The sequence below is a fragment of the Miscanthus floridulus genome, chromosome 8 (assembly GCF_019320115.1).
Source record: "Miscanthus floridulus cultivar M001 chromosome 8, ASM1932011v1, whole genome shotgun sequence".
Lineage (NCBI taxonomy): Eukaryota > Viridiplantae > Streptophyta > Magnoliopsida > Poales > Poaceae > Miscanthus > Miscanthus floridulus.
This window is the reverse complement of record NC_089587.1, coordinates 49117928-49190016: the sequence shown is the minus strand read 5'-3', so window position 1 is coordinate 49190016 and position 72089 is coordinate 49117928. Positions and strand designations below refer to the sequence as shown.

The 72089-nt window shown below is 43.4% G+C and overlaps 2 protein-coding genes and 1 non-coding gene across 3 annotated transcripts; 2 read left to right on the top strand and 1 right to left on the bottom strand.

Moving 5' to 3' along the window:
- Positions 1-50555: 50555 nt before the first annotated feature.
- Positions 50556-50661, top strand: LOC136478862 (small nucleolar RNA Z194). Its single transcript, XR_010764531.1, has one exon. It is a non-coding gene; the product is annotated as a small nucleolar RNA Z194 (small nucleolar RNA).
- Positions 50662-52446: 1785 nt separating this feature from the next.
- LOC136471931 (aconitate hydratase, cytoplasmic-like) lies at positions 52447-53992 on the top strand. Its single transcript, XM_066469671.1, has 3 exons — positions 52447-52903; positions 52991-53192; positions 53807-53992. The coding sequence occupies exons 1-3, from the start codon at positions 52853-52855 to the stop codon at positions 53935-53937; spliced, it is 384 nt and encodes a 127-aa protein (XP_066325768.1). The 5' UTR covers positions 52447-52852; the 3' UTR covers positions 53938-53992.
- A 1319-nt stretch (positions 53993-55311) lies between these two features.
- LOC136471930 (paired amphipathic helix protein Sin3-like 6) lies at positions 55312-59655 on the bottom strand. Its single transcript, XM_066469670.1, has 3 exons — positions 59579-59655; positions 59215-59337; positions 55312-55465 (listed from the first exon to the last, which is right to left on the bottom strand). The coding sequence occupies exons 1-3, from the start codon at positions 59653-59655 to the stop codon at positions 55330-55332; spliced, it is 336 nt and encodes a 111-aa protein (XP_066325767.1). The 3' UTR covers positions 55312-55329.
- Between the last annotated feature and the right edge of the window lie 12434 nt (positions 59656-72089).

Here is a 72089-nt window from a genome sequence, read left to right as displayed (position 1 = left end):
ACAAGGATGATCCCATGCTATACTTGCCTTGAGCAAAGTACTCCTGCTGGTCCTACTCATCAAAGTTGTACCCTTGATCTCCCATGAATTGCTCACCGTCTATACTCGATAACACAACAACATACAAGCATCCAGGAGCAATCATGCAAAGCAAACAAAGCTATAGATTAGAACAGTACATCAACAGCATAAAATCAAGATGAAAAGTTTGGAAAATGAATCTATGTCTCGCTACAAACACACAGACGCGAAGATCACAAAAACAGAGCTAAAACAAAGAAGTTATGAATTAAACAAGATTTCCTATAGTAAAATAATAGATTAAATCTAACCTTAAATTTTGAAAGTTTAAAACCTACTTAATAGTAGTATAAACATATAGATTCCTTAATTATGAACCTAACGCAACTTGAACGGATCAAATCAGGGTTAAAACGGAGATTTTATGGCTAAAACAAGTTGAGTGGCAAAACTATAAATACTGAAAACATATTTTCAATCTAACCGAACCAAAGTACGCTTTCAGAAAAAGAAAATGGAATCTAGAAACACGGTTTGGACTGTAGGTTAAGACTAAAGTAATTGTAAGGGTGTTTTTGAAAAACTGACGATGAAGGGGTATCTTGGATTTGGGACCGTCGGATTAGAACTGGATGGCCAAGATTGGATCTGGTGGTGGGAAAAAATGTTGCCGAAATAGGGCCGGCGATGGGTTAACGGTGGTGGCGCCATGGATGGCTCATTGGAGCTTTCGGTTAGGGTCCTACAGTGCTCGGTTCGACGAAAGAGAAGCACTAGGAGAGAGAGGAGGGGATGGAGAACTCACCGGACCCAAGAGTAATGAATGGGAAGCAATAGAGGTGGCGCTGCGTTCGACAGACGGTGGCTCTCGCGGCGGCGCTGCATTCGACAGATGGTGGCTCTCGCGGCGGCGCTAGGGCGAGGCATGGCTATGGGCTTGCATGGGCAAAAAGCTTGTGGCAAAGAGGGACAAGGAGGGCGGAACAGGCACAAGTGATATTTATGGGGCAGGGATTACTTGCGAGGCACGGCGCGGAGCGTAGTAGAGCCAGACACGGTGGCGTCGGCACGGCAGAGGAATCTGGCCTGGGTACAACATAGGGAAGAAGAACGCACTGACATGTGGGCTAGCGCTGTCAGCGGTCGGAGGAAAGGCACGCGGCACGACGTGCAGCGCGACTTGGGCCAGCGCTCGGCTGTGCTGCTGCGTTGCGGCGCGGGAGAGAAGCCGAGCTGGGCCACTACGGGAAGGAAGCGAAGCAGGCTGGTGTAGAGCTGAAAGAAGAGTAGGCCCTGCAGGAAAAGAAAGGTAGGCCGACTGGGCTGAAAGGAAGGGAGGATGGAAAATTTGGTTTTTCCTTTTCTAATTTTTCCAAAGCAAATTCAAAATGCAAATTCAAATCAATTTAGAATCCGACTTCAAACCAGGCATTACAAAATTTTATGCAACAGAATGAATGCACACTCATGTATGTTAACCTATATTTGATTTTAATTTAATAAAATTATTATTTTCCTAAATTCAATTGCCCACAAAAATGCTTAACAAATCAATTTCCTCTATTTTGAAAATATGCAAATTTTAGGGGGTTACAATTCTACCCCCTTTAAAATGAATCTCGTCCCTGAGATTTAGACGATGTTTACTCAAATAACTATGGGTATGTTTTCATTAGATCCTCTTCTTTTTCCCAAGTAGCCTCATCTTTTGTATACCGATTCCACTAGACCTTACACATCTTTATAACTTGGCTCCTTGTAACTCTTTCTGCTGTCTCCAAAATCCTTACCGGAAACTCCTCATATATGAGATCTTCCTTCACTGTAAGCTCTTCTAACGGTATTTGCTCCTCATGTACACGCAAACACTTCTTTAGTTGAGACACATGGAACACATCGTGCACCCCTGACAAACTCTCAGGCAATTCCAACTGATAATATACTTCACCACGTCTCTCTAAAATCTTGAAAGGACCAATATACCTTGGTGCTAACTTTTCTTTCATGTTAAACCTTCTCACACTTCTCATAGGTGACACTTTCAAGTAAACATAATCACCTACTTTGAAAAACAATTCCCTTCTCCTAGTGTCGGCATAACTCTTCTATCGAGACTGAGCCACTCTCAAGTTATCTCTGATCATCCTTACTTGCACTTCTGCATCTCTCAGAACATCTGGCCTGAACACTTGAGTTTCTCCCATTTGATTCCAAAACAACGGGGTTCTATAGTTTTGTCCATACAAAGCTTCGAAAGGTGCCATATTGAGATTTTTCTGATAACTGTTGTTATATGAGAACTCTGCATAAGGCAAACTCTTGTCCCAACTTGTACCATACTGCAATGCACAAGCTCTCAACATATCCTCTAATATCTAATTAATCCTCTCAGTTTGCCCATCTATCTGAGCATGGTATGCTGTACTAAAATTTAGCTTTGTTCCCAACAAACTATGTACTTGCTACCAAAAATGAGATGTAAATTGAATACCTCGACCAGACACAATTTTCTTGGGAACTCCATGTAGACACACTATTCTTTCCATATATAATTGGGCTAACCTTGGTCCATTATAAGTAGTCTTGACCGGTATAAAGTGAGAAACTTTAGTTAACCGATCCAGTATTACCTAGATTGAATCATAACCTCTCTAAGTGCGTGGTAACCCAACTATAAAATCCATACCAACTTCTTCCCACTTCCACTTAGGTATCTTCATTGGTTGTAGCAATTCTATAGGTCTTTGATGCTTAGCTTTGACTCTCTGACATGTATCACATAAAGCAATATATTCAACATCTCTCTTCAGTCTGTACCACCAATATTTCTCTTTCAGATCTAAATACATCTTAGTACTCCCAGGATGAATAGAGTAAGCAGACTCATGTGCCTCACGAAGAATTGCCTCTCGTATAGCCTTATCCTCAGGCAGACATAGTGTTGGTGCAGAAAGTGACCAACTAGTGAATATTTATAGTTTTGTTGTACGTTGTGATCGGAGGTGGCCTAGCACTCAATGACACAGGATTTATACTGGTTCGGGCAACATGCCCTATGTCCAGTCGGGGTTGGTCAGTGACTTTATTCCTGAGCCTAGGTGCTCAAAGTTTGTAGTGGGGTTACAAACGAGAGGGAGAAAGATGGGGTGTACAAGAGGTCTGATCGGCTCCGACTGGAAGGGCCGAGAGTGATAGGAACTTCGCTATGAGCTAAGTGTTCAAGCGGGTGCTTGAGGTTCGAACCTAGTGGTTCTGTGGTTGTGAGCTATCGATCTATGGAACTCTGGCCTACTAGAATCGGTCTCCTTTTGTTGGAGGAAGCGCACCCCCTTTTATAGATGAAGGGGACGGCTTTACAAGTGAGAGGGAAAGGGTGTGTATGCTACCGAGCCTTGTTGTCCATGCTTACCAAGCCTTGTTGCCCACACCGGCGGGTACCAAATAATGGTGGGCACCTACAACACTATTGATGTCACTATAGAATGTCAGATGCGCACGGGAGGTCGTGCTGCCTTTTTAGGGATGGTGGACGTCGGTACCTGTAAATACTGTTTGATGCCTAGAGGCATGTGAGGAGTCTCGCTATGGTCACTCGGTACGGTAAATCCTGGTGCCCATACCGCTATCGATGTCCAGAGACACGCGGGGGTCTTACCGTATGGGAGTTTTAGCGGCCCCTACAATACTATAGAGAGAGATGTCGATGCCTACAATACTATTTATGTTAGGGTGGCTATAGAGTACTGTTCCATGCAGGGTATGGTCCCTGGTATAGTGGTTTTGACTTGTGAGCCTTGCTTTGCCTTTCTCCGCATGCCTTCTGGTTCCTACCGAACGGGCATCCTCGGTCGGATGGCTCTAGTCAGCTCTGAGTGCACCGGTCGGAGAAGAGCGATGACCAAGGTTCTTACGAGCCCCGATCGGAGGGACACAGGGTTGGAGTTGGAAGTAGGGCTTGAGGCAGGCCTTTCGATCGGAGAGGCCATCCGGCGACGGCTAGAGTCTGAATCGAGCGCTCCGGTCGGATAGGTGGGCCGAATTAGCTGATGAGCAGGCGTTGCTCTTCTTGGGCCTGGCCTTCTGGTCAGTTGCTAGACCGCCCCTTTGCCCTATTGTTTTTATACTCTTGGGCCAAGCCTAGGCACAGAAGCCGGTCCCTGAGGGATCCTAGGTTTATGAACCCGACAGGAGCCCCCGAGCCCCCATGCGATTCGGGTAGAATCATCTAGGGGATTTTTGTCTTGCCGACGAGTGCATGCGAGCGCACTCGTGGGTGTAGCCCCCGAGCCCCCGGGCAGTTTAGGTAGAACCATCTAGGGGGTGTTGTTTTAGCGGGCACACGAGCGCACCTGCGGGTGTAGCCCCTGAGCCCCCGGGCGGTCAGGCAGAACCGTCTGGGGGGTGTTGTTTTAGCGGGCGTGTGTGCGTGTTTTTAGTTTGAGATGGATTTTGTCAAACAAGGCGTCATTGTGTAGCTGAGGCATTTTTCAACTTAATGATCCTGGCATCGAAGCGCACCATGGATTGGGCAAGGAAGTTAGTCCAAGCATGAGAGAGCTCACTAATCCTGGCGTCGATGCACGCCGTGGGATTGGGTGAGGGAGTTAGTTCGGTCGTGAGAGAGCTCACTGATCCTAGCGTTGGTGTGCGCTATGGTTTTGAAATGGTTAGTATAGGGGTTAGACGTGACCGAGACCGTGGGTCCTAGCATCAGCGCAGCCTGGGCAGCCGAGGTAGTTAGTTTAGTTAATTTTTCACGCGAGTTCGGAGTCACGGTCTCAAGCCATAGCCAGATGTCATAGATCCTATCGACATGAGTTTGGGGTCATGGTACCTTGATTTTTTGGAGTGCAGACGAAGCGTAGTTGGTTAGTTAGTTAAAGATCAGATGAGGCGGTGCTCATGGATCCTGGCGTTGGTGCATGTCGTGGGACCGGGCGAGTCGTAGTCATGGATCTAGCAAGTTCAAGGTCGCTTCCTTGTCATTTGTCTTGAGCCCCCGAGCCCTGTCGAGCCTTCATGGGGGTTGATGTGAGTTGTGTGCATTACCCCATCCGGTTCCTCACAAATCGGAGGGGCTGAGTTTCGTCGCTTGTCCCGATCGCTCAGGCTCGAAGACTAGCTCGGTGAGTTCACTAACGGGTGTGATCAAGCAGAATCCAGGTCCGTCGTTCATGATAGGGTTGGCATAGCCCTCTTGTGACATTCCACTACTCCTTTACCTACAATCCGACAGATGCCAAGGTCATTCCGGAGACCAACCTGGGTGGCCTAATGGCCTCCCCTCGATGGAGATTCTGTGGCCCTGGCGAGAGGTTTAGGATCAAACAAGAAGGTTGAGAGGACCTGGTCTGTCGAACCAGGCTAGGGCCGCACGGTGCTCATCTATGGTTTTCTCCCCTGGCTCTGTTGTTTGCTCATGTCGAATGAGGCAACTATCACTTCGTGACGCAACATGGAGCGTTCTGGTGCATTTCGCTGCACGTGCGATGCTTAGTTCCTGAGCCCCCGGGCGGTTCGGGGCCCGAATCGTCCGGGAGGCATGGGCGTATGGAATGAGATGCGTGCATGGATGTGTGAAATGATTTATAAGGAAATAGAGGGGTTTGGTACTACTCACCTTGATGGCTAAAGTGATGGGGTTTAGAGAGCTTCAGTCAGAAATGTCCGACCAGGACCTGTGCTTGTCAATCGCGGGTGAGTCCTTGTGTGAACATTTTTTGTATTAATGAACACATGCTCACCTTGATGGCCTGAGTGATGGGTTTTGGAAAGCTTCGGTCAAAAATGTTTGACCGAAACCTTGACGACCTAAGTGACGCGGTTCAGAGAGCTTCAGTCGGAAGTGTCCGACTAGGACCCATGCTTGTCGTTCGTGATGGAGTCGGCATGGCCTACATGGGGTGCCCCTTCGCTTCTTTACCTATCATTTGGTGTCTATCCTTACCTGTCATTTGGGTTCTTCTAGGTCTGGCCTAGGGAAGCGGGGAGCCACCCGCGTGCGGTGGCGCTTTGGTTCCTATGCCTGTCATGTGGTAGTGGTTGATCATGCGGTAGTGGTGGGCCATGGCCAGGCTATGTCCATTCTGATTAGGAGCCATTCCATCGGGCAGAGCATGTCTCATTGGTCAGGGCATGTCTTATCTACATTAAATGGAAAAGAGAGATTCTCACTCCATTGTTCCGGCTTCCCCGATCGGCGCATCCTTCCCTAACCACTGTTCCCTTTTCCTTAAGTTGGAGAGGGGAGATTGTTTTCATTCCATTCTTTTGCCTGTTCTTCATCTGCCGCCGCCTTCTCTCTTCCTTTTTACCATGAGCGTTCTAGAGAGCCGTGGAGGTTTCTAGGGAAGGAAGGGGAGAGAGTGAGGGAGAAGAGACGAACTCACCGAAATGTCGGACTAGAGGTCATCCACCATGAGGGTGTTGGTGCTGGAGGATTTTGTCACAAAGGGGTTTCTGCCACCACAGAAGGTGGCACACTAGAGGGTCCCTAGGAGGGAGGAGTTCTCGCAACCTTGTCCCAACGAGGTGGTTTCTTTCCTTACCTTTCATGAGCGCGGATTAGGATACCCCATGCACTGGTTCCTACGTGGGCTCCTCAATGAGTGGGGTCTGGAGCTACAGCACCTTAATCCAATGGGGGTGCTGCATATTGCTGACTTTGTCACCGTCTACAAGGCTTTCCTCGGGATGGAGCCGCACGTGGATTTCTTTCGACGGCTGTTCTCCGGGAGGACCCTAACGGCAGGGAGTTTGGCTGAGACCACGCCGGTGGGAGGTTTCGCCCTACATAGGAAGCCGAGTGTGGGAGATTCGTATCCTACATACACCCCATGTGACTCCAACCGGGGATGGCATTTGGAGTGGTTTTACATCTGGAATCCAACGGAGGTGCTGAAAGCTCTAGTTTGGTTTTGGTGAATTGATGAACCCTAAGTGCTAACCTAGTTTATCAAGTGATCATGAGATAGGTAGCACATTCCAAGTGGTGAAGCAAATGAAGATCATAAGATGATGATGATACCATGATGATGATCAAGTGCTTGGACATGGAAAGAAGAAAGAGAAAAACAAAAAGCTCAAGGCAAAGGTATAAACCATAGGAGCTATTTTGTTTTGGTGATCAAGACACTTAGAGAGTGTGATCACATTTAGGTTTGATAGCCATACTATTAAGAGGGGTGAAACTCGTATTAGAATGCGGTTATCAAAGTGCCACTAGATGCTCTAACTCATTGCATATGCATTTAGGATCTAGTGGAGTGCTAACACCCTTAAAAATGATTGTGAAAATATGCTAACACATGTGCACAAGGTGATACTCTTGGTGGTTGGCACATTTGAGCAAGGGTGAAGAAGATAGAGTCGAAGAGGAGTTAGTCATGCTGGTTACAGAGTGACCGAACACGTCTGGTATTTTGGCGACAAACTCAGCGACCGGACGTGTCCGGTCGCCACACCGGACGCGTCCGGTGTGAATCAGAAAAGTCATTATACGACAGAGCAGCCGATCGGACACTGGTAGCATCCGGTCTGGTATCACCGGACACGTCTGGTCGGGCAAGGATGCTTACTGTACTCCACCGGACGCTGAGGCTCAGCGTCCGATCATTCGTAGTTCTACGTCCGGTGTGAGCATCCGGTCGCATGAAAGAAAGGGTAGCAACGGCTCTATTATTTTGAACTGGACATGTGGCAGTCTAGGAGCTATCGAACATGTCCGGTATGACGACCAGACATGTCTGGTATTCGTGTCCGGTGCGTCCGGTGCTGCGTCTGGTCAGTTGGACTCAGCGTCCGGTCAGCCCGCATTATGCCCAGTGAAGGGGTATAACGACTCTATTTCATGGGGGCTTCTATTTAAGCCCCATGGTCGACTATAGCTCAGAACTTTTGGCCATTTTCATTGACATAGCAACCTTGTGAGCTTAGCCAAAGCCCTCCCACTCATCTCCGTCATTGATTCATCATCTTTGTGAGATTGGGAGAGAATCCAAGTGCATTGCTTGAGTGTTTGCATCTAGAGGCACTTGGTGTTCGTGTTTCGCTGTGGATTTCATTTGTTACTCTTGGTGGTTGCCGCCACCTAGACGGCTTGGAGCAGCGAGGATCATTGAGCGGAGGTTGGTGATTGTCTCTGGCTCTGATCGTGGTGATTGTGTGGGGTTCTTGACCTTTCCCCGGTGGAGCGCCAAAAGGTACTCTAGTGGAGTGCTCGTGGCTTGTGTGATCCTCATCTTATGTTGGTTGTGCAGCACTCTATTGAGGGTTTGGCGTGTGAAGCCAATTAGCGCGTGAACCTCCAAGTGAGTGAATCGCCACAACGAGGACTAGCTTGTCGGCAAGCAAGTGAACCTCGGTAAAAAAATCATTGTGTTCATCATTGATTCTAAGGTGATTGGTCTTCATTGTTATTCATCCTTGTGATTGATTGGTTTCTTCATCTACACGATGGTATAACCTTCTTGATCACTCTCTTTACATTACCGCAAACTAGTTGTCAAGCTCTTTAGTGTAGCTACTTGTGAGAGCTTGCATGCTTGGTTAGTGTGGCTCTTTAGTTAGTCTTTGAGAGAACACTAACATAGAGTAGTGTCATAGCTATTGTGTGAATAGACACTATCTAAACTAGAATTGTGATAGGTGGCTTGCCTTTTGAGTAGGCTAGCGCAACACTTGCTTCGCCTCATAATTGTCTAACCATTTTGTTAAGTGTTGTTGTAGAAATTTTTATTAGGCTATTCACCCCCCCCTCTAGCCATTAGGACCTTTCAAGTGGTATTAGAGCCGAGGTCACCATTATTTGAGGCTTAACAACCTTCGGTGTTAAAATGGCTCAAATCAACAACACCAAGAGGTCACCCCAATTTGATGGCTCCAACTATCCCTATTGGAAGGCCAAGATGACAACTTACATCAAGTCAATCAATAGGATGGTTTGGAAGGTGGTAGAAACAAAAATTGAGATTGAAGATCCAGAGAATCCCACTGCAGCCAAAAGAAGTACTTCTCTAAAACAATGACATTACTCTAAGTGCTATTCATGATGCAATTGATGAAAGAACATTTGAGCAAGTCAAAAATATTGAGATGGCTCTTGAGGCATGGAAGAAGTTGGAAGAATCATTTGAGGGCACTCAAGCCATGAAGGGTGCAAAGGCTTACATTCTCAAAGAAAAGTTTGTAAGCTTCAAGATGAAGGAGGATGAGAGTGTGCCAGAGATGTTTCATAGGCTTCAAGTGCTTGTCAATGATCTCAAAGCACTTGGAGAAGAGGTGAAGGACAAGGACTTCTCCCATAAGTTCTTGAGATGCTTACCTTCAAGATTTGGTACATTGGTCACTATTCTAGTGAGGAGTGGTTTGGACACTATGACACCAAACCAAGTGTTGGGAGATATAATGACCGATGATACATATAGAGATGATGATGAGAAGGAAGAAAAGAAGGAGAAGAAAGATGAGAAGAAGGATGAGCAGAAGAAGAGTGTGGCATTCAAAGCCATATCATCCAAGGGCAAAGCAAAGCAAGAAACATCAAGTGAAGAAGATGAATCATGGGATGATGATGATGATGAGAAGATGGCTCTATTTGTCAAGAGATTTGGCAAGTTCATGGTGAAGAAGGGCTACCGTGCTAGAAGGAAGAAGTCTTCACCCAAGAACAAAGAAGAGTCAAGAAGGTGCTTCAAGTGTGGAAGCAAAGATCATTTTGTTGCTCAATGCCCATACAATAGTGACAATGATGATGACAACAAGAAGAACAAGAAGAAGGACAAGAAGGAAAAGAAAGAGAAGAAGGACAAGATGGCCTTCAAGAATAAGAAGGGTGGTTCATATGTAGTCACTTGGGATAGTGATGCTTCCTCAAGTGATGATGATGATGATAGTGATGATCACAAGACCACCAAGAAGAAGGTTCTTGCAAGCATTGCCATCAATGAGAAGCCTTCTCTCTTCAAATCTTCATCATGCTTCATGGCTAAGGCCACTAAGGTACAATCTTGTGATAATGAAAGTGATGAAGAACATGTTGATGATAATGAACATGAAAATGAAAATGATAGTGATAGTGATGATGATGAACCTACTAAGGACGAATTATTTGACATGCTAGAAGATGCTAAAGAACACTTTGACATTAAGAGAAGGGAATGCAAGAGCTTGAATAAGGAGGTAAAAGCCCTTAAGCAAGCCCTTGATGAGCTCAAAGCAACTCATGAGAAGCTAGAGGAAGCCCATGCTAAGCTTGGCAAAGCTCACAAAAAGCTTGAAAAAGCTCATTCTTCTTTGCTTAATGAACACGATAAAAAGAAGCATGTTGAAACTTGTGATGTAGGTGTAACTTGTGATTTAATTGATACATCACTATCTATGCCTATCATTGTTGCTACTACTAACCCTTCTTGTAGCACTTCCACTTCTACCTCATCTAGTAGTGATGGTCTCACTTGTGATGTCTCACTAGTGGTTGAGAATGAGAACCTCAAGAAGGAGGTCACTAAGCTCACTCACACCTTAGCTAAGGCTTATGGTGGTGAGGACCGCTTGCTTATGTGCTTGGGTAGCCAAAGAGCTTCTCTCTATAAAGAGGGATTGGGCTATACCCCCAAGAAAGGCAAAGCGGCCTTTGCTCCTCACAAGACTAGTTTTGTGAAGAACAATGGTTGGTTTTGCACTAGTTGCAAGCAAGTGGGTCACAAAGAGCAAGAATGCAAAAACAAGAGCAAAAATGCTAATGTATCCTCCATTAAGCTTGATTCATGCTATATGCTTACTAAGGGTATAAATGGTGTGAAGGCTAAATTCATTGGTAAACCATGGATGGGCTCAAAGAAGAAAGCCATTTGGGTACCAAAGAGCTTAGTGACTAACCTTCAAGGACCCAAGCAAGTTTGGGTACCTAAAAAGAATTGATCTTCTTTTGTAGGTTAATTACAAAGCCAGAGGAAGGCATTGGGTTCTTGATAGTGGGTGCACTCAACACATGACCGGTGATGCAAGAATGTTCAACTCAATCAACACCAATGGCAATGATGTTTATAATAGTATCACATTTGGTGACAATGGCAATGGCAAGGTAAAAGGGCTTGGTAAGATTGCAATATCCAATGACATGAGCATATCCAATGTGTTGCTAGTAGAGAGCTTGAACTTCAATTTGCTATCCGTGGCACAATTGTGTGATCTTGGATTCAAATGCATATTTGGGATAGATGATGTAGAGATCATAAGTGTAGATGGCTCTAACTTGATCTTCAAAGACTTTAGATATGAGAATCTATACTTGGTTGATTTCAATGCTAGTGAAGCTAGATTATCTACATGCTTGTTCACTAAGTCTAGCATGGGTTGGTTATGGCATAGAAGGCTTGGTCATGTTGGAATGAAACAATTGAATAGATTGGTTAAGCATGACTTGGTTAGAGGCTTGAAAGATGTTGTGTTTGAAAAGGATAAGCTTTGTAGCTCTTGTCAAGCCGGCAAACAAGTTGGAAACACCCATCCTAAGAAAAGCATGATGAGCACTAGTAAAGCATTTGAGTTATTGCACATGGATTTGTTTGGGCCAACACAATACACTAGTATTGGTGGAAACAAATATGGTTTGTAATAGTGGATGACTACACTAGATACACATGGGTATTCTTTCTAGTGGACAAAAATAATGTATTTGCAATATTCAAATCATTTATCAAGGGCATTCACAATGAGTTTGAAACAACCATTAAGAGAGTTAGAAGTGACAATGGTAGTGAGTTCAAGAATACTAGAACTAATGAGTTGTGTGATGAATTTGGAATTAGACATCAATTCTCGGCCAAGTACACTCCTCAATCAAATGGCCTTGTTGAGAGGAAGAATAGAACACTCATTGATATGGCAAGGTCTATGCTTAGTGAGTACAATGTGAGTCAATCTTTTTGGGCTGAAGCTATCAACACGGCTTGCTATTATAGCAACCGCCTCTATTGTCACCGATTGAAAGAAAAGACACCATATGAGCTCTTGAATGGTAGAAAGCCCAACATTGCATATTTTCGGGTCTTTGGTTGCAAATGCTATATCTTGAAGAAAGGCACTAGATTGGGCAAGTTTGACAAGAAATGTGATGAAGGATTCCTACTTGGTTACTCCACTACAAGCAAAGCATATAGAGTTTGGAATTTGGATAGTGGTACTCTTGAAGAAGTTCATGATGTTGAATTTGATGAAACCAAGGGTTTACAAGTAGAGAATGAGAACTTGGAAGATGTTAAAGGCATTCAACTTTCAAATGCCATGAAGAACATGGATATTGGTGAATTGAGGCCTAGGCAAGTGAATGATGATGAAGATGATCAAGTGCAAGTGCTCTCTAACTCAAATGTGCAAGATGATACGAATCAAGTTAGTGCAAGTGGCTCTCATGATAATGAACAAGATCAAGTGGCTAGTACATCATCTCAGCCAAATGATCAAGCAAGTGCAAGCAATCAAGTTCCAATCCTCCAACCAACCAATGTTGCAAGAGATCATCCTTTGGACACTATCATTGGTGATATTTCAAGAGGTGTACAAACAAGATTAAGATTGGCATCATTTTGTGAACACTTCTCATTTGTGTCATCCATTGAACCAAAGAAGATATATGAAGTATTGAAGGATGTTGATTGGGTGAATGCTATGCATGAAGAATTGAATAACTTCACAAGAAATCAAGTATGGAAATTAGTAGAGAGACCAAAGGGACACAATGTGATTGGAACCAAATGGGTCTTTAGAAACAAGCAAGATCAAGATGGGATAGTAGTAAGGAACAAATCAACATTAGTAGCACAAGGATATACACAAGTTGAAGGTCTTGACTTTGGAGAAACATATGCCCCGGTTGCTAGATTGGAAGCAATTAGAATCTTGCTAGCCTATGCTTGTGCCCACAACATCAAGCTCTATCAAATGGATGTTAAGAGTGCATTTCTCAATGGCTACATCAATGGGGAAGTATATGTTGAGCAACCTCCTAGTTTTGAAGATGACAAGAAGCCCAACCATGTGTACAAGTTGAAGAAGGCATTGTATGGCTTGAAGCAAGCACCTAGAGCATGGTATGAGAGATTGAGGGATTTCCTACTCTCTAAAGGGTTCACCATGGGCAAGGTTGACACCACTCTTTTCATCAAGAAGATTGGAAAAGATCTATTTGTGTTGCAAATATATATTGATGATATCATATTTGGATCAACCAATCAAGAATTTTGTGATGAGTTTGGAAAGATGATGGCTAATGAGTTTGAAATGTCCATGATTGGAGAGTTAAGCTACTTCCTTGGTCTTCAAATCAAGCAATTAAAGAATGGTACATTTGTGAGTCAAGGCAAGTACATCAAGGACATGATCAAGAAGTTTGGCATGAGTGATAGCAAAGTCATTAGCACACCAATAGGAACCAATGGCAACTTGGATAGTGATGCAAGTGGAAATATGGTGGATCAAAAATTGTATCGGTCTATGATTGGAAGCCTACTCTATGTGATCGCATCAAGGCCGGATGTCATGTTTAGTGTATGCATGTGTGCAAGATTTCAAGCCTCACTAATAGAAAGTCATTTGAAGGCTACAAAGAGGATATTGAGGTACTTGAAGCATACACCAAATGTTGGTTTGTGGTATCCCAAAGGAGCAAAGTTTGAGCTAGTTGGTTACTCCAACTCGGATTATGCGGGATGCAAGTTTGAAAGGAAGAGCACCTCGGGCACATGTCAATTGTTGGGAAGATCACTTGTTTCATGGTCATCAAAGAAGCAAAATAGTGTTACATTATCAACCGCCGAAGCCGAATACATATCCATCGGTAGTTGTTGTGCACAAATACTTTGGATGAAGGCCACTTTGAGTGACTTTGGAATCAAGTTCAAGAAAGTGCCATTGCTATGTGAAAATGAGAGTGCAATCAAGTTGACCAACAATCTGGTTCAACATGCAAGAACAAAGCACATTGATGTCCGCCACCATTTCATAAGAGATCACCAACAAAAAGGGGACATTTGCATTGAGAGTGTAGGCACTGAAGATCAACTTGCCGATATATTCACCAAGCCATTGGATGAGAAAAGGTTTTGTAAGCTAAGGAATGAGTTGAACATATTGGATTTCTCAAATATGTGTTGATGCACCCCCACTCATATGACATGGCTCTCCTTCGAGCAATCCAAGATAAAAGTTGATTGGCATGACATACATCTTTGCTAAGGACATGATTAGTGCATCTAGTCACATTTTCAATTTTATTAGGACCTTTCAAGTGGTTCTATTTTATTAGGCTCATTCATGAAAATCAAATGATTTTGATGTCTATATGGTATCACTATTGTTTCTATGCTTGACTTGATCTAGTGATGGCATATGACATGTTTATGGGCTTGTAAACCTAGTGTTTAATCTAGAAAATGAACTCTAAGTATTTAACTCAATATGGTACAAGATAACCCTTATTTGGAGGTGTGAAGAAGCTTGTCCTTGGATTGAACCGAGTTAAATATCTTTGATAAATGATCTAGACTAGACCAAATTTGGGAAAATGATCCTCACCCCATTGATCGACATTGATAATCTCGACCCTACAAGTAATACTATCTATATTTAGAACCTTTGTGGTCATTGATGACAAAGGGGGAGAGAAACAAAGATAGTAGTAAAGATAGTGAAAAAGGGGGAGAAATATCATAAAGGGAGATATCTTGATATATGATATAGGGGGAGAGATATGACAAAGGAAAGGGATCAACTAAAATTTTGAGCACACAAGTAGGGGGAGCAAGCTCATGAACTTGTATGGTGCATTTGAATGTGCATTTCATATGTTTGCTTGCATGGCACAAGTTTTAAATTTAAACATCCATGCTTGTGTGATGTATGTTAGTTGTAAGATTGAATGATGAAATGAAATCACTAGATAACTTTCTTTTCCAAGTATTGTTTCCAAGTGGTATTGAGCTAACCATGGTGCTAAGGATGATATATTGGTGCACTCCGATTGGTATCACGCTTCAAAGGTCCATCTTTTATATCTTAGCATCATTTGGTAGACATTGACTCCTATATTTCCTATCTAAGCATATGTGCAAGCTACAATCCAAACTCTTAGCACATATGTAGGGGGAGCAATTGCTACCATTTGGGGTTCATGAAACTTGTCCATATCCTTTTACACATGGTAAATATGCTTGGGCAAGCAACATGGATTCAATTGAATTTTAATTCATATCTTTGTATAAGGGTTGTCATCAATTACCAAAAAGGGGGAGATTGAAAGCTCTAGTTTGGTTTTGGTGAATTGATGAAACCCTAAGTGCTAACCTAGTTTATCAAGTGATCATGAGATAGGAAGCACATTCCAAGTGGTGAAGCAAATGAAGATCATAACATGATGATGATACCATGATGATGATCAAGTGCTTGGACTTGGAAAGAAGAAAGAGAAAAACAAAAAGCTCAAGGCAAAGGTATAAACCATAGGAGCTATTTTGTTTTGGTGATCAAGACACTTAGAGAGTGTGATCACATTTAGGTTTGATAGCCATAATATTAAGAGGGGTGAAACTCGTATCAGAATGCGGTTATCAAAGTGCCACTAGATGCTCTAACTCATTGCATATGCATTAAGGATCTAGTGGAGTGCTAACACCCTTGAAAATGATTGTGAAAATGTGCTAACACATGTGCACAAGGTGATACTCTTGGTGGTTGGCACATTTGAGCAAGGGTGAAGAAGATAGAGCCGAAGAGGACTTAGTCGCGCTGGTTACAGAGTGACCGGACACGTCCAGTATTTTGGCGACAGATTCAGCGACCAGATGAATCAGAAAAGTCAGTATACGGCAGAGCAGCCGATCGGATGCTGGCAGTGTCTAGTCTAGTATCACTAGACGCGTCCAATCGGGCAAGGATGCTTACTGTACTCCACCGGACGCTGAGGCTCAGCGTCCAGTCATTCTTAGTTCTGCGTCCGGTGTGAGCGTCTGGTCGCATGAAAGAAAGGGTAGAAACGGCTCTATTGTTTTGAACTGGACACGTGGTAGTCTAGGAGCTACCAGACACGTCTGGTATGATGACCGGACGTGTCCGGTATTCGCATCCGGTGCGTCTGGTGCTGCGTCCGGTTAGTTGGACTGTAGCATCCGGTCAGCCCTTGTTATGCCCAGTGAAGGGGTATAACAGCTCTATTTCATGGGGGCTTCTATTTAAGCCCCATGGCCGGCTATAGCTCAGAACTTTTGGCCATTTTCATTGACATAGCAACCTTGTGAGCTTAGCCAAAGCCCTCCCACTCATCTCCATCATTGATTCACCATCTTTGTGAGATTGGGAGAGAATCCAAGTGCATTGCTTGAGTATTTGCATCTAGAGGCACTTGGTGTTCATGTTTCACTATGGATTTCGCTTGTTACTCTTTGTGGTTGCCGCCACCTAGATGGCTTGGAGCAGCGAGGATCATTGAGTGGAGATTGGTGATTGTCTTCGACTCCGATCGTGGTGATTGTGAGGGGTTCTTGACCTTTCCCCGGTGGAGCGCCAAAAGGTACTCTAGTGGAGTGCTCATGGCTTGTGTGATCCTCATCTTGTGTTGGTTGTGTGGCACCCTATTAAGGGTTTGGCATGTGAAGCCAATTAGCGCGTGAACCTCCAAGTGAGTGAATCACCACAACGAGGACTAGCTTGCCGGCAAGCAAGTGAACCTCGGTAAAAAAATCATTGTGTTCATCATTGATTCCAAGGTGATTGGTCTTCATTGTTATTCATCCTTGTGATTGATTGGTTTCTTCATCTACACAGCGGTATAACCTTCTTGATCACTCTCTTTACATCACCGCAAACTAGTTGTCAAGCTCTTTAGTGTAGCTAGTTGTGAGAGCTTGCATGCTTGGTTGGTGTGGCTCTTTAGTTAGTATTTGAGAGCACACTAACATAGAGTAGTGTCATAGCTATTGTGTGAATAGACACTATCTAAACTAGAATTGTGATAGGTGGCTTGCCTTTTGTGTAGGCTAGCACAACACTTGCTTCGCCTCATAATTGTCTAACTGTTTTGTTAAGTGTTGTTGTAGAAATTTTTATTAGGCTATTCACCCCCCTCTAGCCATTAGGACCTTTCAGGCACCATTTCTGGCGTTCACCGGTGGGATGCCGGTGAAGTAGAAAAGTTGGTCGTGGGGTTGTGCCCGCACGGAGAGGCACAAGGTGGAGGTCATCGAGGAGGAGCTACGGAAGCTCATAAGGCTCGGCCTTGATGGGGTGCGGGTGTTCCACACCCTCTTCCACCACCAGGTTGCGCCGTTGGCAGAGAGGATGCAGTCGATGTGGATGTACGGTGGCCGGTCAGACCTAGACCGTGCATCATCGAAGGACCTGCTAGACGATGAGGTCTAGAGTCACCTTGGCCGGGTGCTACAGTTGAGGTCCAAGGATACGGTTGTGGGGAGACCCATGCCGTTCAATGCCTCGGTCGTGTCCAACCTGGTATGATCCCTTATTTTGTTTGTGTTTCTTCCTCTACTTTTGTTGTTTCTTGATCCCAAGCCATCCGTTCCGTAGGGGCTTGAAAGGTACAAGTCCTGGCCGCACCTCCCTAAGGGACCGGAGGGCAGGGCCCAGCAGGCCGCCTAGAAGGAGGCGGCAGATGCCCAGAAGAAGAAGAGAACCTAGGAGGTTCAGCGGAAGGAAGAGAAGAAGAAGGAGGTCGCCCGGCGCGTGAGGGCTGGGGAACATAGGAGCGACATTGAGTCAGAACTCACATCGGATGATCCTATGGACTTGGATGACAAGGTCTTCTCTAATGAGGAGGAGAGTCAGGGGTCGCTATCTCCTCGGCGGAGTGTCGCGACCCTACGGCGACATCCACTGGTGAGGAGCAGGAGGCCACGTGGCATGCAGAGGTTCCTATGTTGAGGAAGCATGCAGCAAGTGTGGACATCATCAGTGAATGGGCGACAAAGCAGACACAGTCACTGCGCCCCTCGGTGGTGTCACCATTTGCGTCGTCACCTGTGGCGGATGCGGCTGAGCGAGCTAGGTGGTCCAAGGAGTGGACTGGCATTTGTGCGCCAATGGGACCAGTGCCAATGCCTGGCTCGTAGCTAGAGGAGGCCCTACCTGCCATGGGTACAGTCGAGCAGTCCGGGCGGTCTGAGGAGCAGACTGGCATCCGGACGATGCGCAACTTGCAGTCGGAGGATGCTCTGCCCATTGCTTCGGTCAGGGAGTCCCAAGCCAGAGGTCATAGTGACCCGTAGGCTAGGTAGGAGCCAGTTGGGATGACTCCACCCCCATCTAAAGCGAGGGGGCACGGGTCGTAGTCTGGGAGCGGCCCTCATCCTATAGGTCCATTGTCGTTGGGGCCTGCCTTCAGGGTCGTGCCGCTCACCTCTCGGTATGTTTCCCTTTGTTGCTCTTCGATCTTTTGCCAGTTGAGTCTTTTTGGAGTGTGACTCACCTGTAATTTCTGTCAGCGGCCAGGGGATGTCAGGGTTGAGCATCGCTCCAACCCCCATGTAGGAGACTTGGAGGCCTACCCTGTAGTGTTCCCTCCTAGTGGTGGTGCCCCCTGGGCGGCTGCTGATAAGGTGGCAATGACGGCGTCAGTGTTAGCAGCGATCCCGGTGCCGATGGCAGGGGTTGCGTCGGAGGTAATCCTTGTGTTCCCTCCTCCGCCGGTCACGGTGGAAGAGACGAGGGAGGGCGAGCTCCTTATCTTGCCGGGTGGAGGACCGCACGAATTATCCTTGCTGTTAGAGCCAAAGGCACTGGAGGGAAGGGCGGCCAGGACATAGTTGGGTTGCCTGGCAGCATTCCACATGGATGAGGTGGTGGACATCCTGTCTGACGATGAGGCAGACATTGTAGCGGAGCTACCGGTGTCACCGCGGGAGCTGGCGGTGTCATCGCGAGAGCTGGCGGTGTCATCGCAGGAGCTGGTGATGGTCCAGTTGGAGGCTAGGCCCTCCAGCAGTTCGCTGGAGGGTGACCTAGAGTGGCCCTACCCTGAGGGCCCATCGAAGGTGCGGTTCATCCTCCGGGATTCCTGGGAGCGTCAGCTCTGGGACATTTTTGGGGGGCAAGGGCATGCCGCAGTGTTCAAGCTCACCAAGCTATCCATGAAGCTTGAAAGCGCCCGAAAGCAGGCTCAGTTCACTCAGTAGTTGGTTGAAGGCGACCTGTAGCTCGCCGCGGAGGTGAGTTTCTGGTACTTGTCCTCGCCCTTTGAATCTTTCGTTGGTTGTGTTGAGCATGCTTGCTTTTCGTAGGATATAAGGAAGATGTCTTCCCGCAAGTCTTACTTCCTCCGAGCAGAATATGCCCAGATGGTTGAGCTAGAGCGTCGGGTAGAGTTTGCTCGCTACGAGTCCTAGGACCGGGCGGTCGAGGCGGCCGTGGCATGGGTGAAGGGGCAGCATGTAGCGGAGCGAGCGACTGCCACTGAGCAAGGGCTTGAGGTGACGAAAGCCTGCTAGGCGAAGACTAAGGCAGAGTTGCAGGCATCCCTGGCGAGCACCGAGATGATGCTTCAAGAGGCCTTGGCAGCCCTTGAGCTAGAGCGGGCCGCCCTAGAGTCAGCGTGGATGGCCCTAGAGGCGGAGCGGAGGGCCCAGTCGAAGGCGGACCAGAAGGTGCTTGTGCTCTGAGGCTGGGTGATGGGGACAGAGGAGGCGAACACCTGGCTATGCGCACAAGCGACTCGATAGGCGGAGGAATTCTCTGCCCTTGAGAAGTCTCATGCTAGTACATACCCATTCTTGTTTTTCGGTGCGTTGGTTTCTTTCTTCAGCCTATTCCTGAGCTTGTTGCCCCACCTTTAGAGCTGGATGGAATGGTGAAGACGCTGGAGCAGGACCTAGAGACGACCAAGGTGACCCTCAGCTAGAATGCGGAGGAGCTAGACAAGTCCCATGAAGAGCGACATGCTCTTGAGGGGGACCTTGACTAGATCCGCAACGTTGCCCAGCACGTCATCTCGGAAGTCTTTGGGTCGGTGCCAAGCACTAGCGCGCTTGCTGTCCAGCTGGCGGAGGTCCCGAATGCGGTGAAGGACCTTGTCAGGAGCAGGCTATTTTATGGGGCATTGGGGGTGCTGACCTTGGTGGCGATGCACCACCCGAATCTGGACTTCACCACTATCTGCAGCGGGTATGCTGAAGGCCTGAGCATAGAGGACATCCAGTCAATCGAGGAGAGCTTGCTGCCACACACGCGGTCGGTGTCGAAGTAAGTTTTCACCGAGTGGGTGATGGACGTTTGCCATGGAGACATGGCCCGAAGCATGCATGGGGAGGACGCTTCCGAGCCTATGGATAGCATGGAGCCTAGTTCGGGGGGGAACGTTGCCTCAGCCTTGATCGAGCCGAGCATCGTGCTACCAGGGAGTGAGCAGCCTGCACCTTTGTTGGTCGCGCCGTCAGCAGATGCCACCGGGCTAGTTTAATACCTTGCAGAATATAAGTAGTTAGTAAATGTAAAAAGTTTAAGTTCATGGGGGAGCCCCTGTGTAAAACATTCGTGTGTGTTTTAATGACTGCAATCAGTTTTTGTTTTTGTGATGGAGTTGCTCCATTCGGGGAACTTGTTCCCTTTCGTTCCTTAGTTTTCCCTTAGCATAATTTTGTTTTTTATTTATTTCTTTCTCGTACCTGCATATTTGTCCCATAGGCTGCAACCTTATGAGCCCGGGGCGTGGCCTGTGAGGCTCGGCCGCTCGTAACCGTAGGAAAAGGCGGGGTGCAATCAGTCGGAATGTTTTAAAGCAAAGCTACGTAAGGTAAATCAAAGGAACGAACTGCCCTTTTGTTCGGGTAGGAAGGAGTTTCTCCATATGAAAGTAAAAGAGTACTCAAAGTAAAAACAAAACAGAGGGATAGTAGAGCCCCCTAGTGGAGCCCCGGAGCGCCCCAAGCCGAAAAGTGTTCGGGTCGGGGTGCTTTTATAGGAGCGTTCGCTAAGTAAACAAAGGTAAGACTGAAACTTAGGAAAAGAAAAAATGACATAGCTGTTCCAAGGTGCTCAGAGAGAGCGTCGTTGTTGTTGTCCTTCAATCGTTAGGCGTTCGGTCAGATCACTTCATCCTTCAGTCGTCTAGATCCTTGCCCGCTGCGCCCCCTTCTTCGGTTGCTGCCTCTTCGCCTTTTTCAATCCTTGGCATGCCAGTCTACCCCAGTAGGCGCTTGAGGAGCTAGCAGTCCTTGTAGAGATGTTTGGCGGGATAGTCATGGTTGGTGCATGGGCTCTCTATGAGCTCATGAAAGTGACCAGGAGGGTCTTGCTAGGGCTACATGCTCACGTGATCGGTCGCAGCGACCAATGTAGAGTTCGCCGGTCGACGGCGATCCTTTCTATTCTTTTTCCCCTCTACATGGAGGGGCCCTCGTCTTGATCCTAGTGCTTGGCCTTACCTTTGCCACGACCTCCGTTGAAGCATGGTGGGAACGGCGCTTGCTGGAGGTGTTGGACGAAGGTCTGCGGTCCCAGGCCATCAGGGCTGGGACTTTGGTCGCTGCTGTGTGTGTCTCAGTTCGGTCCGAGCCACATGAATATAGGCGGTCGGTGTGGAGCGGTCGCTGAGTCAAGATGAGGCGCTAGTGTGGCCTCCTGTGCCACACTCGGTGATTCTAGCGGTGATAGGGAGTAGTGCCCCATCTGCTACATCCCTATTCCTTGGACGGGGAGCGAGGTCATGAGTTGGCATCGTGATATGGAGCACTCCGCTTGTTGAACGGCGGCGGTCTCCAGCAGTACCCAGAGATTCTGGTGGATCACCCGTTCGTGAGGGTCGTTCGGCTTGGACAGGCCACGTAGGAGCATTGCCATGGCGGCAACATTCTGACTGGCCCGAGCGAACTACGGAGGATCGGTCCCCCTAACCGGGATGTTGCGCTAGGGCTAACAGGCACGAACCCAAGCGCCATTCATCGGTCTATGCGCATGGAGCGCAGTGGGGTGCGCCGATCACGCTGGTGCGGCCTATGGCTGATGCGGCCACTATTGTCGTAGATCCTCCCTGTGCTTACGTGTGAGCTTAGGGGTCTCCGCATAAGGGCCTAGAGGGGCATGAGTCCATGAGGACTCCATTACCCCTAGCGTCTACTCCAAAGCATCCACCATAGCACACTCACGGGTTGGACGGTAGCTTGGTGCCACATCACCGATGCTAGAGCCGTCACTCTCACCATCGTCATCTAAGAGGTCAAGGAAACAGGTGGGAGCATAGCTAACCATTCCCATGAATTCAGATGCGAGAGGGGGCGGCGTAGGCATCCTTCGGAGTCCTAGGCGTATGCATTCGCAGAAGACGTGAGGCCATAGGGGAACCGGCCATACAGCGGTTGCATTGGGGACAACAGGGTTTCGTCGGGTAACCGGTGGAACATAGAGAATAGTAAGTAAATAATAGTGCGTATATTACTCACAGCGGGGTTTGAGCAGAGAGTTTGCTCGGAATGAAGCATAGATGCCACATCATCAAAGTCATGTGTCCCAGAGTCGATGGAGGACGTCCCTCCGATAGGTGCCGGGTCACGAGCCTCCTCACGGAGGTGTAGTACGCCAAGCCGGTCGGCGACAAAGTTTAGGCTTCCGACAAGGAAGGCCTGGGATGGGTCGAAGATGGGTGGAACTAGCATCCTGGCAGATGAGAGTGCGGGAAACTCCAACGAGCCAAAGTGAATCATATCACCCGAGCCCTCCACGGCGAGGGGGGCAGAAAAGTGGGCCACCCAATGACCAAAAAGTATTGAATGTACAACGTCCTCCCCACGGATGGCGCAAACTGTCGGTGCAGAAAGTGACCAACTAGTGAATATTTGTAGTTTTGCTGTATGTTGTGATCAGAGGTGGCCTAGGACTCAATGACACAGGATTTATACTGGTTTGGGCAACATGCCCTACATCCAGTCGAGGTCAGTCGGTGACTTTATTCCTGAGCCAGGTGCTCGAAGTTTGCAGTGGGGTTACAAACGAGAGAGAGAAAGATAGGGTGTACAAGAGGTCCGATCAGCTCCGACCGGAAGGGTTGAGAGTGACAGGAACTTCGCTATGAGCTAAGTGTTCAAGAGGGTGCTTGAGGTTCGAACCTAGTGGTTCTGTGGTCGTGAGCTATCGATCTATAGAACTCTGGCCTACTAGAATCAGTCTCCTTTTGTTGGAGGAAGCGCATCCCCTTTTATAGATGAAGGGGATGACTTTACAAGTGAGAGGGAAAGGGTGCGTATGCTATTGAGCCTTGTTGTCCATGCTTACCATGCCTTGTTACCCACACCGGCGAGTACCAAATAATGGTGGGTGCCTACAACACTGTTGATGTCGTTGTAGAATGTCAGATGCACATGGGAGGTCATGCTGCCTTTTTCAGGGATGGTGGATGTTGGTACCTGTAAATACCACTGTTCGCCTAAACGGTCATTTAGCCCATTTAAACACTGTGTAAACGCTACATGGTGGTGCGCCGTTTCCATTTAATCACCCGTTTACCCCGTTTAATTGGCCGTTTAGCCCGTTTAATGGGACGTTTTGCCTGAATAATGGCTAAACGGTAGGTGACCCACTGTTTACCATTTAGCGTTTAGGAAAACACTAGTAAATACTATTTGATGCCTAGAGGGATGTGAGGAGTCTCACTATGTTCATCCGGTACAGTAAATCCTGGTGCCCATACCGCTATCGATGTCCAGAGACACGCGGGGGGTCTTATCGTATGGGAGTTTTAGCGGCCCCTACAATACTATAGAGGGAGATGTCGGCGCCTACAATAATGTTTGTGTCTGGGTGGCTACAGAGTACTATTCCATGTAGGATATGGTCCCTAGTATAGTGGTTTTGACTTGTGAGCCGCCTTGCCTTTCTCCGCACACCTTCTGGTTCCTACCGAACGGGCGTCCCCGGTCAGATGGCTCCAGTCGGCTCTGAGTGCGCCAGTCGGAGAAGAGCGATGAGCAGGGTTCTTATGAGCCCCGGTCAGAGGGACGTGGGGTCAGAGTCTGAAGTAGGGCTCGGTGCAGGCCTTCTAATCGGAGAGGCTGTCCGGAGACGGCTGGAGCCTAAATCGAGCACTCTGGCCGGATAGATGGGCCGAAGTAGCTGACGAGCGAGCATTGCTCTTCTTGGGCCTAGCCTTCTGGTCAGTTGCTAGACCGCCCCTTTGCCCTGTTGTTTTTAGACTCTTAGGCGAAGCCTTGGCGTAGAAGGCGGTCCCCGAGGGACCTCGGGTTTATGAACCTGACACATAGTCTTTTCCCAAACCATAGAGTTCCATTGTCATCCATACAGAAACCTGGTGCCTTACCAATCACTATGTTTTCCGCTATCTCTTTCAACTTCACATCCTATAACTGTCCTTTACATATTTCTTGCTCCAGTTTAGGCTCCAACACCAACTCCACTGAATTGATGACAAAGCCCAAATTTAGTCGCTTGAATTCAGCACACAACTCACTTGACATTGATGTCACTTGCACCTCATTGGCATAACTCTTCATGCTAAGAGCATCAGCAACAACATTCGCCTTTCTAGGGTGATAGTGTACCTCTAGATCATAACCTTTGATCAACTCTAACCATCGACATTGTCTCATATTCAGATCTATCTAAGTGAAAATGTACTTCAGACTCTTGTGATCAGTATAGATGTCACTCTTATACCCAATAAGATAGTGCCTCCATGTCTTCAAAGCATGAACCACTACTGCTAACTCCAAGTCATGAGTAGGATAATTTAACTCATGATTCCTCAACTGTCGGGATGCATAAGCCACTACTCTGCCTTCTTGCATAAGAACACATTCGAGACCTTGATGAGATGCATCACATTAGATATAAAATCTCTTGTTCAAATCAAGCAAAACCAATACTGGGGCTGTAGTCAATCTCTTCTTCAATTCTTCAAAGTTAGCCTGGCACTTCTCAGACCACACAAACTTGGCATTTTTCTCCAACAAAGCTATCATAGGCTTGGCAAGTTTAGAGAAACCTTCTATGAACCTTCTATAGTATCCAGCTAATCCCAAGAAACTTCGAATCTCTCCCACATCTATCGGTGGTTTCCAATTCAATACATCTTTTATCTTGCTTGAATCTACTGTGATTCCACCATTAGAGACAACATGGCCTAGGAAAGAAACTTCCTTCAACCAGAATTCACACTTGCTTCGCTTAGCATACAACTTGAGTTCTCTAAGCTTCTACAAGACCAACCTCAGATGTTCAGCGTGCTCTTCTTCTATTTTGGAGAATACCAATATATCATCGATGAATACCACCACAAACTTATCCAAAAACTTCATGAACACCTTATTCATCAAGTACATAAAGTAGGCAGGTGCATTGGTCAAACCAAAGGACATAACGGTGTACTCGTACAAACCATACGTCATAGTAAAAGTTGTCTTGGGTATGTTAGTTGCATGAATCTTTAGCTGATGGTAACCAGAACGAAGATCAATCTTAGAGAAAACACAAGCACCTCTCAACTGATCAAACAAGTCATCAATTCTAGGCAACGGATACTTGTTCTTGATAGTAACCTCACTGAGTGACCGATAATCAACACACATCATCTAAGTACCATCCTTCTTGTCAACAAATATAACTAGTGCTCCCCAAGGTGATGAGCTTGGATGAATAAAACCTTTCTCCTATAACTCCTTTATTTGTGTCTTAAGTTCCTCTAGTTCATTAACCCCCATTCTATATGGATGCTTAGCTATAGGTGCAGTTCCAGGTAATAATTCAATAATAAACCCAATGTCGCGGTCAGGTGGCATACCTGGCAAATCATCGAGGAAAACATCTAGAAATTCATCCACCACTGGGTCCTCCTTGTTGATGCTATCATCAAGCCGGTTCACTATGGCTGTCAGCTATGCTTATATTACCACATCAACACTGATTCTTTCCCCATTCGGTGTGGTCACAACAACTACCTTCTCTTTACACTGGATCACTGCCTGTTGCTGCTTCATCCAGTCCATACCTAGAATCACATCAATACTAGATGCTCTCAACACAATGGGGCTCACTTGAACTCTACCCCCCTTAAGGATAGACTAGTCAAAAGACAACAATATGAAGCTTGCATACTTCCACCCGATGAGTTTACTAATATGGGATTTTGCATGTCACATAATGGTATGCTATGGTTTCTAACAAATGCTTGTGATATGAATGAATGCAAAGCTCCAGAATCAAAAAGAACAATGGAAGGGGTTGAGTTAACATTGAACATACCGAGCATGACTTCTGGTTCTGCAAGCGCCATTTCGGTAGACACATGGTTCACCTTTCCTATGTTGGGTGCTGGCTTCTACGGCATTCCCTTCTGATTACTGTGCTGACCCTAGGGTGTCTGCTGATTATACTTCCTGGGGCAATGGTTAGCATAATGCCCAACCTCTCCACAACAATAGCATATGTTGGGGGTACTAGGTGCACTAGTCTTCATGGGAGTGTTGTTGGGTGTTCCCTGTCGTGGTGTCTGCTGACCATTCTGCTGCTAAGGACGTTGATTACCAATCTGTTGCTAGTTCGGGTTACGCTGAGGATACTAACCACGATTCCACTGACTGGGTGGTCCCTAAAACCTCTGCTGGAAGCCTTGCTAAGGGTTGGTACATGGACGAGTATTACTTCCAGAGGCCTATCCTTGAAGCCTCCTCTTCTTGGCCTCCATCTCCTTACGCTTGTTGTCAATAACAATAGCGCGATTCACCAGCGTCTAAAAATTGAGGTATGTATTGGACATAAGCTAGAGTTGTAGACCGTCATACAAACCCTTGAGAAAATGATGTTGCTTATCAGCATCATCAGCAACCTCATTCAGAGCATAACGTGACAACTGAGCAAACTTGTCACGGTACTCAGCGACGGGCATGGATCCTTGATTTAGAGCTCTGAACTCCTACTTGAGCTCTATCAATCCATTTGGTATGTGATAGGATCCAAAATTCTCTCTAAACTCTTGCTAGATGATAGGAGGAGCATTGGCGGGATGTCCATACTCGAATGACTCCCACTAGTCTTGTGCTTCTCCCTGGAGCTGCCCTGAAGTGTACAACACCTTTTGCTGATCATCACACTGTGCTATGTTGAGCTATTTTTCCACTGCACAAAGCCAATCATCTGCTTCCAGGGGATCAGTGGCATGAGAGAACACTGTGGGACGGCCCTTCAAAAATTCACCACGCTTATCACGCAGTGCTCCACCAACCTGTTGGTTCTACTCATTCTGCACCAACGCTTGCATGAGGTGCGTCTGTACTACCAAAAGTTGCTCAATAGTCAGTGGCGGTGGTGGTGGTGGATGTGGGGGAACAACTCCACAACCTCGGCCTCTTCCTCTTCCAGACATCTACTATCAAATATTCAAAATTTAGAAAGTTCCAAGTTAGAATACATTCTGAAAATTTTCTGGACGAGTCTCAACATCAGCAGCTTGGTAAAACAGTCATATCTCGAGTTCCCGAAATACAAATGAGGTGTACTTTATATGGTTGGAAAGATTAAGAAATTATCTACAACTTTTATTCAGACCAAATTCTCAGATTCTGTCGTTAGGTTACTCAAAAACAGGACACAATCAAAGCTGTTCCCAGATTCCAGACTGCACAAAAACTTTATCTTGAAACAGCGATATGAGGTTGATTCCAGAGGCATTGGAAAGGCACTTAAGTCTAGTTTTTCCCATATAAATTTCATAATTTTTGGTCATGTAGATTTTAATTGGCATGAAGATAAAGGCAGATTGCTCCAAAAAATAGATTCTGAGAGAATAAGATGTACCAAACCCAACTATTTATTTATTGACCCAAACTTTAAAATTCTTAACTATGGAACTTGCGGACATGCCCACAAAGTTCCAGCACTCATTACAAAAATCCAACTCACACATAAACATAATAACAAATCAACTAAGCACACCAATGTTCACACCGCACTAATAGACTCAACTTGACTCGTTCTACTATCGTTTTATTACATAGAAGGGACTCCAACATCTATGAGCGAGATTTATGGGGAAGCTCCTCGTACATCTTTGGCATGTTGAGGCACACCCTTTGTTCATCTATCACCTGTCGGTGTCTCTTGATGGTTTTCTGCTATGCCTTCAACTGATCCTCCAGTCAACGAATCTTTGCTACGGACTCATAGCCAAAATGTACAATCACTTGGGTTGTTGGATCCGTGCCCTACGGGTCCATCATTGCCCATCCCAATTCTGGGTGTTGGTGAGGGAGGAATCGATATTGGTCATTCTTCATATCCTCGAATCGACGACCATGGAGGCCTATCAAGCTTCAGCAGCTGCATCTTCAATGTTGTCCTCCATGGTAGCATAGTGAGCATGGTGCGCATAGTTTGAATCCAGCTGATATGCATCTGTCTGTTTGTCCTTGATGGTGATGCACACCCTGGTCTTCCAATAGGTGTCTTTAAGAGGGTGTGTATGTTCTTTGCAGACGTACTCCACAGCTGCATCCCAGTCGCCGTAGTAGGTCTGAAGCATGCTCATGAGTCGGTGCTGTGAAATAGAGGATTCACATCTTGGCTTATACCACACCTTTGTTGTCCACCCTAGGGGCGGGATCGGCTCATCCTCTTCAACGACGTTTTCCTCATCATCATCGTTGGATAGGTGGATGACCTCGACTTCTTTGGGTTCCTCCTAGACTGGCTTAGGCGTAGGTATAGGTGTTGGCGAATCAAATTCTTGTTCCTAGGGTTCCTCCTCCTCAGGCTCCATGGACAAACCATGAGGTGGGTAGTACCCCCCGATGCTGATGCAGGCAGTCTTGCTGGCACGAGGCATCTATAGAATTAGATTTAGTTAGATTAGATTAGAAGCAATAATTTTTATAATAGAATAAGGAAAAAGAAGCATAAAACTTTAGCAAATAACAAGGGTGAGATATAAAGCATGAAATGAGTGAAGAAAAAGAAGCTAAAACGACCATTGCTAACTAGGCTTGCATCCTACAGTCAACACAGCTCTGATACCAATCTATCACACCCAATTTTAAGAATAAAATGGGATGCAAAATCTTATGTGCGCCCAGAGATCAGTCACACACATAAGCCGACAAATTATGAATAGTATCATCACAAGTGTTTATTACATCACAAATAAGACAGAGTTATCACATAAATGTAGCGGAAATAATAAAAGATCTCTCGCGGAAGCTCCATTTCACAGAAACGTCGACTGGTTGAACACAAGTCTAGAAGTCCTTAGGAAAATCATCATACCCATAGCCATCTATTACCCATCCGGGATTTTATCCAAATAATGAAAATAAACAAGCGTAAGTACATATTGTACTCAACAAGTGTAACACAGGGTTTATGAGGCTCAAAAGGCTTGACACAAGTTTAACAGCGTTCAACTTTTAGTTGTCACAATTTTAGCTTAAGAGTAGCAACAAGTTGTTTCAATTCACAATGCAAAACACATGATCAAATGTAAACATGATTAATGAATAGCATAAATAGATAATACTTAGTGTTCATCTATTCCATAAGGGTTCCAAGGCCGCTCGTGATCGTGAGCACAGTTGATATACCAGTTTTACACTCTATAGAGGTTGTACACTTTCACTATGAGTCATGATACCCATATGCCCGGGTTAATTACTCCCAAAACACTTCCAAGTTGAGCAGGCAGGGGTCACTATGAAGCCTTTCAAAGATTCCTCTAATAAGTTAGGGCCATTAGATTCACTCGGCAAATAGATATAGGAACCCCCTTGTCAAATGGCACAATTCCATCGCGGCTATACACATAAGAGTAGAGGCTGTCCTATACCCGATTTAGCAAGCCATCCTTATGCCAATAAAGGTAACCACTAACAAGCTAGAAAAGGTCCTCATACTGAGCTAAAGCCAGAGCCATGTAGCCCTCATAGCTATACTGTAAGTCCTAGATGATCACTTATAGATAAGTCCTTAGGGAGAGGAATCTGAATCATTTAGAAAGTAGCTAAATACTCCAGCCCCCTATTTCCAAGTTGCTAATAAGTCATATTTTAATGTTTATTGCATATACCATTAGTCAAGTTACAAGATCATGGTTTAATTGAGCACTAGCAAAGCTACCCAATGCATATTCTGTAGGTGACAAGGTAAAAGTTTAATTCTAGGGAATCCCTATCAATGTGACACGTGCAACATGAATTTAATGAATTAAAGTAAATAGGAAACAAGGATGATCCCATGCTATACTTGCCTTGAGCAAAGTACTCCTGCTGGTCCTTCTCGTCAAAGTTGTACCCTTGATCTACCACGAATTGCTACTCGATAACACAACATACAAGCATCTAGGAGCAATCATGCAAAGCAAACAAAGCTATAGATTAGAATAGTACACCAATAGAATAAAATCAAGATGAAAAGTTTGGAAAACGAATCTACGTCTCGCTACGAATACACAGACGCGAAGATCACAAAAATCGGAGCTAAAACGAAGAAGTTATGAATTAAATAAGATTTTCTATAGTAAAATAATAGATTAAATCTAATCTCGAATTTTGAAAGTTGAAAACCTACTTAACAGTAGTATAAACATGTAGATTACTTAATTATGAACCTAACGCAACTTGAATGGATCAAATCGGGGTTAAAACGGAGATTTTATGGTAAAACAAGTTGAGTGGCAAAACTATAAATACTGAAAACATATTTTCAATCTAACCGAACCAAAGTACGCTTTCAGAAAAAGAAAGCAGAATCTAGAAACATGGTTTGGACTCTAGGTTAAGACTGAAGTAATTGTAAGGATGTTTTTGAAAAACTAACGATGAAGGGGTATCTTGGATTTGGGACCGTCGAATTAGAACTGGATGGCCAAGATTGGTTCTGGCGGTGGAAAAAAAACATTGCCAGAATAGGGCCGGTGGCATGTTAACTGCGGCGGCGCCATGGATGGCTTGCCAGAGCTTTTGGTTATGGTCCTACAGTGCTCGGTTTGACAAAAGAGAAGCATTGGGAGAGAGAGGAGGGGATGGAGAACTCACCGGACCCAAGAGCAATGAATGGGAAGCAATAGAGGCGGTGCTACGTTTGGTAGACGGTGGCTCTCGCGGCGACACTAGGGCGAGCGCAGCTGCGGGCTTGCGTGGGTGAAAAGGTTGTGACAAAGAGGGATAAGGAGGGCAGAGTAGGCACGGGCGATATTTATGGGGCGGGGATTACTTACGAGGCACGACGCGGAGCGTAACAGAGCTGGACACAGCGGCGTCGGTGTGGAGAAGGAATCCAGACCGGGTACAGCGTGGGGAAGAAGAACTTGCCGACATGTGGGCCAGCGCTGTAGTGGTCGGAGGAAAGGCGCGCGGCGCAGCGTGCGACGCGACTTGGGCGGGAGAGTAGCCGAGCTGGGCCGCTGCAGGAAGAAAGTGAAGTGGGCCGGCGCAGAGAAGAAAGAAGAGCAGGCCCTATGGGAAAAGAAAGGCAGGCTGACTGGACCGAAAGGAAGGGAGGATGGAGAATTCGGTTTTTCCTTTTCTAATTTTTCCAAAGCAAATTCAAATCGATTTTGAATCCGACTTCAAACCAAGCATTACAAAATTTTATGCAACGGCATGAATGCACACTCATGTATGTTAACCTATATTTGATTTTAATTTAATAACAATATTATTTTCCTAAATTCAATTGCCCACAAAAATGCATAACAAATCAATTTCCTTTATTTTGAAAATATACAAATTTTAGGGTGCTACAAAATCTCAAATTGATTAATATCTATGCAACTAGTTTATCAATAAGTAAAAGCAATATAGGTTATATACTTCACTATTTTACAAAAGTTATTAACATGATTAATTTCCAATTATAATGTGTTTCTAAATTATAACATGAATTAGTTTAAATACGATTCATAAATAAATCCATGAGATGCTTTCATGAAATTATTATCTCATCACAAATAAAGTTTAATTGTATTTAACATTTATAAATAAAACATGACTAACTTGGTTTTTCAATTACAATACAATTTGACTAACATGATTAATGATATTTACACTATGTTGCTTAGTTAAAATCAATCAAGTCTATAGTCTTTTATACTATACTAAATCTTTTGGTAGTTGTTTCTTTTTAACCGTAGCTCTGTTTTTGGCATTTCTTGTGTTCCTGTGACCATAGCAATGGGCCCTCTCTTTAGCATGCTTTTTATTATGATTGGTGCACTGTGCTTAGTTATTTATTTTTGTTTGATTGTATCTTTCTTTGTGCTTGGTGTTTGCTACGAGTAGAAGAGAACCATACATATGTGCTGGAGACCAGGAGCTAAGTACCAAAAGCTGCAGAATGGAATCCCTAAGCATGTTGTTTTGGGTGTAAAGCAAGTTTAAGGCAAGTATAGCATGGGACCATCCTTGTTACCAATTCACCTTTAATCATTTAATTCATACTGCATGTGTCTACCTTGACTGCCACTAAGGATTTTCTAGTACTTTGTTACCCTATTCCTTGACACCTTTGGGTTATTGCATTGGGTAGTATGATGCTAGTGCTCAAATTAAGACCATGATCTTGTAACTTGACTGATGGATTATGCAATAAACATTAAAAGATGCTTTTTAGCAACATGGAACAAGGGGGCTAGAGCATTGGGCTATTTTTATGGTGCTCTAGATTTCTCTCCCTAAGGACTTATCTGTAAGTGATTTATCTGGGACTTACAGTACAGCTGCGAGGGCTATATGGCTCTAGCTTTAGCTTAGTATGAGGACATTTTCTAGCTTATTAGTGGTTACCTTTATTGGCGTAAGAATGGCTTGCCGAATCAGGTATAGAACAGCCTCTACTCTTATGTGTATAGCCATGATGGAATTGTGCCATTTGACAGGGGGGTTCCTATATCTATTTGCTGAGTGAATCTAATGGCCCTAACTTGTTAGACGAACCTTTGAAAGGCTTCATAGTGAACCCTGCCGACCTTCCTTGGTAGTGGGTCAAGAGGTTGGCCGCCTCGTGCGAAAGGGTAAATCATGACTCACAGTGAAAGTGTACAACCTCTGCAAAGGGTAAAACTGGTATATCCGTCATGCTCACAGTCACGAGTGGCTTTGGAACATTTATGGAATAGATGATGAACACTGATGATACTAATGATAAAGATGCTCACTATGATTATTGTTTATGCCATTCATTATTCATGTTTACCTGATCATGTGTTTATGGGCTTGTGATAAACTTGTTGCTACTCAATTGCTAAGAGATGACTCATTAAAAGCTAATCACAGTTGAACTAGTGTCAGCCTTTTGAGCCTCATGAACCCCATGTTATATTTGTTGAGTACGATATGTACTTACGCTTGCTTTACTTTTCAATTATTTGGATAAAAATCCTAGATGGGTACCAGACTACTAGAGTTTGGAGAAATTAGGATTGTGATCAACCAGTCAGTTGTCCCTATGAAATTGGACTCTTCACCCAAAGATCGGAGTTGTCTTTCTGCTGTTTGCTATCTAAGGTTATATTCTCTATACTAAGTACGTTATATATTGAGCATTGTCTATTGATATTACCCTTATTTGTAGCTATATATGAGATTTGACTTCCTAGGCTCACATATGGTGTGTATCTGGTTTTATTCTTAAAATCAGGTGCTACAAAGTGGTATCAGAGCAATACTGACTGTAGGACGCAAGCCTAGTAGAAACTGGTCATCTTAAGGTTTTGAAATTGTAATAAAATCCGTGTTCTATAGATCTTGATATTTTCTTCTCTACTATATATCTACCCTTGATATTTATCTCCTCCTTGATGCTTGTTTTAAGCCTTTGTTCTCATCTTCACTCCTTGATTTGATATGCTTTTAGAACTATCTCTCATCACCTTCTTGCGTAATCTAAAGATGAGTCTTAGGATTGTTACCCCTAGTACAATAAGCACGATAGTATCACAAGTTGAGTCCATGATTGAATTGTGCATCTTTTTTGCTTTGTTGAATTGTCATTATGCTTCTGCTTGTTTTAAATCTTTGTAATGATTGCAATAATCTTGTTGGGTGTTCCTACAATTTCATTTAGTTTATAGGCCTAAGGTATAAGGATTAATGAAATAAATAGTTGGGTTATGGTTTTCTTCTGTTTCCCCTATCCTATCTTTCCAGAGCAGACTGCACTCTTTGACTTATATCTATGATTTTGGATGATCATAAATCATGACAAAATTTTGGACAATAGTAGACATCAATATCTTTCTTTGAGTGCAAGAATCAGCTTGATTGCTATTTTGGTTATTGGGATACGAAAATCACAAGGCGATGTATTGGTGTTGTTTGGAATCTAGATTAGTTTCTGTTGTGCACTGTTTTCGACTACCTAAACTACATAATTTGGAAAAGTGTCCTATAAGGAAGTTGTGGAGAATTTGATAAGCTTTCCAATGATATAATCTACAACTTCATTGGATTAACAAAATGTGAGTTACCGCTGTTTTACTACGCTGTAGTTTTTTTACTCATGAGGAATTTTAGAATTTCTTGTTCTTGCCCCTACACGAGAGTATGATTGGGATGTCTGAACGTCTTGATATTAGTTAGCTCATCTAGAAGGAAAATGCAAGATATACTTTGGTGTCCCCTAGTTTATCTTTTCTTAAGGGGGTAGCCAAGTTGAAGAATTTGCAAGATGAAGTGTCCTACGTTCTAGTTTGCGCAGCGGAAGCGTGGTGGTACCCAAAGATGTGAGAGAGAAACTCAGAGTTTTGATCATGACTCACAGTGAAAGTGTACAACCTCTGTAAAGGGTAAAACTGGTATATCAGTCATGCTCACGGTCACGAGTGGCTTTGGAACATTTATGGAATAGATGATGAACACTGATGATACTAATGATAAAGATGCTCACTATAATTATTGTTTATGCCATTCATTATTCATGTTTACCTAATCATGTGTTTATGGGCTTGTGATAAACTTGTTGCTACTCAATTGCTAAGAGATGACTCATTAAAAGCTAATCGCAGTTGAACTAGTGTCAGCCTTTTGAGCCTCATGAACCCCATGTTATATTTGTTGAGTACGACATGTACTTATGCTTGCTTTACTTTTCAATTATTTGGATAAAAATCCTAGATGGGTACCAGACTGCTAGAGTTTGGAGAAATTAGGATTGTGATCAACCAGTCAGTTGTCCCTGTGAAATTGGAGTCTTCACCCAAAGATCGGAGTTGTCTTTTTGCTGTTTGCTATCTAAGGTTATATTCTCTATACTAAGTATGTTATATATTGAGCATTGTCTATTGATATTACCCTTATTTGTAGCTATATATGAGATTTGACTTCCTAGGCTCACATATGGTGTGTATCTGGTTTTATTCTTAAAATCGGGTGCTACAAAGTGGTATCAGAGCAATATTGACTGTAGGACGCAAGCCTAGTAGAAACTGGTCATCTTAAGGTTTTGAAATTGTAATAAAATCCTTGTTCTATAGATCTTGATATTTTCTTCTCTACTATATATCTACCCTTGATATTTATCTCCTCCTTGATGCTTGTTTTAAGCCTTTGTTCTCATCTTCACTCCTTGATTTGATATGCTTTTAGAACTATCTCTCATCACCTTCTTGCGTAATCTAAAGATGAGTCTTAGGATTGTTACCCCTAGTACAATAAGCACGATAGTATCACAAGTTGAGTCCATGATTGAATTATGCATCTTTAGTGCTTTGTTGAATTGTCATTATGCTTCTGCTTGTTTTAAATCTTTCTAATGATTGCAATAATCTTGTTGGGTGTTCCCACAATTTCATTTAGTTTATAGGCCTAAGGTATAAGGATTAATGAAATAAATAGTTGGGTTATGGTTTTCTTCTGTTTCCCCTATCCTATCATTCCAGAGCAGACTGCACTCTTTGACTTATATCTATGATTTTGGATGATCATAAATCATGACAAAATGTTGGACAACAGTAGACATCAATATCTTTCTTTGAGTGCAAGAATCAGCTTGATTGCTATTTTGGTTATTGGGATACGAAAATCACAAGGCGATGTATTGGTGTTGTTTGGAATCTAGATTAGTTTCTGTTGTGCACTGTTTTCGACCACCTAAACTACATAATTTGGAAAAGTATCCTATAAGGAAGTTGTGGAGAATTTGATAAGCTTTCCAATGATATAATCTACAACTTCATTGGATTAACAAAATGTGAGTTACCGCTGTTTTACTATGCTGTAGTTTTTTTACTCATGAGGAATTTTAGAATTTCTTGTTCTTGCCCCTACACGAGAGTATCATTGGGATGTCTGAACGTCTTGATATTAGTTAGCTCATCTAGAACGAAAATGCAAGATATACTTTGGTGTCCCCTAGTTTATCTTTTCTTAAGGGGGTAGCCAAGTTGAAGAATTTGCAAGATGAAGTGTCCTACGTTCTAGTTTGCGCAGCGGAAGCGTGGTGGTACCCAAAGATGTGAGAGAGAAACTCAGAGTTTTGATGAGGTTTGGTTAGAAGTTCGAGGAAGGTTTATCCAAGATCATCAATTATTTGTAGAGCTACTGGAGAAGTTTTAAGTTAGTTTGGATCAAGAGACCTCAACTAAGTGTTTGAAGGAATCCAATATGAGGTTGGAGTAAAACCTAAGAAGTAGCTTTGCTAGATCAGGACAAGAGCCTTATATCTACTAGGATGCACCCTATCAAGGTGTGTGATGTGTCCTTATGCAAGAAGAAAAATGTAGTACCTTGTTCATTAAGTCAACTAAAGAAGCATGAGTTGAACTATCTAGCATGTTATCTGGAGTTATCCATTGTGGAGCATGGAAGTAATATCTTCTTGGAAGAAAAAGTGGCATATAGGAGGGTCACAAGAATCTAAAGGACATCTTCACTAAGTTGGTCTTGAGCTTGTGGTATCCTCGTTGGAATAAAATTGACTACGACTTGAAAAAGTGCTATCACTTGAAGAAGCAAAGTCATGGCTGATGCCCTTAGCAATAGAGAGTTCAGCAAAGAAGGTTTGGGTGACACCAAGGACTAAGAATTGTATTCCAAGTTTGAGCAACTTGATCGGAATCATTAATGTTTTGAAAGTTGGTAGTAGAATTTCCTTCTGACTAAGAGATTCGTCAGGCTCTGTTGGAAGATAAGTATTTTAAGGAAGAAAATAGGTATTATAGGAAAGGTGCCTAGTGATTGGAGATACCAGAGTATTGTTTGGAGCATTTGTCAAAAATCTTGGAATTAGTTATAGGTATGCAAAGTAAGATGGAATTCTTATCAAGACAATGGAACTGCACTAGGAAGTAAAGAAGAATTCAAGGGCAAAATATTCCTATCTCCTAGTCGACATCGTCCAAATCTCGAGGACAAGATTCATTTTAAGGGGGGTAGAATTGTAACACCCCAAATTTTGCCATGTTTGAAAATAGAGTTAAAATGATTTATTTGTGAATTTTTGTGCACATGAAAACATAGGAAAATAAAAAATTTCATTAATTTAAAATTTATCATAAGGTAGAAATGTGTTTGTTGCATTCATGCTGGTCGCACCTCGTGTTTCTATGTGCAAAATGTGTGTTTTTTATACGTTTAGTAGACGAATATCTATCTCTAGGAATTTTCTAGCTTCTTTCGGGAATTTAATCCCTACCTCCTTTACCTTAATCTTTATGTTCCAAGTTCCCAACAATATTTTTATGAGCTCCAAATACTTTATTTGGGTTTATTATGTTCCAATGTGTCTCTAAGAATTTTCCCCAAATTTTCGGAGGTCTTGGAGTATTTTTTTTGTGGCTTAAATATCAATTCTGGACTTTTTTAGAATTATTTTATCCACAAAATTAATTAATTCCGAAAATAATAAATCCCTCATTTTTCCCAACACTCAAAGCACATGTGCAATAATCCTAATAAATCGTAAAGGCCCATGCATTTATTTATAAATGGGCTTTAATGATTATTTAGGCCCATTAGTAAATGTGGAGGGTGCAACATCAATTAGTACTATATTGCTAGTTGATGTAGATGTGGGGAGTTTTTCTTCCTATAAATTTGTACCAACCCCTTGGGCAAAGCACACCAAAATTACCGTAAGGGGAGCCCCTAGTTTGAGAAATCCCTCGTGTAGTAAATTAGATTTTTCTCCTCCTTCTCTCGCTGTCGCCGTCGCCGCCGTCGTCGCCGCCGTGCTGCCTAGCCCATCCATCCTCTCCTCGGCAACAAGTAAGGCCGCCTGCCATGTTCCTGCCGATCTCCAATGTGGCTGCGTTCGATCGAGTCTTTGTTCCCGGCAATCTGCTATTTGCTGATCAACAATCACAAGGTACCTCTCTTCGTTCTCTACATCTTAGCATCATTGTTTGTATCAGTCCGCCGCCGTATGACTGTTTCCCCTTCGTTTCTTTTTTTCCATCCGTGTGCCACGTAAGCCCCTTCTGCTAGCCATATATATATCGTGCTGAAGGCCGCGTCCTCTTCTTGTTTCTTTTTCTCGCAACAGGACAGATTGACTCCTACTCCTGCCCTAGATCGCAGCGTCTATTGCCGCTCGTGCCAGCTATTCTCACATTGAGCCGCGTTGTCCTGCTCCATTGTTGCCATGTAGTTGCGACCTGCAGGAAGCCAGGCAACGCTGGAGCAAACCGATCGACGTCACCACCAAAGAATTGTTGCATGCACCTTCCAGCACTCGATGTCGCTGTTGCAACTTTCAAGGCACCCCTTCCACGTTTGTCGATTCATCGCCATGGTTGTCCGCCCATAGCCGAATGATGAAGGTGAGCACACTGTTAAATTCCTCATTTCCTTCTCGTCCTGTATTGTATCTCATCCACATCAACAATCATGTCGTCCTTGTGACCTTGGCAATGTCAGCGCCATCACCAAAATCTCATCTTGTGTGGTCTTGGATCCTGCCTGCCGCTTCCTGTCTGGCCAAGACAATAGCCCCGCAAACTGCGCCGAGCCGAGCATCGTTGAAGCCGATCCTAGAGGCCTAGAACATTGTCGGACAAAGAAATTTAGTGGACCAAAGCATCAGGAGCCGCTCTGCTCTTCTCCGTCACAGGTGAGACCCTCTGCATGTTCCTCTCTCCTAATCTCTTTTACGTCTTTCAAGCATCATCAGTATCCGTAGATTTTTATTTGCCAACCGCCCCGTCCCTATGCCTGCACTAGCACGCATGGCTTCTGTTGTTGGAGATGATGAGCATGCCGAGGAAACCTACAAAGTACATCAATGTTGCTTGCTGCTGCGTCTAGATTTCCAAGCCATCTATCACCAGCATGCAAAAGTCAGAACCATCATCGTTTGCAGGTGCAGCATGCAATCATAGTCTTGCCGGGCTTGGAGAGCAGAACCTATACGTCCATGATTAACAAGCCATCCGCACCATCAGTTCCTTGCCATATATCAAATATATGGCTGATGCCATGCTTACCTCACCCTTGCATAGTAATCCATCTTTTTGTGTTCACTCCTAATTCTTTTGGAATTGGGATAATTCACATGAGCCTTTGAACTATACTTTACTTGCACAGACAGAACATTGAGTCTATCCATCCTTTCCAGTAGACCCCTAAACCTTCAATCCTTTGTGTTTTCCTTTGATAGCTTGGCTCAAGTCCATTCAAGTTGCGTTAGACTCGTATACAACAACGTAATCTACGTGTTGGAAATGACATTTAACATGTTAAAAGTATCGAGTTTTATAATTTAAATCTCAACTTGATTAATATCTATGCAACTAGTTTATCAATAAATAAAAGCAATATAGGTTATATACTTCACTATTTTACAAAAGTTATTAACATGATTAATTTCCAATGATAATGTGTTTCTAAATTATAACATGAATTAGTTTAAATACGATTCATAAATAAATCCATGAGATGCTTTCATGAAATTATTATCTCTTCACAAATAAAGTTTAATTGTATTTATCATTTATAAATAAAACATGACTAACTTGGTTTTTCAATTACAATACAATTTGACTAACGTGATTAATGATATTTACTCTATGTTGCTTAGTTAAAATCAATCAAGTCTATAGTCTTTTATACTATACTAAATCTTTTGGTAGTTGTTTCTTTTTAACCGTAGCTCTGTTTTTGGTGTTTCTTGTGTTCCTGTGACCATAGCAATGGGCCCTCTCTTTAGCATGCTTTTTATTATGATTGGTGTACTGTGCTTAGTTATTTATGTTTGTTTGCTTGTATCTTTCTTTGTGCTTGGTGTTTGCTACGAGTAGAAGAGAACCGTACGTATGCACTGGAGACCAGGAGCTGAGTACCAAAAGCTGCCGAATGGAATCCCTAAGCATGTTGTTTTGGGTGTAAAGCAAGTTTAAGGCAAGTATAGCATGAGACCATCCTTGTTACCTATTCACCTTTAATCATTTAATTCATACTGCATGTGTCTACCTTGACTGCCACTAAGGATTTCCTAGTACTTTGTTACCCTGTTCCTTGACACCTTTGGGTTATTGCATTGGGTAGTATGATGCTAGTGCTCAAATTAAGACCATGATCTTATAACTTGACTGATGGATTATGCAATAAACATTAAAAGATGCTTTTTAGCAACATGGAACAAGGGGGCTAGAGCATTGGGCTGTTTTTATGGTGCTCTAGATTCCTCTCCCTAAGGACTTATCTGTAAGTGATTTATCTGGGACTTATAGTACAACTGCGAGGGCTATATGGCTCTGGCTTTAGCTCAGTATGAGGACATTTTCTAGCTTATTAGTGGTTACCTTTATTGGCATAAGAATGGCTTGCCGAATCAGGCATAGGACAGCCTCTACTCTTATATGTATAGCCATGATGGAATTGTGCCATTTGACAGGGGGGTTCCTATATCTATTTGCCGAGTGAATCTAATGGCCCTAACTTGTTAGACGAACCTTTGAAAGGCTTCATAGTGAACCCTACCGACCTTCCTTGGTAGTGGGTCAAGAGGTTGGCCGCCTCGAGCAAAAGGGTAAATCATGACTCACGGTGAAAGTGTACAACCTCTGCAGGGGGTAAAACTGGTATATCAGCCGTGCTCACGGTCACGAGTGGCCTTGGAACATTTACGGAATAACCATAAAAATGAGCACAAGAAGGATTACACATACAACCATATGACAACAGGTATATGTGAATAGTGTGATAGGTTGTTTTGTACTAAAATCAGCATAGCCAATAATTTCAGCAAGCTTATCATTAACTAATTTTTTCGATAATGGAAAAGTTCTGGCTTCAACTTCTTCGAAGAAGATGCATACATCTACCAAATTATAATTCAACAAGCAAATAAAATAGACTTTATCATTATTGACCAATACAAAATCTAAAAGACCATCCATGAGAAGTAAAGAACTTGCATTGCTCTAGTCTATAGAAGCTGGCATGCCAAAATTAACAAGTGCTTATAGTCATCAGTGCACTACAATAGAGCTCAAGATCGAAGCCAGTGCATCCCACTGAAATGTAACTACAAAAATGTTTTTGTTTGGCCATTGTTAAACACAAAAATAATTCTTGCTTAGCCAAATTGCCCAGCAAACAACCATAGCTCCTATCAATAACAAAGATCTAAGACACTGATGTCACACCCGATTTTAAGGATAAAATGGGATGCATAATCTTATGTGCCATGCAAAATCCCATATTAGTAAACTCACCAGGAGGTAGTATGGAAGCTTCTTATCGTTGTCTTCCAACTAGTCTATCCTTAAGGGGGTAGAGTTCAAAGTGAGCCCCATTGTGTTGAGAACATCTGGCATTGATGTGATTCTAGGTATGGATTGGATGATGCAAAACCAGGCAGTCATTCAGTGTCAAGAGAAGGTAGTTGTGATCGCCCCAAATGGGGATAGAATTAGTGTCGATGTTGTAGTACAAGCACGATCGATAGCCATAGTGGACAAGCTTGATGATCGTATCAACAAGGAGGACCCAGTAGTGGATTAGTTTCTAGATGTGTTCCCCAATGACTTGCCAGGTATACCACCTGACCGTGACAGTGAGTTTATTATTGAATTATTACCTAGAACTACACCTACAACTAAGCATCCATATAGAATGGGGGTTAACGAACTAGAAGAACTTAAGAAACAAATAAAGGAGTTATAGGAGAAAGGTTTCATTCGTCCTAGTTCGTCACCTTGGGGAGCACCGGTTATATTTGTTGACAAGAAGGATGGTACCCAGAGAATGTGTGTTGATTATTGATCACTAAATGAGGTTACTATCAAGAACAAGTACCCGGTACCTAGAATTGATGAGTTGTTTGATCAGTTGAGAGGTGCTTGTGTTTTCTCTAAGATTGATCTTTGTTCTGGTTATCAACTGACATACCCAAGACAACTTTTACTACAAGGTATGGTTTGTATGAGTACACCGTTATGTCCTTTGGTTTGACCAATACACCTACATACTTTATGTGTTTGATGAATAAGGTGTTCATGGAGTTTTTTGGATAAGTTTGTGGTGGTATTTATCGATGATATATTGGTATTCTCCAAAATAGAAGAAGAGCATGCTGAACATCTAAGGTTAGTCTTGCAAAAGCTCAGAGAACACAAGTTGTATGCTAAGTGAAGCAAGTGTGAGTTTTGGTTGAAGAAAGTTTCTTTTCTAGGCCATGTTGTCTCTAATGGTGGAATAGCAATAGATCCAAGCAAGGTGAGAGATGTGTTGAATTGGAAACCCCCAACTAATGTGGGAGAGATTCATAGTTTCTTGGGATTGGCTGGATACTACAGAAGGTTCATAGAAGGGTTTTCTAAACTTGCCAAGCCTATGATAGCTCTGTTGGAGAAGAATGCTAAGTTTGTGTGGTCTGAGAAGTGTCAGGTTAACTTTGAAGAATTGAAGTAGAGGTTGACTACAACCCTAGTATTGGTTTTGCCAAATTTGAGCAAGAACTTTTCAATCTATTGTGATGCATCTCGTCAAGGTCTTGGATGTGTTCTTATACAAGAAGGAAGAGTAGTGGCCTATGTGTCCCGACAGTTGAGAAAGCATGAGCTAAACTATCCTACTCATGATTTGGAGTTAGTAGCAGTGGTTCATGCTCTAAAAATATGGAGGCACTGTCTTATCGGACATAAGAGTGATATCTGTACTGATCACAAGAGTCTAAAGTACATTTTCACTCAGACAGATTTGAATACGAGACATCATCGATGGTTGGAGTTGATTAAGAATTATGATCTGGAAGTACACTATCATCCTAGAAAAGCGAACGTTGTTGCCGATGCTCTTAGCAGGAAGAGTTATGCTAATGAAGTGCAAGTGATGCCTATGGCAAGTGAGTTGTGTGCTGAACTTCAGCAACTAAACTTGGGTTTTGTCACTAATGCAGTAGAGTTGGTGACAGAGCCTATATTGGAGCTAGAGATACGTAAGGGCTAGTTATAGGATGTGAAGTTGAAAGAGATAGCGGAGAACATAGTGATTGGCAAGGCACCATGTTTCCATATGGATGATAATGGAACTCTGTGGTTTAGGAAAAGACTATGTGTGCCTAAGAATAAGGCTATACGAGATGCGATTCTTCGTGAGGCACATGAGTCTGCTTACCCTATTCATCCCAAAAGTACCAAGATGTACTTGGATCTGAAAGAGAAGTATTGGTGGTATGGACTAAAGAGAGATGTTGCTGAGTATGTTGCTATATGTGATACCTATCAAAAAGTTAAAGCAGAACATCAAAGGCCTGCAGGATTACTACAACCAATGAAGATACCTGAGTGGAAGTGGGAAGAAGTTGGTATGGATTTCATTGTTGGGTTACCACGCACTCAGGGAGGTTATGATTCAATATGGGTGATAGTGGATTGGTTAACTAAAGTTGCTCACTTTATACTGCTCAAGACTACTTATAATGGACCGAGGTTGACACAATTATATATGGAGAAGATAGTGTGTATACATGGAGTTCCCAAGAAAATTATGTTTGATCGAGGTACTCAATTTACATCTCATTTTTGGAAGCAAGTACATAGTTCATTGGGAACGAAGTTGAATTTTAGTACAGCATACCATCCTCAAACAGATGGATAAACTAAGAGAACTAATTAGATTTTCGAGGACATGTTGAAAGCTTGTGCATTGCAGTATGGTATAAGTTGGGACAAGAGTTTGCCTTATGCAGAGTTCTCGTATAACAACAGTTATCAGAATAGTCTCAATATGGCACCTTTCGAAGCTTTGTATGGACGAAAGTGTAGAACCCCATTATTTTAGAATCAAACGGGAGAAACTCAAGTGTTTGGACTGGATGTGTTAAGAGACGCAGAAGAGCAAGTAAGGATGATTAGAGATAACTTGAGAGTGGCACAATCTCGACAGAAGACTTATGCCGACACTAGGAGAAGAGAATTGGTTTTCAAAATAGGGGACTATGTTTACCTAAAGGTGTCACCTATGAGAAGTGTGAGAAGGTTTAACATGAAAGGAAAGTTAGCACCAAGGTATATTGTGCCTTTCAAGATTTTCGAGAGACGTGGTGAAGTAGCTTATCAGTTGGAATTGCCTGAGAGTTTGTCAAGTGTATATGATGTGTTCCATGTGTCACAATTAAAGAAGTGTTTGTGTTTACTTGAGGAGCAGATATCATTAGAGGAGCTTATAGTTAAGGAAGATCTTACATATGAGGAATTTTTGGTAAAGATTTTGGAGACAGCAGAAAGGGTTATGAGGAGCCGAGTTATAAAGATGTGTAAGGTTCAGTGGAATCGATATTCAAAAGATGAGGCTACTTGGAAAAGAGAAGAGGATCTGAGAAAAACATACCCGTAGCTTTTTAAGTAAGCATTGTCTGAATCTCGAGGACGAGATTCATTTTAAGGGGGGTAGAATTGTAACACCCTAAAAATTGCAACATTTTAAAATAGGAGAAAATAATTTAATTATGCATTTTGCGAGCATTTAAATTTAGGAAAATAATAACTTTGTTAAAAATAAAATTTAATATAGGTCTACATACATGTATGTGCTTACATGCTGCTGCATATTTTATTTGTGATTCTTTGGTTTGATTGAAATTTGCAAAAGAATTTGAATTTGAGTTTAAATTGGATTTGAAAATGTGTTAAGAAAATAGAAAAGGAGTTTATTATTTTTCTTCTCCCTTCTCTGTTTTTGTCCTGAGCAGCCCAGCTCGGCCTAGCTCCCCGCGTCGCTCGTTTTCCTGCGGTGGCCCAGCAGACGGCCCAATCTTCCTTAGCGTCGCCCACGGCCCAGTAGTCCGCAGCAGCCCATCACTCGTGCTGTTCTCTTTTCTCTCTTCCTTGTGACGCTAATGAGTCGGTCCCAGCTATCAGTTGCCTTCTCCTACCTCGCGATCATTTCTGCGTCGGACTCCGCCATCGCCGACTCCACGCTGCTCACGCCTCCTTCCTTGCCTTGTGCCCCACGTTGCTTCCCGGCCATAAATACCGGATGTCCGCATTGTGCCGCTTCTACCCCAAGCTTCGGAGCTACAGCCGCCTCACCGAGCCACACCAAGCCTTAGTGCCGCCGCCATCTCCGCTGCTGCCGTCGTCGAGCGCTGCTTTTCGTGCCGTCTCCGACAGTGAGAACTACTTGGGTGAGTTCAACTTGCTCTCCTCTACCTCCTGGTGTCTTCGGTTCATCTAGCCGTGGTCCTTAGGGCCTAAACCAATGTTGTCGGCAAGCTTCCTTGCCACCGTTCATGGCCGCCGCCACGTCGACCTTTCTCCGGCCGGTCGTGCTCTCTCTCTCTCCCTCCAACTTAATCGCAGCCGTCCATCACGTGATCAACGTCCTAGATTCAAAGATACCCCTTCGCTTGTCATATTTGCTAAAGAACCCCTTAGGTTTTTTATTATCGAACCCATCATCCCTGGTTTGGTTGAAAATCTGATTTTATTAATTTAAATTCTGAAATCAAGTTCCATCTATTTAAAGTTTTGCCACTAATCTTGTTTTAGCCATAAAATCTTTATTTTAACTCCGATTTGGTCCGTTCAAGTTGTGTTAGGTTCATAATTGCGTAATCTACATGTTCATACTACTATTAAGTGTGTTTTCAACTTTTAAAATTCAAGGTTAGATTTAATCTATTATTTTATTAAAGGAAATCTTGTTTAATTCATAACTTCTCCATTTTAGCTCTGATTTCCGTGATCTTCATGTCTGTGTTCATAGCAAGACATAGATTAGTTTTACAAACTTTTTATCTTGATTTTATGCTGATTGGTGTACTGTTCTAATCTATAGCCTTTGTTTGCTATGCATGATTGCTTTTGGATGCTTGTATGTTGTTGTGATTATTGAGTATAGATGGTGAACCATTCGTGGGTGATCAAGAGTACTACTTTGATGAGCAGGATCATCAGGAACACTTTGTTCAAGGCAAGTATAGCATAGGATCATCCTTGTTTCCTATCAACTTTAATACATTTAATTCATATTGCATGTGTCACCTTGATAGGAATTCCCTAGAATTGAACTTATACCTTGTCTCCTATGGGATATGCATTGGGTAGCTTTGCTAGTACTCAACTAAACTATGATCTTGTAACTTGACTAATGGCATATGCAATAATCATTAAAACATGACTTTTTAACAACTTGGAAATAGGGGGCTGAGTGTTTAGCTACTTTCTAAATGCTTCAGATTCATCTCCCTAAAGATTTATCTATAAGCGAACATCCGAGACTTACAGTACAGCTATGAGGGCTACATGGCTCTGGCTTTAGCTTAGTATGAGGACCTTTTTCTTGCTTGTTAGAGGTTACCTTTATGGCATAAGAATGGCTTGTCGAATCGGGTATAGGACAGCCTCTACTCTTACGTGTATAGCCATGATGGAATTGTGCCATTCGAAAGGGGTTCCTATATCTGTTTGCCGAGTGAATCTAATGGCCCTAACTTGATAGATGAACCTTTGAAAGGCTTCATAGTGACCCCTGCCTGCTCAACTTAGAAGTGTTTTGGGAGTAATTAACCTGAGCATATGGGTATCACGACTCACAGTGAAAGTGTACAACATCTGCAGAGTGTAAAACTGGTATATCAGTCGTGCTAACGGTTACGAGCAGCCTATGACCCTTATGGAATAGATGATCACTATTAAGTAATTGTTTTTGCTATATATTACTCATGTTTCCATTGATCATGTGTTTTACTTTGGGATTAAAATAACTTGTTGGTACTCTTATGCTAAAATTGTGACAACTAAAAGCTAAATGCTGTTAAACCTGTGTCAAGCCTTTTGAAACCATGAACCCCATGTTACACTTGTTGAGTGCGACACGTACTTATGCTTGTTTATTTTCATTATTTGGATAAAAAATCCGGATGGGTAACAGATGGCTATGGTAATGACGACTTTCCTGAGGATTACTAGACTTGTAGTCAACTAGTTGACGTCCCTGTGATATGGAACTTCCACGAGAGATTTTTCCTTTAAACTTCCGTTGTATTTATGTGAATACTCTGTCTTATTATATGTGATGTAATAAACACTTGTGATGATACTATCTATAATTTATCGGCTTATGTGTGTGACTGATCTCTGGACGCATATAAGATTATGCATCCCATTTTATCCTTAAAAACGGGTGTGACACATTCATAGTTAGTATTGTCGTCTACCATTTCAAACAAACTAGATCTATTTCCCGCGCATCCCAAAATGCCTAGGCAGATCAGAATATGAATATATACCTAATATAGCTTGGTCGCCAACCATGTTACATATCCATACTATGTACCACAAATTAAAGGCATTCATAGTTAGTATTGTTTTCTACCATTTCAAACAAATTGTATCTATTTCCCGCGCATCCCAAAATGCCTATGCAGATCAGAATATGAATATATACCTGATATAGAAATGCTGTTAGTTGACTTCACCATTATGAAACACAAACACGATATATTGCAAGACAGATACGGTCTGATATTTAGCATCAGGAATGCTATACAACACATGTGTGTTTTTTGGTTGGTTGGCACATGGATTTTCTGTCCGTCGGATCTGTCTCGCGCATGTCTCCTAGGTCATTCGATGTGGCGTTTCTGTTTTGTTTCTCTGACCTACGGACCACCATGCGGACCTCAAGGCCACGCATCGACTCACTTCTCTAGTGGGTGAGACCGGCTGCAACCTTTCCCCTTCCTCTATCCTCTTCTCACCTAGGCGTAGTGGCGCACATTTCTAGGCACGACGCCCAACTATCGAAGGCCATGGCGGGGTAGTCCTCCATGGCCGTGGCTGGCGAGGGCTCGTGCGAGGTCCCCCAAGCGGCGGCGTGGGTCGCGACCAGACAAGATCCCCGAGCGGCGGCACAGGTCGTGCCTGGATGAGCTCTCCCGAGCAGCGTGGGCGGTGGTCGTCTCCAACGACGAGGGCGCAAGGCGCCATTGCTACAGGTCGGCAGGTACCTTGGTACGACGCGCGTTGTCCCTTGATTTGAACTCTATTGTTGGGGGTCACTGGTTCAGTAGATCTGGTTCTATAGTTGTTTGATTGATTGTTCTAGGATTTGATGGTATGTTTGATGTATTTGTGGTTCGAGTCCAGGGAGGATGAAGTCGCTTGCTTTTGCCTCACCTGGACGGGCGTCGTCTCACCAAAGATTTTGTCTTTTGTGTGTTGGATTTGCGTTGTGTGCTGTCGCTTCTTCACGGCCGACGATGAGCGACCGGGCGCTGATTGAAGCGGTGTTTGTTACTGAAGCGGGGATGATGTCAGGTGAGGTGGAGGAGGGTGATGTGTGGGATGTCTTGTACACGTGACGAGGGAGATGGGGCAGGGTTGGCAATGGCCATCGCCGGAAGCAAGCCGATGGTTGTCACTCCATCGCTAGGCGCGTGTGTGGATGTGGTGTGCACTTTCAGTTATTGCGTGTGTTCCTGCTGCCAGTTTCAGTTCACTTCTTCTCGAGGTTGTCGGTGGCTCAGCTTCCTTGGGATCTTGTAGCTTGGGGGAAGCAAAGCAAGCAGCCAGGGAGGGAGGGAAGGAGAGAGAGGAACCAGACATTCCAATGTTTGTTTGATTTTTAGCAAGTAATGATGGTATTTGACATGATTTTTCAACTTCTGTATTTGGTCCAAAAAGTGTAGGATAGGCTGTTAATTCAGCAACTGTAAATGTGATTCAGCTACTGCAAATGTGATTCCTCAACTGTAAGTGTGTCATTGTCAACGTTGTGGGAGCTTGATGAGGAAATAGTTATTGCTGCTATGGATATGCAGTGCCCTGTGGATGCGAGCTACTAAGTGGAGGATCGGATGGTGTAGGAGCATATCCAATCTACCACAAGTTCAGTTACTGCAGCAGCAAATACATGGTGCTTGTGATTTTTTTCCTTGGTGCTTGTAAGGTGCTTGTGATCTTTTTGCCTATGTGGTGCTTGTATGGTGCTTGTGATCTGCTTGAAATCTCAGTTGTATAGTGCTTATTCCTATATCATTCTCTTTTTGACTGAGAATCGCCCACCTGGGTTTCATTTCATTGTTCGGCTTAGTTCAGAGAATCACCAGCAAATTTTTGTTCCCAGTTCAGTCTTCATTTGATCGTGCCGCTAATCTTCTGTGTTTTCTTCTGGCTGATCATGCTCTTTTAGCAGCTTGCGCTTGTGTCTGTTTTATCTTGGTCTATTTTTTTTACAAGTTGAGCAATATCAGTAGTAGCAGCCATTGAGCAATACAACCGAACTCTTGCTTTTCAGATTGGCAAGGTGCAGTCAACTTCCAGGTAGCAATTTGCGAATTAAATCTCTGTGCAACGTCCCTTTCTTGCTACATATTCATCTAGTATTTAATTCTTGCAAGATAGTATCTGTGCTTAGATAGTCTAGTTGCTCAGTTAGTCGTGTGTAGTGGTCATCTGGTTTAGTATTGACTGTCTTTCAAATCTTGTGGCTATTCAGGTGCTTTTAGTTTTAGTTTCAGGTAGCACTTTTGGCCTATCCAGCAGTAGTAGCTTTAGCTTATAGTGTTCTGCTAGTTTCCTGTCTGCAGTTCAGTAGTTTTTCAGTTTCCCTACAGACTCTGCTTTCTGGACAATTCATTTTATTTTGTCTCAATTTAGTTCAGTCAGTCCTTTTTGGTGCTGCGGTTTTTTCTATAGGTGAACAATTCTTGATTAGTATCTGGTCTGGCTAGAACAGTACTGCAGCAGTGAGCTAAATTTTTAGACTGTTTTTAGCCATGGTTTTCCTTCTTTTTGCTTCATATTACCTCAGATTGGTGTTTCAGACTGACGTGAATATATATTTTTTGTTAGCTCGTACTAGTGCTATCCCTGTCTGAATATTCATTTTCTGTCAGGTTTTCTTTTTCTTTTTTCTTTTTTTTTCATTTGCCATTAGGTGTGCTTTTTAGAGTTTTCTTTGGGCTTTCTTTTTTGTCCTTTTGATGTTTATGACTTATATGAGCACTGTAATGTGCAGATCTACTTTTTTCGTAGATCCATGCAGTGTGTTGCTGGTCTGTTTTTTGTAGTGTTAGATCTGTTCATTTTCGGCACCTATGTGGTACTAAAATATTGATTGGATGGTTCTGGAGTACAATTTGTCAACTCTTGAGCTGGCTGATTGATGATGAAACAATTACCCCAAGCGCTTTTATTCCACTGATACCAGTGATGGAAAGCTATATTATCATAGCTTTTGTGGTTTTCAATCTGAAACTGCAGATCAAGAGTTTGTTCTGATTTTTTTCTTTGATTTTGTGTTAGATTTTTCTTCTTTCGACCATGTGAAGTTAAAAATCTTAACTAGAAGATGATATTTGGATCTATTTTTTTTAGTTTCCTTTTGGTTTAAGTAATGGGAGAACCTTAGCGTTAGCACGGGCAATAATGTTATATATAAAAAAGTAGACTTTCGGTTTCTGCCAACTCATTAGCTTGAATCTAACTAAGTATTAGACTGTTATCTTGTGACAACATTCTGGGCTTTAGGACATCTAAATGGATGATGCAAATTCGAGTTTCTGATGCGCTAATGCCCAATGATATATAGATTTATTTGTTTCCCTTTCCATTTCTAGGATAAAATACTGCTCTGAATATTCACAATGCCGTAGTTTCTAAAACTCATCAATTGAAAATCTGTTGTAGGACTGATTTATTTCTATTGTTTGATTGTTTGGGCATTTTAGAATGAGGATGGAACAAAGGTTGAATACAGGGTGTGGAACCCCTTTCCGTGTTTGATTGTTTCTATTGTTTCCGCCTGTCAGTCGTCTCCTCCTCATTTTAGAATGAGGATGGAACAAAGGACTGATTTATTTCTATTGTTTGAGTGTGTGGAACCTCCATGCGGACCTCAAGGCCACGCAGGTCGCGCTCGCCGCTGGACGCGTCGACCTCACGGATCTCCACGCCCGCGTTCGCACCACCAATGACTCTGGCTCCGTGCTTAGATGGTTAGAAGCCCTCCTTGTGAGGGCTCAGCACAAACCTAATTGTTGTCTATAGAATCAGATTTGTCTTTATGCTAACATAGTCTAGAGTTTTGTGGTGAACTGATCAGTCTCCCTAACATTAAAATTTCAAATGGTAGTGAAAATGACACAGTTAGCATACTTCCAGTCTAGTTCAATTGAGAGGAAGATGGCACCGATTATGGTGGTGAAACTAAGAGTACAATGTGAAGCTAAACTCTTAATATTATCTCTATAATTGTGTAACAGTGTAACTATATTAGCACGCTCTATTTGGTGGTGTTGTCATGGTTCCTTTTATCCAAGTATCTTGGATGGGATAGGTAACAAAAATATAGAGTATTCCTCAGAGATACTGTTAATTGTGATTTGTGGCAACACACCACTTTTTTGTCCTTGTCCTTTCATAGAAAAAAAATGTTTCTTGTGATTTGTGCTAACATGCCTTTTCATCTGTTTATTGTGATTTGTGCCTGCCCACACCAAGATTTTGTCCTTGTCCTTTCATAGAAAAAAATTGTCTCTTGTGATTTGTGCTAACTCACCTTTTCCTTTGTTTATCGTGGTTTGTGCTTGCCCAAGCCAAGTTTTTGCCCTTGTCCTTTCATAGTAAAAAATTGTCTCTTGTGATTTGTGCTATCACTTCATGAACTTTGTTAATTCTGATTTGTGCCAATACACATCTTATTTTTGTCCTTGTCCTTGCACATCAATATAATACAAACCCCAGAAGCACCATTTTCCACCTATAGCTTGTTTTATTAGGTGGTTTTCTATCAATGACACTGCTACAGGAGCACTTATGTCTTATGCTAGTTGTACTTTAGTGACACCAAAGAACTATTTCTGATCAGACAACTTAAGGATTCAGTAAACCAAACAATTTAAAGATACAGTTACATAATTGTAGTTTGCTATAATGTAGATTGCAAGTATGAGGCACTGCAATTTTAGTTCTAAGCATATGCAATATGTTGTTGTTGAACCGTTAGCCTCATTGTTACTAAATTGTTACTTGTGATTTGTGCTAGAGCTAGTATATTTGTTACTAAATTGCATTTTATATTTGTCATGATTTTGTGGTTGTGTCCTAGTTTGTCATCTATCTTTGTTAATACTGATAAACAAGTCATCCTTGCTGGCTTTACCAGTGTTGTGCATGTCTGCTTCATTTCCCAGTAGCAGTAGGTGCTGATGATGAATGTAGCTTTAGTTTCACTACCTCACTAGGTTCTCAGGACCACACTGCATCTTTCCTGTGAACCCTATTTTCTTTAGAAAACTAACAGTAAGCGAAAGGTATCTATTTGCAGTGCTAAAGGAGCAGTAGGATAAGGTTGTCAAATTTGACTTTCATGGGCAGCCAGCAGAAATCAAGCATGGTAGTGATGTTATAGCAGCAATAACTAGCTGCACAAACACCTCAAATCCTAGTGTTATGCTTGGTGCTGGTCTTGTAGCTAAGAAAGCCTGCGAGTTGGGTCTTGAGGTTAGTCCTCTAGTAATGTAATCATGGGCTGTTATGCTGAGTGCCTTTCTGTGCTTTCTACTGATGTGAGATGGCACTTGTTTTCAGGTTAAACCATGGGTGAAGACAAGCCTTGCCCCTGGATCAGGAGTTGTCACGAAGTACTTGCTTCTGGTGATTCCTATTTACAGTGGCCTTCAAGAATACTTGAACCAGCAAGGATTTCATATTGTTGGCTATGGCTGTACCACTTGCATTGGAAACTCTAGTGATCTCGATGAATCTGTATCAGCTGCCATTACAGAAAATGGTAAGTTAATTCTATGATGATTGACTATTTAGCTGTAATAAATTTCAATTTTTTCTATATGATTGGCTTATCGCTTACCTCTTTTGAATAGATGTTGTTGCTGCCGTTGTTTTGTTGAGTAACCGTAACTTCGAGGGTCGTGTGCTAGCTCACCTTTTCCTTTGTTTATTGTGGTTTGTGCTTGCCCAAGCCAAGTTTATGTCCTTGTCCTTTCATAGAAAAAAAATTGCCTCTTGTGATTTGTGCTAACACTTCATGAACTTTGTTAATTTTGATTTGTGCCAACACACACCTCATTTATGTCCTTGTCCTTGCATATCAATATAATACAAACCACATAAGCTAAACTCCTCCTTGTTATTTTATGTAGAAGTTTTTCTATTTTTTGTGCATGATATTTGCTCATGATAATTTCTCTACAATAGTGTACCAGTGTGATCTCCAATAGCTACATGTGCTTGTGGCATCTTTCTCACATGCAAGAATGGTTGTAGTAGTGTGCTAGTAGGATCTACCAGTGGGTGTAATTGCTAGTTTTTCTTGATGATTGCGCGGTCATGTGTTGGGTATCTGCTTCCTCAATGTGGTAACTTGTTTGTGTCATTGTGTGTAAGGTATCATAAGGAACCTAGGCATAGGAAATGGTGATCGAGCAGCATGCCAGGGCCATCTGGAGGTGTGCAAGTACTTGGTTGAGGAACTAGGATGTCATCCAAATATGGCTACAACTAGAGACTCATGTTAAGGTTCTTTTTACATCTTTTGTGCTTTTGAAAATTGTATTATCTCATTATGTGAACCTTTGGCATCTGGCAGTATGAGGTATTTAAATTGTTCTCTCATATGTGTTGTTGTCTCCTAGTTTGTCATTCTTTTTATGTACACATTCTGTGCTGTTTAACTGTACTGTGAGCAAGCTCCATATTCATGAGGTGGATTCTGTATTTATATACATATATAGTATAATTGCATTAACAACATGTAGTATTTGCACTATTTGAAACATGCAATTTTCATGTTCTTGTTTTGTAATTTTTATAGATCATAATCATTGTGCATTTTTTCACCGAGAACATCTCATTATGTGTGAGTAAATATTTTGTTTCATAGTAATTTCATCGATATAATGCATTACACTTAATTTGCATATAAGATTGCAAAATCTAGCAGCATCTGAAATAGTTGGGTGCTCTGAGTTAATTTTGATTTGTGGCAGAGTTTCTTTTTGTAGTGGCAATGTTATTATTTTGTCAATAAGCTTGTACGTGTGTTTACTAACCTTTGCTGATGAGGTATGGATCAGTCTTGTAGTTCTTCTTCTTAAAATTTTCTGTTCTTCTTTGCAATCTGATGTCTCCCCCTTTCCCCTGCTCTACGTGAGCAGAGCAGAGGCTTTCCCCACGCAGCAGATCTGTTTTTGCTTTGCTTCTCTCCCGAGTTTTATATTCCTATGTATTCATGGTTTTGGGCTTTTATTATGGGCTGCTGCTGTTAAATAGGTCAATTTGTAATTTTAGTTATATTCCTATGTATTCATGGTTTTGGGCTTCTCTTATGGGCTGCTGTTGTTAAATGGGTCATTTTATCATTTTAGTTAATGGGCCAACTTTGGTTGCACAGAAATTATAACAGATTTCCTCTAAGTGGGCCTTCTTTAAAAACGTGTGCTACCTTGTGCTAAAACACATGGTTTCTTCTCTCTTGGAAATCATGTGTTATATAAACAACCAACAACCATGTGTTAGCTTGTGCTAAAACATATGGTTTTTCCTCTTTTACAAATTGTGTGTTTTGTAGCTAGCAAACAACCATGTGCTACCTTTTGTTGAAACACAAGGTTGTTGGCTAGACAAATTCTTTAGCATTATATATTCTTCATAGTACTACCAATGCAGACTAGCAGTCATGATGGGCCAACCACTGCAGCTTAGAGGTACTCATTGCCCTGTTCGCTTGGCTGATAAACCATGGCTGAAAGTACTATTGGCTGATTTGTTGTGAGAGAAAAATACTATTCGTTGCTTGAAAAAGTACGGCTTATAAGCCAAACGAACAGGGCGCATATCCCATTCATGCAAAGGAAAGCAACAGCTAGGTTTAGGCATATAGGTAGCCATGCTTCCCTGCCCTTGCTCGATCAGACGCTAGTCCTTCCGAGTGGTCCATGAGCCCTTATGTATCCCCAAGGCAGGAACTGGTTGAAGTGATGGAGGAGATCAGGGTGACCTTCCAGAAGCACCTTCACACGCTCAACCACAGCAGCAGTACAAATGCTGCAATTCACAGACAACACCAACAAACAATCAGCCTGACCAGGGGCAAAAATGCACCACCCAAAAATGCAAAAACAGTAAATTTGATTAAAATTTCACAATATATGCACCCACTATTAGACTTGTCTATGCACTGTCGCACCCGGTTTTAGGAACAAAACCAGATACACACCATATGTGAGCCCAGAAAGTCAAATCTCACATATAGCTACAAATAAGGGTAATATTAAAAGACAATGCTTAAATACATAGCGTATTAGTATAAAGAATATAACCTCAGAGTATAGACAATGGAAAGACAACTCCGATCTTCAGGCAAAGACTCCACTTCCACAGAGACAACTGACTGGTTGATCACAAGCCTAATTCCTCCAAACTCTAGCAATCTGGTACCCATCCAGGATTTTCATCCAAATATTTGAAAAGTAAAACAAGCGTAAGTACATATCGTACTCAACTAATATAACATGGGGTTCATGAGGCTCAAAAGGCTGACACTGGTTTAACTGCGATTAGCTTTTAATAAGTCCTTTTTTAGCAATTGGGTGGCAACAAGTTTATCACAAGCCCATAAACACATGATCAGGTAAACATGAATAATGAATAGCATAAACGGTAATCATTAGTGAGCATCTTCATCATCAGTATCATCTGTGTCCATCCTCTATTCCGTAAGGGTTCCAAGGCCGCTCGTGACTATGAGCACGGCTGATATACTAGTTTTACACTCTGCAGAGGTTGTACACTTTCACTGTGAGTCATGATTTACCCTTTCGCCCGAGGTGATCAGCCTCTTGACCCACTACCAAGGAAGGTCGGTAGGGTTCACTATAATGCCTTTCAAAGCTTCGTCTAACATGTTAGGGCCGCTAGGTTTCTATGGCCTACGAATGTAGGGCTCCCCTTCTAACAGACACAATGACGCGCAGCCTATACACTGACGGACAAAGGCCGCACTATATCCAACCCAGAACACACCCCTCTTGCGCTATAAAGGTAACCACTAACAAGCTAGAAAAGGTCCTCATACTGAGTTAAAGCCAGAGCCATATAGCCCTCACAGCTGTACTGTAAGTCCCGGATGATCACTTACAGATAAGTCCTTAGGGAGAGGAATCTAGAGCACCATAAAATAGCCCAATGCTCTAGCCCCCTTGTTCCATATTGCTAAAAAGCATCTTTTAGTGTTTATTGCATATACCATTAGTCAAATTACAAGATCATGGTTGTAGTTGAGCACTAGCATCAAACTACCCAATGCAATACCCCATAGGTATCAAGGTACAAGGTAACAAAGTACTAGGACTTCCTTAAAGGCAGTCAAGGTAGACACATGCAGTATGAATTAAATTATTAAAGGTGAATAGGTAACAAGGAAGATCCCATGCTATACTTGCCTTATACACCGATCCTTCGATAAGCTTTAATCTTCCACGTTCTTCTTCTTCTTGATCACCACGTATATCTCATCGACTGGACTTAATCATAAAGCACCACACAACCATCCATATAATCACACACGAAGCAAACAATAGATCTAAATCAGAACAGTACACCAATCATAAAATCAAGAAGAAAAGTTTATAAAATGAATCTACGTCTCGCTACGAACACACAGACGTGAAAAGCACGCTAATCGGAGTTGCGGTGAAAAAGATACATCCACCGAAAGATCTACTCATAAAACTATTAGTTTTATATGTTTTAATTATATAAAACATATATAAGATATTTCATAGAGATTATAATTTAAGTCAAATTTAGGTTTGATTTATAAAACTAAAGTGAAACAAATCATATTCTATTTATAAAATCCAGTTGCATAATTGTTATTTAAGATATGATTCAAACCAGAAATTCCAGTATTAGTGACATGATAAACACTATTACTAACGCGTAGATCTCGACGCTATGAATCTAACACAACTTGAATGGACTAAAACCGATCTAAGACGCAGAAGATATGATTTAAACAAGATTTCTTTTAATCGAATAATAGATTAAATCTAATCATGAATTTAAAAGTTGAAAACACATCTAACAGTAGTATTAACATGTAGATTATGAAATTATGAACCTAACACAATTTGAACGGGTCAAATCGGAGTTAAAACGGAGAAGTTATGGCTAAAACAAAATCAGTGGCAAAACTATAAATAGCTGAAAACGTATTTTTGAAGTCAACAGAGAAAATGCGCTTTTTAAAAGAAGAAGACGCATTCTATCTAATACGTAATGGACCGTGGGTTCTATTTTAAAGAAATCGAGGGGCTCTTTATAAAGATGGCATGCGAAGGGGTAAGTTTTATTCCCAGCCCTTGATCTAGATTTGGACGGCCAGGATCAAAACAGGAAGAGAGAGGGAGGAGGCTGTTGCCAGAACAGTGCTGGCGCGGTGGCGCCATGGCCGGAAAATCCGGGACCTCGCCGGCGCGCGTGACTCAAGGCCTACGACCATGATTTTTAACGGGAACGGCACGGGGCGAAAGAGGAGGTCGATGCGAACTCACCTAGCTGCTTCCCGCGAAGGATTGAGGGTCCGTGGCGGCGTGGAGAGGACGGCAGCGTGCGGCTATGGCGATGCTAGGCGGCGGTGTGGCTGTGGCTTGCGTTAGTGAAAAACTCGCTACGGGATGGGATAGGGAGGCAGAGGAGGCGCGGGCGCTATTTATGAGGGCTAGGTACTTGAGCGGCACGTCACCGGCGACTCGTGGCGGAGACGGACTCGGCGTCATCACGGGATGGAGTCCGGCTTTGTTACGGCGTGAGAAAGGAGAAACCTGACGACCGGGCCCAGGCGGTCAGCGGACGGAGGGAGGCGCGCGGGTCACGGCTGGGCGTGCGGTGATGGGCCGGCGCGCGTTGTAGGCCGCGGGGCAGCGCAGCTGGGCTGTGGGAATGGAAGATGAGCCAGCTCGGCAGCTGGGCCGACGCGAGAGAACAGAGAGGGGGAGACGGCGGCCGCTGGCTGCTGGGCTGCTATCACTACTGGGCCGCGCGAATGGCTTGCTTGCCGGGACATGCGGGCGGGAATGGTCACAGGCGCGGGATGAGCTGGACGCGTGGAAAAAAAACCGGAAGAAGAGCTGGGCCGCAGGGAGCAAGAGAGATAGGCCTTCGGGCCTAAATAGGGAAGGAGAGAATTTCATTTGCTATTTTATTTTCAAAACCAATTCAAATGCAAAACAAATCAAATTTAAATAGGATTTCAAATACATTTTTTTTCAATTCAAACCTAAATGAGAAATTTTGATAAGTTCCTAAAAATAATTTTTACTCCTTTTAAAATGTTTTTATTTCCTAATTCTCTTTTCTCTCTTACTTCAAAACCATTTTTAATTTCTTTTGCAAAAACAATTCTAACTATTTTAAATTTTATATGAAAACCACTCAACCAAATACATCAAATGCAAATACATGTATGCACAAACATGTTGCTAAACCTTATGATGAATTTTATTTAATGAAAAAATTTATTTCCCTATATTTCATGAGCACAAAAATACAGAATTAAATCATTTTAATCCTATTTTTAAAAGAGACAAATTTTAGGGTGTTACACGCACCCAGAAGAAAAGTGCACCACCCTCTAATTTGCTCTAGTTTTCCCACTAAGCCTAACAATCCAAGAAACGAACCCTAGCTAGTCCACCACGCAACTAGCAGATACAAGGAAGCCACTGCTACAATAGCAACAGCTGAATCTCTGCTGCTCACTCCGAGATGTAGTAGCGAGGATCGTCACTGACCTCCCGGACATGAACTGGCGCATGATGGTGATGATCTCATCGTACTTGTCTGGCTCTCTGGCTAACCTGCGCTTCAAGTTCTTCACGAAGCGGAGTCCATCTTGGAGTGTCTGCGTTGGCCTCCTATATACCATTCAGTGGCGGGACAAGAAAACACATAGATACATGGATCGGGTTGGAAAACCATTAGATCACAAGACAACAAGTGAGCAAAATCACAGAACAAGGGGGAGATTTCTTTTTGAACCAGAAACATGATCCAGATTCACACGCAACGGATAATATAAACTAAGACGCCGGGCAAAGCCATGGAGGCTGGACGATAGATACAAGAGGTAGGTGAAGTGAAGGAGAAGCTACTCACAGATCACGGACTCGGAACTTCATGTACACACCATGCTCCTCCTTCTTCGAGCGCTTCATCTTGTCTCTGAAACCCATGTCCTCGGTTGTTTAGCATAGCCGCCTACAATGCGCCGGGTCTTAAGAAGGAGGAGAGTGGGGAAAGTGACAATGGCCTCATGCGCACAGTCACGCTATGTGTGACGCGTCATGGTGACTTAGCAACAAGTTGTATGTCCTGCTGTAACGCACTGGCATATTTGTTTGTATTTAATAATGATAAAAAATTAATGTTGTAAACTATAAGCTACATTTTTTTATCTGCGAAGTTAGCTGGCATATTATATAACAGTACAAATAACTGAAAAACACTTCACACGCAATAGCCACCTATCTTAGCTGAGTCATTATACTACAGTGAATAATTATTCATGTGGGGTTAATCATTTATTATGCCTAGCATTAATATAGACCTACGATATATTTCATTGAACTAAAAATAGGTTGCTCCAGGCCTAATTAAATCCAATAAAAATGGCTACCTCCAGGTGACTATACAATTGCTCTGCTTTAACAAACTGCCATATTTGCAAATATTTAATAATGATAGAAGATATTGCAAATCATAAGCTACATTTTTTATCTAAACAATAAAATTAGTTGGCATATTATATATTAGTAGAACTAATAAAAAAGATACTTAAGAGCCGCTTATTCCTCAAACTATTACACGCAACAGCCACCTATCTTACCTGTCAATATACAGTGAATTTCTCATGTGGGGCTAAGTCTTCATCATACCTAGCATTTAATGCAGACCGTGGGATTTATTTGATTTAATTGAGGTAGGTCAAGCCTAATTAAACCCAATATAGATAGCTAGCTGCAAGTCACTAGCGTTATATGCCATAGTGTAACATATTGGCAAATTCGCTAGTCTTTAATAATGATATAAGATATTGCAAACTATAAGCTACATTTTTTATCTAAGAAGTAAAATTAGTTGGCATATTATATATTAGTACAAATAACTATAAAATACTTAAGAGCTTGTTCCTCAAACCCTTACTAAAAAGCTGCAATTCACAAGTTACATAACATCAAAATGACTATATTAGTGTCTGTTCCCAATATAACTATATTTTGGTGCTTCAATTTTGTTGGTGATGTTCTGATTATTAAAGCATCAAAGAACAATATGCGGATGATATGATCTTTTATGTACAAAATAGTATAGAAATGGGTAGAATCTAAAATTCATGTATCTTTATGATATACCTTTTGGCCTCAAGATAGTTTTCCCTAAGAGTGAAATTTTCATGATCAATTGATGAAATATAATCTTGAAGTTCATTGATGTATTTAACCATCAATCTCGAGATTTTCCAATTAAATGCTTCGGTGTCCACATAGGGCCAAGCAAGTTATATATGTAGTAGATTGGATCCCTATGTCCCAACCCTAAAATTATGAGATTGTTTCTATACCAGCCAAGTCATATAGACATAACACAAAGAAATCATATTCCCAATTTGTGATTTCTTCAAAATAGATTTTTTGTCCAATCACTTGCTTCTTGTGTTTGTTACTAAAAGATTGGATATGTGTTTACCATATGTTACATACTTCTTGTGTTGGTTACTAACAGATTGGATGTGAACACTCTTTTCGCAAGTGTGGGCAGTACCAAAAAGAAGTATCATCTGGTCACAGACTGCCATGGAGAAGAAAGACTGCACACATTGATGAACATGTGCATGGAAGGTCGACAAAGGTTTGTTAGGCTCAGCTTTCTGCAACCACAGCCACCTCATTCAGGGAGCCCAAATCATCTTTTAGAAGTCAGATATGCCAAGGCCACCCAGATCAGGGGTGCGGCAAGTCATGATCCATGCTACAAGACAGTGCCCCCTCTTAATTTCCTTGCACTCCATAAGAATAACCATGGGGCAAGGTCTAGATTAATTCGAAAGTGCACTAAAATTAACATATATCTTGTTAGCTTCACCAATGATTAGATTGGTGGCCTAGATTTTTGCTTGTATTGGCATAACAAATAATTTAATGGATGTCCAGCTTCCCTCCACAAGTTGTCTAATCAATTCAAGTTATTTAGGAGAGACTAATAACCACCATAAGAATATGTCTTGAACCCTATAAAGTATAAAAAATTCCTAATTCCACATTCCCAAACTGTTCAATATTAGCAACTCAGAGTATGAAGGACCAGAACAGGCGACCAGAGGGGGGGGGGGGTTGAATGGGAGCCGATAAAAGTTTCTTCAATAAGAAACTCGCCCTATGTCCAACGCCCCTCTCAATCAATCTTCAAGATTACTGACCCCAACTAGTGGTATAATAATCTTAGGAACGATTAAACAAGTTCTCCAAGCCGGCGGAAGCAAAAATAATAAAAACAGCTCAAAACTGCCCTGTAAAGAATTCCTCAAACATCTTGCGTGCACTGAACAAATAGCAAGAATTTTCTGATTCAGAGCAACGGAAAACACAACTAGTCATCGTATATACTCATGTCCAGATCACACACACGTAGCGACAACCGACAAGCAATCAGCAGAATAATATGGATTTAACCGGAAGCCAAGATGTTGAGAATGGAGCAGCTGTTGCCAATGGCTTGACCCTGACAGCAGTTTGCTGGTGGCCGGCAAATAGCAGGTGCTGAACTCCCGTCCTAGCGTGCTCGACCAGCAGCAGCAGGGAACGGCAACAACACCCAGCGGACGGCAGAAACTGGACTCCGCGACAGCGCGCGGGAGGTCCCTGGCGACGGCGGAACTGAGACCCCCAGGTGACAATCCGGAACAGTGCAGAACGCAGAACCAAAAGCAAACACAACTACCCTGGCGGCGGACGGTAGGAAAACTAGATGCAAACAAAAAGGAACAATTCACCAAGATGAATGATTAACTCCAGTAATTGTTCTACAAAAATGCATCTAGCCTCCGCCCGATCGTCCTCCCTCTCTTGATTGGAGAGATCAATAAAAATCTCTCTCTAGACTTGAAGACCTAGGCTAGATCGAGAGAGAAGGTGTGTTCCCTGGAACCCTAGGCACGGTTACTGTTCCCGTGAACAGTAACTCGCCCCAAAAACCCCAAAAAACCCAGCCGCCTCTCAACCCTAGGTGCCATATATTTATATCTCCAAAAGGTGGCCTACCTAAATTACAAGACTGTCATTACGCGACGTAAACGACACGTAATGGCATGATAATCATATCCAATCAATCACGTCCTCCATGGCAAATTCCGCGATGTTCGTGATCCGCGATGTCGCCGCACGACCATCCGAAATCATATCGCGATCGCCGGAAATTTCCATCTCCGGCCACGCCCGCCGCACGAGCGGCCCGGTACGTCCTTGGTTTTGTGGCTCAACCAAGAAACCGTCCACCGACGTCCTCCCGCCGTGTAGCTAGATACAGTAGACGTACACCGCACAATCTCCGTCCCTCGAACGCGAGCGTCGAACCACCCTTCACCGTCCCGCGGTTCATCAGCATGGCATCCTATCCCCGTTCTTCACAGATCGCCGCATGATTAGTCTCCACCTGTCACCTGCAACCACAGCCTGCCAAGAGACACGTCACACGCACATCGTGTTGTCAATCGCTCATCACAAGGCACTAGCCCCACGGGCATCTCAGAGTATTTGCATTTGCTCCTCCACATTAATTATACCGCTAAAAATTAGCATAAATAAATTTTCTCTCTTATTATATCTCTCCATTTCAGTATCTTGCCACAGCAGATAGGGAGATCCACTTTCTCCCATTTTGTTCAACATAGTGGTGGATATATGTTGGCAATCATCCTGAATATAACAAAAGAGGAAGGTCAAGTACAAGGGGTTGTTCCAAATCTAGTTGAAGATGGCTTCTTGATCCTACAATATGCATACGACACTGTAGTTTTTATGGACTATGATATTGAGTCTGCAAAGAACATGAAATTGTTACCTTTGTGCATTTTAACAATTGTCTAGTCTTAAAATTGATGTTCGTAAATGTGAAATCTTTTTAATTTCTTTGAGCAAGAAAAAGAATATGAAGAACAATAGTCACAACTCTTAGGATCCAAGATGGATTCATTCACCTTTCATAACTTTAGTATACCAATGCATTTAAGGAAAATTAACAATGAAAATTGAAAAAAGTAATTGAGGATAGAATTGAAAAATGTTTGGGCAGCCCCAAGGGGAAAGGGTTATGTTATGCAGGGAGGATAGTAATAAATTCAGTTATATCTAGTTTATCTATGTTCATGCTTTCATTTTTGAAATCACAAGAGGTGTCCTTAAGAAAATAGAGTATTCTTTTGGCAAAATGACAAACATAATACAAAGTATACATTAGCTAGATGGAACATTTTATGCCAAGAAAAGATCAAAACGAATAAGAACTCATAACTTCAACATACAAAACAACGTTTGTTGAGCAAATGGCTTTTCAAGCTTTCTTATGAAGATGTCTTGTGTAACACTCTAGAAGGATTACAATATCATCTAGCTAGGTAGGAGAAATGTTGTTGCAGATGCTCTTAGTAGGCTAGTGTTCTTAAGCTATGTGTGCTATTGATTGGTGACTTGGACCGCATGGGTATTTCCCTCTGCTATGTTTGTGCTGCACGCAAAGAGACTTAGTTGTTGATTCAGATACTGTTGCAGAAACATGCAAGAGTTTCTCAGTTGTAGGATTGCTTACTCCAGGCTATTTGCAAGGGCACTCATTATCTAGATGCGGCCCAATCTTCCAATAGGTATGATAACTTCCATTGATGGAGAACTAGACGTTCACGATCTAGGCTTCAAACTAAGTCTGATTCAGACCCCGACAACACTACACACTGCTCCGTTGGTTATCAACCACGCACAACGCGATTGACCTCGCCTAGAACGTTTTCCTACAAGCAAATCAAGAACACAAGCAAGAACGTGATGAACGCAATCTGAAATTGCTAGTATAAATAAAGTATATGAGTTTGATAAGAGGTTCAAATCTTGATTCAAATAGACTAGTCGACACATGTGAACAACATCAAGAATAGGGCCCTGGTTCACACAGTCGAATCTTGGCGATACAAGTGCAGCGAACAATGTCTATTTTACAAGGAAAACAAGAGCGCAACAAAACTCAAACCCTAATGAGAGTTATGGCAGCTAATTAAAGAGTTGTGGGTGTCAGCCCCCCTAGACATGCCCCCTAATGGGCTCTAACATGATACACAGCCCAACGGACCAAAAGACGGTGTCACAGCACCCTGAGATATTTTGGATGCTAACTTGTTTTGATGATTCCCATTGACTCATGATGAATTTTGACATGAAACCAAAGCCATTAGATGGCTAGATTATCAAATTATCTTTCCATGAATATGTGGATCGTCGAATACTAAGTCTGTATGTGCCCTAGGGCATCGATTTTACCTAGAACTAGTCCTGGAATCCAAGATGGACTCCAACTCGAGTTGGACTAGGCCTCCATCATGATGTGAATGAGCCAGACGCCCACGCTGGTCCTCCTCGTCTCCTCAGCTTGTATTTGAAGGAGTGATGTCCTCATCATCCTCCCTTTTTTGAATTATTGACATCCTCTATTGATATATATCTTCTCCTCCTATGGATGACATCGATTGTAGCTTTGGAAGTAGATCATCGGCTTAGTGACGCAAGAAGCAGCGAGCTCCTTGGCAGCGAACCCTTCTCGGTGGCGACAGTTTTGTCTTTTCAAGATTCAGGACTTATGTTCGTCGGCTGTATGTCAAGAGGAAGAGAAAAAATACTAAACTACCCTTTCACTACTGGAAACTTGAAATTCCCTAATGGTTTTGATTTTTTTGAAGGTTATTGCATAAACCATCAGGGTAAATATATTATCTTGACGGTTTCTAGAAAACACATAGGGAAAATAAATAACTGTCAAGCAAATTCCTAATTAACCTATGAGTGCACATAACCGTCAGGGAAATTCCTAATTCCCTGACAGTTTCGTATTTTTTACGGTTATTGCATAAACCGTCAGGGTAAATAGAATTACCTTATGGTTTCTGGAAAACACACAGAAAAATACTGGAAACTCAAGAACATGAACAAAAGGTTTTCTCTTTTTAATCTGCGGTGAAATTTTGTAACTAGTCGTTCTCCCTCATGCTAATTTCAAATGATATGTTTCTTTTTCCTAATTCTTTTGTAAAATCATAATCTACCAATTAACAACATTTGTTTGGATACCAATTATTGTTTCTTAGTTCTTTTGCATATGTTTATTTTCCATTCATGTATATGGAGAAAGCACCTTGTGAAACAACCTTTAAAAAACATCTTCATACTCCAAATTTTTTTGTACATAAAATAGGCTACATACATACCATTGTGTAGAAGTTTCAAAATTTTTAGAACCGATTTTCTATTTTCTATAGTCTAAATGAATTTATGTGCACTTATCGAAAGTAATTCCAAATTGAACAGTGGGTGTCTCCAATAAGATTTCAAGAACATTATAAAATTTATATTTATGCTCATATGTTCCACTCTAGGCCATATCCAGAGATGAATGAAAAAATCATTTGTTTGCTATGGATAATTCACCCCCTCTATCTCCAAATTAACATAAAATAATTGTAATAATTTGAAACTTTATTAGAAAATCCTACAAACTTGCATGACAACATGTTTTTAGTGTACAATATTCCAATAAAGATTCCAAATGTTTTAAAAAAAGAGGTGCCACAAATTGCTCACAAATGGTACATATCTAACATAGTTAGACCAAACTATGTGAGAGATATATCCATTTGTGAATAACGTATAGTTGCACTTTATCAAAATGATTTAAAATTTTTATTGCAAGCTTATACACCCACATTATGCCTCCATACCAATTCTTATAATTTTTAGACCACTTTATGATATTATTAATTTTTTTGTTAGAGTCAACAAAATAGTAGTTTGAGTAATGTTCAACAAAACACTTAATTTTTCATCAATTTTTAGGATGTGAGATCAAATAAAACATGTCTTCTTTAATATATTTTTATAACTTTTGGACATTGTTAGATAGGACGTGTAGTTCAAGTTGTAGTTATTTTCCAAAAGTGTAGATATTCATTTAAACTATAGGAACTGGTGAATCAGTTCCAAAATTTCTGAAACTTCTACAAGGGACATATATGTACTCTAATTTATTTAAAAAGTTATTGGGGTACATGAATATAATTGAATTAGAATTTTTATTCACAAGAGTGTCTAATCAAATAGATAAATAGAAAATAAAACTTAATAAATGATTAAGGCACAGCGGCCTGAGCCCGGGCCACACATCTCTCTCCCTCCGCCCATCGGCCTAAATCAGCCCACTTAAAACCCAAGACTATAAAACTAATAACCCCTCCATCCCTCCCCCTCATTTCCTTGTCCTTCTCCCTCCCTCAGCAGCACACAACTCTCTCTCTCTCTCGAGCGCAGATCGAGCATGGATCCGGATCGAGCGTGGGGTGCGGCCCCTCCGACGGTGCGCGAGGGTGCGGCCCCTCTAGCGGCGGCGCAGAGCCCAGGGCCCCTCTGGTGGCAGCGTGGGACCTAGTGCCCGGATGGACACGGAGCGCGGTCCCTCTGGCGCGCACTAGAGCGGGCTCCCTATAGTGGCGGCATGGGGTCCCTCCTGTGGCGACGCGGGGCCTGGAGCCCAGATCAACGTGGGGGATCCGACCAGATCCACGCCATCGAGGAGGTGGGTACGGGCGGCCACGAACGCTGTGGGGATCCGACCATGGAAGATGTGGCCCCCTCGGGAGATCCGGCGGCGGCGCGCAGCCCAAGCGTCCTCGTTGGTGTCGAGCAAGGATGGCCAGATGCGAGGGCAACGAGGACGACGAGCATAATCACGTGACTGAGTGCCGAGCGCCTGTGGATGCTGGTGGAGTGCCGAGCGCCTGCTGACCGAGTGGTTACTGGCCCCTGCAGCAATAGCTGCTCTCCACACCATTGCTGAACCTCTGCGCCCTGTCGATTGAGGTCAGTGCATGCTGCTAATCGATTGGTGACTATTGCAATACTAACATTAACAATCAATTTAATAGTACCAATTAACGAGCTATGCCCTCCCAAGAATCTAACAGTAGTACCAATTTAGTGAGGCTTCAGTTTAATACAGAGCAGAGGGGATAGAGAAGCTAGACATGCTAACTACATTGTAAAGCTCTGCCTGAAACGTCAAATGAATGTGACATGAGGTAGTAGTATGTTCACAGTATTTTGGCAGACTCACTCTCAACTAACAAGCAGCTTAATTCAATCGGATTATGTAGGAAAGTAAATAGCCTGTAGCATATCTTCATGACATAAGTAATAGCTTGTAGCATATCTTGTCATTTGTGTCATTTGTAGAAACATTTCTTGTATCATCACATTTCTTGTAATAATATACATATGATGCATATCCGCAGTGGTGAAACATTTTTTAGTGGGGTTTCTACCTTTTTCCCGTTAGTAGTCATTCAGAGCTCTACCTTGATCTGTTAACTTTTGTATGCATATGTGAAAATGCAAATCTAAGATGCTGCTGCAGACAAGTTGTTTTAGCTGTAGTCGAATGGCATGTACCTTTTGTGTTGATGTTGTGAACAACTTTGTTTAACTGGTGATCTGAGTATACAAAATCATTATTTAGCTTCATAATTTTGTGATCCCTTTACCGTGTCATACACTTAGAAAAGATGCAGCTCCTAAAAAATTCTGATCCATTAATTAATTCAAGTTTCATCTTTCTATGCTAATTGCAGATCTAGAAATTGCAAATTTTACTGAGTAGGCTTTGTTGGCCCACAGGATCACCGGCTCAGGTGATTCTGTGGGCCAACAAGTGTTATCAGAGCCGTACAAGCGCCGTCGTCAGACTAACCGCTGGTGATGACGAGTGGTTCGGAGATGGGCGACAGCAGTGGCACTGCTGTGGCTGCCCATCCACGACCGGAGATCGTTGTTCGCACGGTGCGGGAGGTCAGCGGCACCAGTTGGCCGACGCTGACTCGCACCAACTATGGAGAGTGGTCGGTGACCATGAAGGTCAAGCTCAGAGCCCGATGGCTCTGGAATGCTGTTGACAAGGGCACCGACAATGAGTAAGATGATATGTCAGCGTTGGAGGCTATCCTCGCTGCTGTACTGGCGGAGTACAGGGAGCCATTGGGAGGCTATTGCAGCGATGCGCATCAGTTCCGACCGCGCAAAGAAGGCGACGGCCCAGCTTCTGAAGCAGGAGTATGCCAACCTCAAGTTCAAGGATGGTGAAACAATGGAGGACTTCTCCCTCCGCCTGTAGACGCTCATCATCAAGCTGAAGAGCCATGGCGTCACCATCGACGAAGAGGAGGCGGTCTCCAAGTACCTCCACTCCGTGCCGGCAAAGTATATCCAGATCGCTCTCTCCATAGAGACGATGCTGGACTTGTCCACCCTCACCACTGAGGATGTGACAGGCCATCTGCGGGTGGTGGATGAGCGCCTAGAGCAGGCAACAGCAACGAAGGACAGCGGGAAACTCCTGCTGACGAAAGAGGAGTGGGCTGCTTGGAGGAACTCCGGGAAGGCAGCCTCCTCCAGCCGCAGTAGCGATGGCAAGCGTCGCGGTAAGGCTTCTTCGGAGAAGAAGCAGGTCGACCCCAATGCCTGCCAGCGTTGCGGGAAGATGGGCCATTGGGCATGGGAGTGCCCAAACCACGAGTAGGAGAAGAAGGCTCAGGCTCACTTGGCACAAGCCGATGATGAGGATGAGGCCACTATCCTGATGGCGACGTTCTATGCACTGCACAACGTCGAGGTCGAGGAGAGGGAAGAGGCGACGAAGGTGGAAGGATCTGGGAAGGCCCTGAAGACCGTCAACCTCAACGAACCACGCGCCCAAGTTCACCTCGGATGTGTGGGCGCCGACTAGGAGCAGCGGTGGTATCTAGACTCTGGTGCCAGCAACCACATGACGAGCTCTAAGGCATCCTTCTCCAAGCTCGGCGGCGATGTTACCGATACAGTGAAGTTTGGTGATGGCTCAAGGGTGGCTATCCAAGGGCGTGGCACCATTATCTTCAGATGCCATAACGGGGAGCACCGTGCGCTAATGGATGTATATTACATCCCGCAGCTGCGTTCCAGCATCATCAGCATTGGTCAGCTAGATGAGCGCGGTAGCAAAGTACTGATCAAGGACGGAGTCCTTAGGATCAGGGACTAGGAGCAGCGACTTCTTGCCAAGGTGAAGAGGTCCCTGAACCGGTTGTACCTGCTCGACCTGAAGGTAGAGCAGCCGGTGTGCCTGGTGGCAAGGCATTCTGAGGAACCGCGGATGTGGCATGCCCGGTTCGAACATCTCAGCTTCGACGCTCTTGGTCGGCTAGAGAAGATGGTCCGAGGGCTACCCCACATCAAGCAAGGAGGCGAGCTGTGTGACAGCTGCCTGGCCAGGAAGAAGAGGAGTCTACCTTTCCCAAAGGCGACCAAGTATCGCATGAAGGACGCTCTTGAGCTCGTTCACGGCGACCTCTGCGGGCCGATCACGCCTTCTACAAATGGTGGTCGACGGTACTTCCTCCTGCTCATGGATGATTGCAGTCGCTACATGTGGCTGCAACTCTTGACGAGCAAGGATGAAGCGATGGCAGCGATCAAGAAGTTCAAGACGCGCACGGAGGCCGAGAGCAGCAAAAAGCTCCGTGTGCTGAGGACTGATTGTAGCGGCGAATTCACTTCGGTGGAGTTTGCTGCGTACTGCGCGGATCAGGGTGTGGGGCAACACCACACCGCGCCGTACTCGCCACAACAGAATGGCGTGGTGGAGCGACGGAACCAGACGGTGGTCAGCATGGCCCGATCCATGATGAAGGCCAAAGGCATGCCGGCAAGGTTCTGGGGTGAGGCATTGACCACGATGGTGTTCATCCTCAACTGTGCTCTGACCAAGGCCCTGACGGGCAAGACATCATTTGAAGCTTGGTATGGGCGCAAGCCAAGCGTGTCCTTCCTCTAGACATTCGACTGCATCGGCCACGTTAGGAAGACAAAGCCGAACATCACCAAGCTAGAGGACAGGAGCACACCCATGGTGTTTCTAGGCTATGCGGAGGGTACCAAGGCGTACCAGCTCTATGACCCATGTGGAGATAAGGTGCTTGTCTTGCACGACATTGTGTTCGACGAGGAGATGGCTTGGGACTGGAGCAGTCCGAGCACGGGGGAAGCTAGCAGCTTCACCAACACCTTCGTCATCGAGCACTTGGTCATCCATGAAGGTGGAGATGCTAGGGAAGTGGTGCCGAGCACTCTGGGGGGAGTGCCGAGCACTCCGGCAGTAGTGCCGAGCACTCCTGGGGCAGTGCCGAGCACTTCAGGAGGGATGCCGAGCACTCCGAAAGGAGTGATGAGCACTCCTGGAGGGATGCTGAGCATGCCAGGAGTGGTGCCAGGAGGTTCTACAGTGGTGGCGACCACTCTAGGACGGGTGCCAAGCACTCCCGTGGCTGAGCCAAGATGTCATACAGTGGTGTCAACCACTCCAAGACTGAGGCAGGGCACTCCTACGGTGTGGCCAAACACTGTGGGAGTTATGACAAGCTATCCAGAAGTAGTGCCGAGCACTACAACTAGGGTGCCGAGCACTCAAGGTGCTATGCCAAGCACTCCGGTGGAACAGGGAACTCCATCGACGCCGATCGAGTTTGCCTCACCTCCAAGTGACATCACTGAGTTCGTGGATGCCTTCCACGAAGGTGAGGAGGTGCGGTTCCACAGGCTAGACAACATCATCGGTGGCACAGGTCCCTCAGGCTTGGTGGGTAGGCTGCTCAATGATGCAGAGCTGCTACTCGTCAGTGCCAAGGAACCATCCATGTTCGCGCTAGATAAGCGTGATGGAAACTGGCAACGGGCGATGCTGGAGGAGATGAAGGCGATAGAAGAAAATGAGACTTGGCAGCTCATCGATCCACCTCCAGGATGTCATCCGATTAGCCTGAAGTGGGTATACAAGGTCAAACGGGACGAGCTTGGCACCATTGTCAAGCACAAGGCGTGCCTCGTCGCCCAAGGCTTTGTTCAGCGTGAGGGCATAGACTTCAAGGATGTCTTTGCACCAGTAGCGCGCATGGAGTCGGTCCGTTTGCTACTTGCTTTGGCAGCAGCAAAGGACTGGCGCGTCCATCACTTGGACGTTAAATCGGCCTTCCTCAACGGCGAGCTGGTGGACATGGTCTTCATCAGGCAACCTCTAGGTTTCACCATCAAGGGAGAGGAGCATAGGGTGCTCCGACTGCGCAAGGCACTCTATGGGCTATGGTAGGCTCCTCGAGCATGGAACGCCAAGCTTGACGCCACGCTGGGCGAGCTTGGGTTTCAAAGGTGCGCAACTAAGCATGCGCTCTACATGTGGCGACGGGGGAAGGAGGAGCTCATTGTCGGCGTGTATGTGGATGACTTAATCATCACCGATGCATGCACGGAGGATATCAATAGCTTCAAGCACGAGA

Coding starts and splice junctions, on each gene's coding strand:
- LOC136471931 (XM_066469671.1), top strand. CDS start 52,853: ATGCTTGGTGCTGGTCTTGTAGCTAAGAAAGCCTGCGAGTTGGGTCTT. Junction 52,904..52,990: donor CCTGCGAGTTGGGTCTTGAG/GTTAGTCCTCTA, acceptor ACTTGTTTTCAG/GTTAAACCATGGGTGAAGAC. Junction 53,193..53,806: donor AGCTGCCATTACAGAAAATG/GTAAGTTAATTC, acceptor ATTGTGTGTAAG/GTATCATAAGGAACCTAGGC.
- LOC136471930 (XM_066469670.1), bottom strand. CDS start 59,655: ATGGGTTTCAGAGACAAGATGAAGCGCTCGAAGAAGGAGGAGCATGGT. Junction 59,338..59,578: donor AAGTTCCGAGTCCGTGATCT/GTGAGTAGCTTC, acceptor AATGGTATATAG/GAGGCCAACGCAGACACTCC. Junction 55,466..59,214: donor CGCCAGTTCATGTCCGGGAG/GTCAGTGACGAT, acceptor TGTGAATTGCAG/CATTTGTACTGCTGCTGTGG.